The following is a 72089-nucleotide window of genomic DNA, read 5'->3' on the forward strand; positions in this document are numbered from 1 at the left end:
GCCTGCTTATAAGAAATGGCCACATTTAGAATCAATAGTTAATTTAAATAAGGCTACGTGCATAAATATGTAAATTCACATTTACCTTCTCAGGCAAAGAGAGCGTGACCACATTAGTTGGAAATCGATATGAGGCAATCTGCAAATACATACATATTTGTTAAGGGCTTATGATTTTATAGGAGTAAGTCTGTCTACTGTTTAAAATCATGGGTATCTAAAATTACCTTCTGCTGTTGTAAAAATCGTTTGTGTGAGCCTTACGAGGATTTTTGAAACCAGGACTACTGCTGCTGAGCTGTGCCACTTGCCTGACGTATGATCTGGGGCGCAACAAGCTAAAAAAATATATATATATATACACCTTGTGTCAGAATATCGCTTTATTAAAGATGTCTGTCACTAGTAGGCATCATTAGTATGAAGCAATATTTACCTCGATCTTGCTACATTAATCACCAGTCCGGATTTAGTAGACCGCCAGTCTTTAATTGCAGTCTAAAATATAAATAGGCTCTATTAAATGTAAGTTTAGATCAAGTTATATTAGAGAACAAGTCACGATCTAGCAGCCAAGCTTTACCTAATATCTGGGAAACAGCATCTGTCATCTACAACGCCGGACACGTTCTAAATCAGGAAACAGCCATGAACATGCTGCCGGCTTGATTTTAGGCTCCGTTTGGAGCGCGAGAGAGGACTGTGGTTGCTCGATCGGCGCCATCTTAGAGTGGTGCCCTTATTACTTACAGCAAGCCGAAATCTTCAAATGTCACATAAACGTGACTAAAGAACTGCCCCATAGATCATGATTTAAGATTCACTGATAATTCTATGTTTTTGGTAATTATTTCGTTTTTGTTGGTATTTCATGTTAGAGGAATATTTTATTTCGGAAAGTGATGTAGGACAATCTCACCATGGATTCAGTATTATATTTTAATTCTAATTATGTTATAGTCCGCTGGTATAATAAGAGAGTGACATGAAGCAAATCAAACATTACAAAACTTTAGAACACAGAAGATGATGTAATTTCGGTGATGGAACAATCAATCATCAATAGATATATGGATACACAGTGGGTATCTAATTCAACCAGTATATCTTCAATCTGGGAACACAAGAAGTACGTGACTCTGCATTGTCAATATTACACATGCACATATCTAGTTACTTTCTTCAATGTCGTTACTTCATTAAATCTTGCGCTGTGTTCTGACTAAAATTACAACACCAAAGGGTGTCACAATGTCAAAGCACAAGTCACAGTTAATCATTAACATAATGATGACCAATATACAAACAATAGATAGCATAATGATGGCCAATATACAAATGATAGATAGTAAGACCTGCTTAGTTGTCATGATTGACTCAATCTGAGCAGAGAAATACACAATAATACATAATTTCATATACAATGTTACCTGTTCAAACAAGGGCAATTTAGCATTTGTCAGCATATGTTGACTATGGTATCAAGTCATTGCAGAATTGATATTACTGTTCATTCAAGAGCCTAAATGTACCTTGATGTATATATATAGGGATCAAACTAGGCTTGCTAATGCATGCCATTCAGTAGCTGAGTTCAAACCACGGGTGACTGTATCAGTCAAGCAGATTAGTTTGCCTCAAAGATAGAATTTTATCTACACTGTTTTGTCTCTTCTTGGGTTTAATTACTTCAAGGACATACCACAACATATCTGTCTCTTTGTGACCGAGACGGAGATAGTGTTCTACCAAGGGTGCATTCTCCTTTTTACATCGATTGCGAGACTGGTGTTGGAGAATCCGTTTTTTGATCGGTTGGATAGTTTTTCCGATATAATGCAATAGGCATGGACATTGTTTACAATATGTGACGTTCGTGGTGTTACAGTTCGAAAATGATCTTGCTGTGAATTTAACGTCATTGATTTTACAAGCCTTGACAGTTGTTGTTGTTGTACAAGCTATACAATTATTTAATTTGTGATGACCAATAAGGGGTACTATCTGTCTCATATTTTCAACTGTGTTTTTAGGTGACAGATCCTCATAAGCATGAATAAGTCTATCCTGTAGATTTGTGCCCCTTTTAAAGTCAAACATTGGTTTTTGCATAATTTCATTGATGGAATTAAGGAGATTCCAATGTTTTACCACAATTTTCTTTATTGCATTTGAGTGAGTATCAAAAGTTGAAACATACACTATATTTGTTTTACTTTGGCGTTCTTTAACTGTCAATAGAGCCTCACGATTGTAGTACTATGCCCTTTTCATTGATTTTCTGAGTAATCTCGACGGTTAACCTCGAGATTGTAACTTGTCTTTAAGTTTTTTAGCTTCACAGAAGTAATCGTCTTTAAAGGTACAATTCCTGCGTAATCGCAGGAATTGACCAAAACGGTAATCCGTCTTTCAAAGCTTGTGGGTGGTGGCTTTTATAGCTCAATAGAGTGTTTCTTGCTGTCTTTTTTGTAAAAAGAGTAGTGTAAAGCTGATTGTTGTCGTCTATTTTGATTGTTATATCGAGAAAGGGCATCTCTTGTGTACTTTGTTCCAAAGTGAATTGCAGGTTGATGTTTCTGGAATTTAACCATGTATGAAAGTCATTGAGTTCTTGAGTGGTACCATGCCAAACCATAAAGACATCGTCTATATAACGAAGCCATTTGCAGATGTTACTTGCAAATGGATTAGATGCATGCCATATATATTCGTTCTCAAAACATGAGACATAAATATTCGCAATATCTGGGGCAAAAACTGCCCCATTGCGACTCCTTTCAATTGTTGGAAGAAAGTATTTTGAAAAAGAAAAAAGTTTTCACAGAGAGATATTCTCACGCATTCCAGGATCCCGACCTTGGTTAACCTAAGGTACTATATACATTTCCCTTGTTTTGGAAGCCTCCTTATGAGTTTCTTTTCCCCCTTTTTTTTCCCTTACGCTACTTAGCCAGAACAGAGATTACAAGACCCAGACTTACTCCAACCTTACAATTGGAATTGGAGTTGAAGGTAATACCACTTATTCATAGAATAGTAGCTAAATGCATGGACAGTGCTGTCTGGATCTTTTCCTTCAATAGGCACCGTTAACTCTACCACGCTATTACGCCGCATAGTTACCTTGTTCTCTCACATACAATTTATCAATGTTCTTTACACCTCACTGTAAACGCCCTACCACCCCAGAAACCCTCTAAATTTAGGACCACTGTGTACGAGTGAATAACGACCACACACAGGTCTTTTAATTTACATCTCACTCACGACGTGCACACTAGCACTATAGACCAATCACTCGCCCCATTATGTCAGCATCATCACCAATCTCACCCACCGTGTGCGAATGAACACGCACGTCACCACTGCATGTTGGATGCACCTCTTGTCACCATATGCAGTTTTCATAGATGTACATGAACGCAGAATGACATGCTTACGTTATTTTATATCACCAGCCCTGAAGAGTTGTGTTGACTCAACCGTACACGACGAAACACGTGTCGGCGAATGTTACATTTCTCAAGTCTGGAGAAAATAAAAACAACATCTTGCTGTGACAAGAAGATATACACCAAAGAACCTGCTTCTGCGCTTCTTTTTCAAATTTGGTCATTGTACCCTGTTTTGTCACCACACATGTAGTTGCGAGAGCTCAGCTTTGTTAATTTGCTTTGTCTGTTGACCTGTTTGGACGGTTAAGGGTGTTTGCCGTCTGCTCTTCACGCACTACACAACGATATTCCGTGTATCTTTCACACACTGTAACGTTCTAACCTAGGCAGTGCGCCCCCAGAGTCCGAATTTTCTAAAAACCCCTTTGTACAGTACACAAGTTCAGTGACTTAACTTCATTTAATTCAATACCGCCTAATGATATATGGTATTGACAATCCAGAGATCTATTTACAAACCTCTATGGTTAGCGAGATTCGATTTAGGTAACACACTGATGCAAAAGTGTTGATTACAAATTCAGCTATTGACAGAACTGAAAGAAATGTCAAGGTGATGGCTTTATTCTTTTGAACTATCGTTTTATTGAGATTTAAATTGCCAGACACAGAGAATACGGCTTCAAAAAAATACCCGAAAGTCCTTTATGCGTCAAATAGATGTAGGGATTAGTTTCTTAGAGGTTTATTAGCAACAACAACCGCAGAGCTGGATAAAGAGTCTAAGCTGTGGCCGGAAGCCTGCTTATAAGAAATGGCCACATTTAGAATCAATAGTTAATTTAAATAAGGCTACGTGCATAAATATGTAAATTCACATTTACCTTCTCAGGCAAAGAGAGCGTGACCACATTAGTTGGAAATCGATATGAGGCAATCTGCAAATACATACATATTTGTTAAGGGCTTATGATTTTATAGGAGTAAGTCTGTCTACTGTTTAAAATCATGGGTATCTAAAATTACCTTCTGCTGTTGTAAAAATCGTTTGTGTGAGCCTTACGAGGATTTTTGAAACCAGGACTACTGCTGCTGAGCTGTGCCACTTGCCTGACGTATGATCTGGGGCGCAACAAGCTAAAAAAATATATATATATATACACCTTGTGTCAGAATATCGCTTTATTAAAGATGTCTGTCACTAGTAGGCATCATTAGTATGAAGCAATATTTACCTCGATCTTGCTACATTAATCACCAGTCCGGATTTAGTAGACCGCCAGTCTTTAATTGCAGTCTAAAATATAAATAGGCTCTATTAAATGTAAGTTTAGATCAAGTTATATTAGAGAACAAGTCACGATCTAGCAGCCAAGCTTTACCTAATATCTGGGAAACAGCATCTGTCATCTACAACGCCGGACACGTTCTAAATCAGGAAACAGCCATGAACATGCTGCCGGCTTGATTTTAGGCTCCGTTTGGAGCGCGAGAGAGGACTGTGGTTGCTCGATCGGCGCCATCTTAGAGTGGTGCCCTTATTACTTACAGCAAGCCGAAATCTTCAAATGTCACATAAACGTGACTAAAGAACTGCCCCATAGATCATGATTTAAGATTCACTGATAATTCTATGTTTTTGGTAATTATTTCGTTTTTGTTGGTATTTCATGTTAGAGGAATATTTTATTTCGGAAAGTGATGTAGGACAATCTCACCATGGATTCAGTATTATATTTTAATTCTAATTATGTTATAGTCCGCTGGTATAATAAGAGAGTGACATGAAGCAAATCAAACATTACAAAACTTTAGAACACAGAAGATGATGTAATTTCGGTGATGGAACAATCAATCATCAATAGATATATGGATACACAGTGGGTATCTAATTCAACCAGTATATCTTCAATCTGGGAACACAAGAAGTACGTGACTCTGCATTGTCAATATTACACATGCACATATCTAGTTACTTTCTTCAATGTCGTTACTTCATTAAATCTTGCGCTGTGTTCTGACTAAAATTACAACACCAAAGGGTGTCACAATGTCAAAGCACAAGTCACAGTTAATCATTAACATAATGATGACCAATATACAAACAATAGATAGCATAATGATGGCCAATATACAAATGATAGATAGTAAGACCTGCTTAGTTGTCATGATTGACTCAATCTGAGCAGAGAAATACACAATAATACATAATTTCATATACAATGTTACCTGTTCAAACAAGGGCAATTTAGCATTTGTCAGCATATGTTGACTATGGTATCAAGTCATTGCAGAATTGATATTACTGTTCATTCAAGAGCCTAAATGTACCTTGATGTATATATATAGGGATCAAACTAGGCTTGCTAATGCATGCCATTCAGTAGCTGAGTTCAAACCACGGGTGACTGTATCAGTCAAGCAGATTAGTTTGCCTCAAAGATAGAATTTTATCTACACTGTTTTGTCTCTTCTTGGGTTTAATTACTTCAAGGACATACCACAACATATCTGTCTCTTTGTGACCGAGACGGAGATAGTGTTCTACCAAGGGTGCATTCTCCTTTTTACATCGATTGCGAGACTGGTGTTGGAGAATCCGTTTTTTGATCGGTTGGATAGTTTTTCCGATATAATGCAATAGGCATGGACATTGTTTACAATATGTGACGTTCGTGGTGTTACAGTTCGAAAATGATCTTGCTGTGAATTTAACGTCATTGATTTTACAAGCCTTGACAGTTGTTGTTGTTGTACAAGCTATACAATTATTTAATTTGTGATGACCAATAAGGGGTACTATCTGTCTCATATTTTCAACTGTGTTTTTAGGTGACAGATCCTCATAAGCATGAATAAGTCTATCCTGTAGATTTGTGCCCCTTTTAAAGTCAAACATTGGTTTTTGCATAATTTCATTGATGGAATTAAGGAGATTCCAATGTTTTACCACAATTTTCTTTATTGCATTTGAGTGAGTATCAAAAGTTGAAACATACACTATATTTGTTTTACTTTGGCGTTCTTTAACTGTCAATAGAGCCTCACGATTGTAGTACTATGCCCTTTTCATTGATTTTCTGAGTAATCTCGACGGTTAACCTCGAGATTGTAACTTGTCTTTAAGTTTTTTAGCTTCACAGAAGTAATCGTCTTTAAAGGTACAATTCCTGCGTAATCGCAGGAATTGACCAAAACGGTAATCCGTCTTTCAAAGCTTGTGGGTGGTGGCTTTTATAGCTCAATAGAGTGTTTCTTGCTGTCTTTTTTGTAAAAAGAGTAGTGTAAAGCTGATTGTTGTCGTCTATTTTGATTGTTATATCGAGAAAGGGCATCTCTTGTGTACTTTGTTCCAAAGTGAATTGCAGGTTGATGTTTCTGGAATTTAACCATGTATGAAAGTCATTGAGTTCTTGAGTGGTACCATGCCAAACCATAAAGACATCGTCTATATAACGAAGCCATTTGCAGATGTTACTTGCAAATGGATTAGATGCATGCCATATATATTCGTTCTCAAAACATGAGACATAAATATTCGCAATATCTGGGGCAAAAACTGCCCCATTGCGACTCCTTTCAATTGTTGGAAGAAAGTATTTTGAAAAAGAAAAAAGTTTTCACAGAGAGATATTCTCACGCATTCCAGGATGAAGGAGGTTGGTACTGCATGCGGTCTGGGTCGCATTTCTAGAAGGTTGCTAAGAATGCTTAACACTTCTGATTGTGGGATATTCGTGTATAAGCTTTCTATATCCATAGAAACCAATATATCACTGAAAGGGTCAAAATCAAAATTTTCTACAGCATTGATAACCGACATAGTATCTCTTAATTAAGATGTTTAATCAACAGCAAATGGTCCGATGAAATGATCAGCGTATTGGGCTAGGGGCTTAAGTATGGAGTTGCACCCTGAAACGATAGGACGACCTGGTGGATTAATGGGGTCCTTATGCTCCTTAGGTAGCATATATATCACAGGGACTGTTGGTATTTTATTAATTAAGAAAGCCGCTTCTTTTTCTTTAAGCCAGCCTCCTTCCAGACTTCAATCTCTTTTACTAGTGTTATCGAGGGGTTGCAAGACGATTTCTTATAATGAGATTGAACTGCAAGTTGTTTCAACATTTCCTCATCATATTTAGATCTTTCCCAGAGTACTATGCCTCCTCCTTTATCAAAAATGTAAAATACTGGTGTATTATTTAGAAATCAGATCACAATGATGGATCTAATTGTAATGGTAAATAGTTGTGTTTCATTTTACAATAGGGCACTACAAATATTAATCTAACAGTCCTGAAGATGGTCTCACAGATTCACACATAGTAGACCGAAATGTCGACCTTCGCTTTTTCCTACCCAATTGATACATTTATGAAATAGGAAAGGTGTCATCAGGTTCTACAGAGTATAACATCTATGTATTATTATTTTTTCCCTGTAGACCTGTTTATATATTTGTACTATAGTTCTATTTGCCTCTTAATCTTTTGATAAAATCAGGATTTTCATATACACTTGTTTTCTGTTTTTGTTTTATGTGTGTTTTATGTTGAACATTGATGTGTATCACTTACTAGAACATATGATCATTGAGTCATTCCATTATAGGACCATTGATTTGTCCTCCTAAATCTTTTCTAATTAATTTATAAAGATATATTCTCTGAACAAATTCCCTTGGAGGCATCTCCTACCCTTTAACAGCTAGCTCAGAGGTCACTAGAAACTTTCTCGAATGAACAAGAATGGATTCGTTTCTGACAACCACATAAACATGACAACTTTGTTTCCCAAGAATAAGAAATGGATCTCTAGAATCGCGGAAACAATAGATAGTTATTTCACTCAGTCAATCGTGCATGCTTCGTTTCACCAGAGGTGCAGAGAAATAGAGAGACAGGCATTTTCAATAAAAAGTATTTATTGAACAGTCTTTTATCTCATGCAGAGGAAATGACCTGCTACAATCGTTATACTGGTTGCAAAGTACAATGTGTATAGTATGAAGAGTATTATAAGTTAATACTGTAAAAGCATGATATGGTTTCTAGGCCATAAAATACATAGAATACATACATTAATAAATAAAGACTAAAAAGTACTCAACTGGTGCTTCTAAAATACGCCTACTCGGTGTCCCTAACCTAGGTCTAGTACAAGGGAAGAAGTAAGTAAGGTGTAGCTTAGTTTCAGTATTCTTTTGCCAAGAACCTATCCAAGAATTCTCTAAGGGTCTAATCAGCTCCGTACCTTGGTTTTAGAATGAAGGAGGTCGGTATCTCTCTCTCAGGACTCGATTTCCCAACAACCCGCAAGGGTAGCTTGGAAACACTGGAGCTGGATTTCTCGGCAAGAGAAAAGAGAGCGTCTCTCTCAGTGCGTCTGCTGGACGGTCGGCTTCCTTCAGCACTTGCTGCAGCGAGCTGTATCGTGTAGTTAGATAGTCGAACCGATCCAAACCACTGTGTGTTTGCCTGGGCAAGTGTGGGCATATTTATACCTTGAAGGTGCAGAGTTTGACGTAAGGTTGGACATAATAACGTCATCAAAGACTCAGTTCTTTGAAAACTCCATGAGTTCTTGGTTAAATCAATATTCAAGCAAGGAAAAGTCCCTTACTGCTGAAGGCAGGTTTTTCCAAGAAATTGTTGTGGATTTTCAGAACTAGTGGAAGTAGCCATGCCATATTTGGACTGAATAGGCTAAGTCTAAATATGGTTATGATTTCTATGCCTATATAAGGATAGGGTGATTTATAACTATATATGGGCATGAATCTGGAATATTACACTAGTGTCCTAAATTCATATACAACACCCACTCCACTTTATTATGTTTAACATTACTAAATTATAAGCACTAAAACATATCTAAAGCATGTGTTTACAATCCCACTCAAAATACACAAAAATGCATTTCAACATGGTTGCACACGAAAAAATGAGCATTTGTACAGTACGCATATAAAAGGAATGAATTCATCCTAAGCATATAATATGATATTGGCAATGCTAACTGAATGAATCATGAGTTTACATATTTATGAAATGGCTCTAGGTTTATAGAAGAAAAAGGCCATTCCATAGCAGAATATATAGATTGTTATTGTGTTTGAGGACAAGGTAAAATATTGTCTCTAGGAAGTGTTCGAAAATAATTTCCTGTTCTCTAAGAATAGTTCTACTTCAAGCAGATTACTTTGTGCCCAAAAAAATAAATGCAATTTTGAAAAAAGTCGAATCAAAATAGTAGAAAAATTTGAGTTCCAAAGTTAGAAGCTTTGTTTTTGAAAAACGAAGGCCGAATTCAGAGTTCATGGAACGCTGTGTGCAGATTTCAAAAGGTATTTGCGGTGTCAGGAGAAAACATCAAATCGTCTAGGCTGGCAAAGAAATTGTCTCGCACAGTAGGTCAAAGTGGAACTACTTCATTAAGTAGATCAATTGTGCATAGACGAGAAGCGTCATTCGCATTAGCAACGTTCGCAGCAGATGGTACCTGTGTGCCTGTTGTTCACGTACCTCGCCATTAGCTGTAGTTTCTGGAGAGATCTCTACGAATGCCGTAATCAGGATTGGCAGCCGTTGAGGGAAACACGATGTATGAGCCGTTACTGGACCTAGCAAAGCGTCAACATCCGTTGGCAGTGCTGATGGAAGTGTAGGACAAACGTCCAACATGCATTCTTCTCCACAAAGCAGGCATCGTAGAACAGGTAAGATGCAATCTTGCCAGATTGGTCTGAACGAGAGAAACCACGTGGTATTCAGATCTCTTAAACGAGCCAAACCAAGAATCTTTGTAATTCTGTCACGATACCACATGGCTAGGAGAGCATTCTCCATGGTAGTCTGGGTATCATTGGCGACTGGACTTGCCATATCGGAGCAGAAGAAACAAAAATAGAATTCCTGATATGAGTCCTAAAATGAGAGGCATGCCGCCAAACACAGAGTGCGCGAAATTTGGAAAAATGCCTAGGACTGCTTGAAAGGGTGCTAACAGTCCCGGAAAAACTACCTTAAATACATGTACAATACCACTGGTATCAGACATGTTTAAGATACGACCTAACATTTATGCAAAATGTATTGGGCAGTTCGTTGATAATAGGGCATTTATCTCTGCCGAAGTCCTTGCGACTTGCAGATCATCCGTTTCTCTGGACGAGGTCAGTGGCACAGTTTTTTGTAAAAAATGGCTTTCATTCTGCTTAAAGTATCCATTTGTATAGAAGAGATATTCAGTGAAGGCCATAACAGCGACTCCCCGTCAGTCTTGCATACAACAAGTGACCCTGGTTGACACACTAATGAGATAGGATATACCATGGCATCATTCCACAACAGCTGTGATTACTCAACATTATGTAGCTACCATTGGATAGCTGCCTAAAAACTGGGTCTATCACTGCTGCTGGAGAACTGTGAAGGTGGCAAGAAAGGTTATTTGAAGAACCCTCGCAGGCTCCGTGTAAATGATTTGATGCATCCTTTACCCAACCATTCATTCAGGGCCGCTGGTATGTGTTTTAACAAATACTGAAACTGGAAAATCGTCACTGGTATTGTGATGGTGCCATGTATTATCCATTCCACGACTGGTTTCTCAGAAACAGTTAATGGTAATCTTTCCAGTTTTTCTATGCTCAGCAAGGTATAGTCTGCTCCTCTTTGTGCCAAAGAGATTTGTTTATCTGTAAGGTTAAAGACAGTAAACAATGACGTGGTGTTGATTAGACGCCATGGCACGTAGCCTGATCTGAGATTTTGTAATGTCCAACCTAGCAGCATTATAGAACGTAATCTGTGTTATGTCTACCTCCTCATCTGCAGTGCTATGACTGTCAGTTGTGGGCTTAGGTATAGATGGTTTGTTTAACTCTTTTATCTTAGCTAAGCCAAGACAAGATGTTTGTTGAATAGTATCATTTAAAAACATTATTTGTTCTGGGATAATGCAGGCTCTGAATAAGGCTTCTAAACCTTGTACCTGCCAGTCTTTTGTGCCCCAGACAGTTTTTGTCTCAATGTTGTCTTTCCAAAAGTTAAACCCTAATGTAGACAGTTGAGCATTAAAGTTTGCAGAATACATTTCCTTAGTATTGGTCAACATGTTTTTCATTCCTGTCTTATTCACATTTTTGTAATAAAAAGTTTCTGGATTTGTGACTTTAAAACCTGAGAAGTATGTAAACTTTTCATAAAATGTTTTAGAGCTGCCCTTTGGCGGCGTTGGACAATGTTCCCTTTTTTTTTTTTTTTTAATCTTTTTATTGACAGATTTTTAGATATATTTCCGCCCTCTGGAACCCAGAGGGGGCGAAGAACGAATAAAAGTATATATAAACAAAAAGACAATGATACATAATCATAAAGGATGTCCAACATATGACACGTTATAACCTAAAAAAAGAAATAAAAAAAAATAAAAAATAAAAATCCTTCTTCATATCTAAATATTTACAACAACCAGTCTTGAGGGAATGAAGTCACTTTCCTTATACTTACATATTGATACCAATTATACACAATATATACATTATATACAAATTATATACATTATATATACAATTCACACTTCTTCCTTCCATTTCGTTATTGGCTCCCATATTTCCAATCCTAATTTCCTTGCATTTTTCCCTCTCCTTGAGTAGATCGCTCTTTCTAAATTATATATACTCAACAGCCTAGCTAACCATTGCTGGAATGATGGTGCCAATTGATCTAACCATGCTGAAGCGATACATAGTCTATAAACTGCCATGGCAACAAAAATAAAGTAGTTTCCTATCTCACTTTCATTGCTCCCGTCTACCCCTAGCAGAATAGTTGCAGGTGTTAAATTAGTAGATAGTTTTAGTGCCCTTTGTAAGAACATTTCTATTTCCTTCAGTATTGTCTCTAAGCATGGACATGTTGCAAATATATGGATAGCATCTGCGTCTAAACTCGTACACCTAGGGCAGTTTATTCCGGTAGTCGCCCCCCATTGTGCTAGCTTCGCCGGGGTGTAGTATAGCCAATACATGGTCTTATAGTGTTGGGCCTGTAAAGACGCAGAGCATAAAATATTCTTCCCTAATTCTAATGATATATTAAAACATTCCTGTTCTATGCCCAGCTTCACCGACCAAGTTTCCCCCCACTTAACCATATCATCTGGTCTTGAATCATTTAGCTCAGCATAAAACCTTTTAATTGTGCAATCTACTCCAGTATGTATTATCTCTAGTATGTTGTTTTTCTCAAATCCTCTTAATCCCCCCCTTTTATTTTGTAGGAAGCATTTTACTTGTAAATATTTGAAGAAGTGTCTTGTTGACAAATTAAATTCTGTCTGTAAACTTACAAATTGTTTCACCCCTTGTGGCACCATAAAATCACCCAATTTTATTATCCCTTTTCGATGCCACTCTGTATATACTGAATCGGAGAATATATCTCCCGGAAATAGCGTGTTCTCATATATCCTCGTATATCTATTAAACTTCCCCAGTCCAAATTTCTTCGTGAAAGCCTTCCATAAATTATGTGCACCCAAAATAGTCTTGAAACGTGTTCTTTTAAAGTAAGCTGTATCAAAATTTTTCAAAAAAATATTTTTAACTTCTTCTCCCATCAGTATGCCATATATCGCTAGTGATCCCAAATGGTCTTCTCCTTCCACTTCTGCTCCACCTATTAATCCTACCATATATTGCAGGGCTGCGGCCCAGTAATAGAGCTTTAGGTCCGGTAATGCCCATCCTCCTCTTTCCCGTGGAAGTGCCATGAATCTTGCTGCTCTCCTAGTTTTGCCTTTGGACCAAATAAATGTATTAATCATACGTTCAATCCTTTTAAACCACAAGTTATCAAACCATAGGGGAATTGTCCGGAAAAGGTATAAAAAATTTCGGCATTATTAACATTTTTACGATATTCACTCTACCAACCAGTGTAAGATGAAGATTGTTCAATCTGTCTAATTCTCCCCCCACTTTTCGTACGATTGGGTCGATATTTAATTCTACTATCTTTTCTAAGTCTGAGGTTATAGTTATGCCCAGATAGGTTCCTGTCTGCACCACCCGTGAATCCTGACATATAGCTTTATTATTTTTTATAATTTGTGTTTTTCCAGTATTCAAAGAATACCCAGACACCCTCCCGAATTCTTTTGCCTCCTGTTCCACATATCTTATAGCCTCTGTGGGTAATGGTGTTATAACCGCCACGTCATCAGCATAAGCCAAGATCTTACAGTCCCCCCTAAGTGTGGGGATTGGGGGAATATTCATGTTTGCCTCCAATCTCCGAATTAACGGATCTAAATATACTGCAAACAATAGCGGGGAGCATGGACAACCCTGCCTGGTACCCCTATTTATTTTTACTTTTTCCGTTGATCCTGCATTAATTCTAATTGTGGCAACTGGACCTCTATACAATGTCTTTATCGCTGTCAGAAAGCCATTTCCAAACCCCATTTTTCTCAGAACACTCCACAAATATAACCATGATACACGATCAAATGCTTTTTCAGCGTCCAATAGTAATACCGCAAATGGATCCCCGCTAGCCTCAGTTTTGTCCATAAGAGTAATTAGCTTCCTTACGTGATGGGTGGTCCCCCGTCCCGGTATAAAACCATGTTGGGTGGTAGTAACTAGAGGTGTTATTACACTGGCGAATCTTGTTGCCAGTGCCTTTGAGTATACCTTTGTATCTGTATTCATAAGAGTGATTGGTCTATATGACCCAGGATCTGTTGGTACCTTTCCTTTCTTAAGGATAACAACAATTTCAGCCTCAGACCAGGTGTTTGGTATTGAGCATCCCTTCTGTGCCTGTTTCATAATATAAAGCATATCTCCTCCTAGCTCCTCCCAGAACACCTTGTAGAACTCTAACGGGATCTGATCAGGACCGGCCGCTTTTCCCGAAGGTAGGCTCTTCAAAGCTACTTTTATTTCCTCTATATCTAAAGGGTTGTCGATCCTCTGTTTCTCTATTTCATCTAACTGACTCCCTTCATAATGGTTCAAATATTCCATTATAGCTTCAGGATCTTTTATATCACTTTCAAGATATAGGTTCGTATAAAAACTCCTGAAGACTTCCCTGATTTGTTGTACATTAGTTACGATCCCTCCTGAACTATCTTTTATTGCTTTTATCTCTCCGAGTGATGCCTTTTGTCGTGTCCTGGCTGCTAACATTTTGCCAACTCTTTCACTCATCTCGTAACAATTCTCTCTATTGACCGTATATTGTTTAGCTGCCCTCTCTGCTATATATTCTTCTGCTTCCATTCGTAATTTTGCAAGTTTGATATGTGCCGAATCCATTACAGCTCCATTACTAGTCCGGTCTGCTCTATTATTTAATTCTTCCTCTGCTAACAGTATTTCCCTCCTTACCCCATCACTTCTCTCTTTCTCCTGTTTCCTTTTCCTGGCCCCAAAACTAATAGTCTCTCCCCTCACACCAGCCTTAAAACAGTCCCACACTATCCCTACAGGTGCTGTATGCCTATTTATCGTCAGAAATTCAGTTATCCACCTCTTCATGTGTTGGATATATGCCTCTTCCACTAACAATGCCTTTTCAAATGTCCACTCCGAGACCTTCCTTGCAGCTGCTATTCCCTTTAAGGTAACAATAAGGGGGTTATGGTCCGCTAAGATCCTTGGTAATCTCTCAATATCTGCTCCATCGATGCCTTGACTACTAATTAAGAAGTAGTCTAGCCTTACACTTATTCTGTGGGGTGCTGAGTAATATGTAAAGCCATCTTGACCTGGCTTAAGGGTATCCCATACATCAAGTAGCCCATTATTTCTTGCTAAATTATAAACTGCTTTAAAAACTCTTTTCTTCCTTCCCTTATATTTGATTGGGGGTCCTAGCCCCAAACCCAATCCCCCTGCTCCATTGATATTAAAATCTCCTCCTATTAATATAAATGGGGCCCAGGTCGCCAACTCAATGTCAATCTCTTCGAAGATTTCTGGGTCATCTCCTGTGGATCCATAAATAGAGCCAAGGGTTACCCATGTTTCTCCAACCAAGCACTCTATTAAAGCCCATCTACCCCAGGCGTCCTCCCATTTTTTTCTAGTAGTGACGTCTCTTTGTCTTGCCATTACAGCCACCCCCCTATTCCTAGCTCCCTGCCTAGAGTATGCTATGACAGTGAGACCTAACTGGTCTAGCAGCCTAATTTCAGACGCCTGTATATGAGTCTCTTGGAGTATTAAGAAGTCTAGTCTTAAATTTTTAATCAAGACTGCCACTTTCTGTCTTTTTAATTTATCGTTAAGACCACACACATTCCACGTCATTATTCGAATGCTCATCCTGGATTTTTAAGAAATGTGCCCTTAGTTTTACTCATTTCAGAAAAAGACATACTACATATTTGGTACACAGCCATATACAGCTCATATATTTCTTCCATTTTATTAATCCGCTTATTCCAAATTACTTCCTGTCTACTATAATTCCAGTTTTTTCCGTGTTCCTCACCCCCGTGTCCCCCACCCTGAGCCCCCACCCCGACTAGCCCACCCCCCCTACAGGCAAATAGGTCCATGGGACCTATGTGTGACAGCGGTGTCTGCTCTGGGCCCCCGCGTCCCCCCGCTCCTTTTACCTACCTACCTACTAAACAAAGAATATGCGCAATTAATTATACATACATACAAATTTACACTGCGGTACAATACAGTTCTCTGTTCTTGTGCTTCTTCTCTAATTCCTGCATCCACATACATACTTTATATCTTACTTCCTTTAGCCACCAAAGCTACCGCTTGTTCCCTATCGGCCTGTGTCTGAGAATGTGAATGGTTCTGTGGATTCCTTTCTTTTAGCCATGCCAAGAATTCAGCCGCTTTAATTTCAGAATGGAAGATTTTGAACTGGCCATCCTTTACCACTTTCAATCTACTGGGGAACATTAAGTATGCCTCACAACCAATTCTTTGAAACGGTGCTATTAGTTCCCGCAGTCTCCACCTACGCTCTACCGTTGTGTGGCAGAAGTCTGGTCTAGCAAAGAATTCCACGTCCTTGTATCTGCACTTTGCCTGTGGCTTTGCTTTAGCCATGATCTCCTCTCTCAATAAATAGTTACCCACGTAGATTAGTATTGCTCTAGGCTTGTTTGAGACATCCCCCCTCTTCTGTGTAAATGGGAATCTGTGAGCGCGCTGAATCTCTGTCTCCCAGTCCCAGCCTTTTAGATCAGTGAGTGCGCCTTTAAGAAGTTCTATACGTAAGCCCTGACATCCTGTCCTTCTCTTCCTTCCGGAATACCTAAAAGCCTGATGTTATTTCTCCGCTGCCTGTTCTCAAAATCTTCCAGCTTCCATAACACATCACTATTGGTCTTTTCTTGGTCCTGTCTAAATTCTTTCCAGCCCTTCGTTTCGTCCTCCAGGACCCCAGTTCTTTCTTCGATCTCTGTAACTCTCCCTACCAAATCTGTACATACTTTATTTACTTTTCGAAGGGAACCTTTATTTTTTTACTTTCCTGTCTAGCTCTGCGACTCTCCACCCTTGCCTCAGTTTGTATTTTTTAAGCATTGAAAACATCATTTCAAACCCCATTGGTGAACTATGTCCTTGTGATTGGCCCTGACTATGAGTCTGATTTTCAGATTGGCCTTGCCTAGATCTCTGCTCAGTAATCCGCAAAGAACCCAGGGTTTCGTCTAAACCACCGACACCCTCTTTGTACATCTGCGACGTAGCTGCGTAATCCCAGTCAAGTCTCTTTGCAACATTAATAGTTGCAGGGCTTATGGATCCTTTTGGTTTTCTCCTTTTTTTTGTCAAAACTTTAGATTTACGTTTTGTGGATAGCTCTTGGTCAGAAACCTCTCCAGAACCTGATGTAGCTGCTGTTTCTGTTGCCAAACCTGACAACGTCTGATCACTCTCCAATTCCTCAGCAATAGAGGAGTCCTCCGACTCGCTCCCCCCTCCCCCGGCCGCCCCCACAACTTCACCCTCCTCCTCACCCTCATTTACAGAGAAAAAACATTCATCAGTCGGGGAACCAGGTAGAGTTATTAAAGCAGTTAGACCATTGTTATTATTACGATTATTGTCATTTCCATTATCTCCCAGCTCGGCCTGTTTACTCATATTAGGCCCGATACTATCACCCCCTGTAACATTGATCAGATTAGAAAGGGTGGCTTCGTGCCTATTAGCGTTAATTTGCTCTTCCCTTAACGCCTCTGTTAATGCTTCTGTCAAAACCAAAATATTATCTGAAACCAGGTTTAAAGGTGAGGTGACTTCCTCAGTCTGCTGTAAAATGTTTTCGTTATCAACATTAACAACATCGATATTACTTGAAGCATTGTTAGCATTATTAACGTTGCCAGTGTCAATTGTCCTTCCACTCTCCTTGCCATGACTCTGTTTATCCTGCCCAGAGAAGTTCTTCCCTTCCCCCTGTGTCATCCCCCCTTGTGGTGGTTCAGCACCCATATGCGCCTTCTCGCTGAGAGTTCCCAATATGTTAGTTTCTGCCAAATGCTCTGCCAAAGAGCGAGGTGCCGATAGAGTACCGTCTATTACCCTCACATGGGAATCAAGGTCGGGGTCTGGGTCTACAATCTCCGCAGAGTCTGCCGGGGATGCAGCGATAGCAGACATTCGAGAGTTAACTGCAGGAACAGGGAAAAAAGCCTCTGAGACTAATGGCTGCCTCAGATTTCCCTGTTCTACCGCTTTTCCTTTACTTAACGAAGCCGCCTTGCTCTTTTCTTTTTTCCTGGGTTTCTCCCCCACGCTGCCAGCCTCCTTACTTCGTACTGTAATCCTTCCTTGCTCAGCAACGCGCGAGTCCTCGCGCTCCTCCTGGGTCCGCGTCAATTTCTTTGTTCGTAGATTGGCCGCCGTAGCATCTGACTCGCTCCAGGCGGCTTTCTCCTCCCTCAGGGCTCTTGAAATCTTCGGCGCCATTGAGCGCCAAGCTGTAGACGGAGCAGCCGCTGAACTCTGATGCCGATGACGCCGCTGCCGTTGCTGTTGTCTCCAACCACTAACCTTCACCATCAGCTGACGCGTGTTAGCCAATGCCCACGCCAGCGCTGCTCCCAAAGTCGAAGAGGTTAGAGCCTTCGTAAAAAACATAGACTCTTGTGTTAAGCAAAATTACTGCTGAATCCGTTGCGGACTATATCTCTCTTTGAATTGAGATACCAAGGTCTTTCCCGAACTGAAACCCCGGCACGAGAACAGATACCGGTATGCGCCGTCAGCATTCCGCCGTCCTTAAGCCGTCATTTTTCTTCCTTTTCCCGATAGCAGGTTCAGGAGCAGAGGGAGCACGGGAGAACGCGTCTTCCCCCTACAGACTGCCAGCGGCCATCTTGCCCGCCTGCACAACGACGGGTTTCAAACGGACAATGTTCCCATTGATTGTAAGTAAAAACATTTCTAGGATGTGCCGATTTGTGCAAATAATGGTGTCCATAATGATTAAAACAATACATTTGTTCATAATCTGATGAACCTTCTAAGTATTCATGTTTAGTGAATTTAGCTGACATTTCTAAATCTGTCATCATGTTATTAACGGTCTCAAAGTCCCAATCATCAGAAAATGTCCTGGGTGAAACAAAGTCACTCAAAGAAACCTTAAACTGGTGTGGAATCTTCAACAGTTCCACCGGGCCATAAATGTCATAATCAGTTGTGTCCCATGCTATACCACCAGGTATAGGAATGGCTGTGATTTTCACTGATGACAGGCCTCTTCGCTCATGATGAGATGATTTGTGAGGTTTCAGGAGCAAGATGATGTTCTTACTTGCTGTGTCCATTGTACTGTATTTTCCATCTATCATCTTTCCCAAACTTAAAACAAAAATGAGGCAAAGGAGGACTAAAAGTACACCTAACACAATCCAAAATTCAACCCATGGTGAAACCAGGTATGTACTGCAGGCTTATCAAAGGTGATGAGTCTTTCAGTTTGAACCTCTTGTATTTTAGCAAGATTTGGTTGTCTGCTACATCTCGAGAGTCCACTGGGCCTACTACTTATTATCGGCCACATGATGTGGTTTTACCAGGTCCATGGATAGAGACCTGTTCTCCTTTCTTCCAGCAAGGGGCGGCAGTAACACTGTTCTTGATCCGTGGATTGCTAGTACAGGTACTGATTTTCTGTAAGAAGGCCCAAATTCCTTCTTATCCATGCTCTTTTCTCTGACTAGAGCCCCAATCTTTGGTCTGGGAATTTGGAAGCCGAAGTTACTACCTTATCTGAATCTGTCCAAGGAAACTCCAAAGATATCGTCATCCTGAAACTGCAGAACAGAGCCCTTGCTATGTATCTGGAGAGACTAAAAACACAAGCCTGAAGGAACAATCTTAGAATTCTGAAGGTACCCGAAGGGGAAGAACAGGAGGATATTAAGGGGTTTGTTTGTAAGCTTTTAAGGGAAGGGGTCCTAAAAGATCGGCCGACATCAACTTGGAAATGGAAATTCAAAGGGTGCATAGAGATCCCTTTAAATTACATGCGGACAGGAAAGCTCCTAGGAAGATTTTACTGAACTTTCAGTCCTACATTGTCAAGGAGTTAATCCTGGGCAGGTGTTTATCTCAGGCTGTCTTGCATTATCAGGCACATCCATATTTAATTAGATCTGACATAGGTGGGAGAACAGCCCAGAGGCAGTGGGAACTGAGTTCTAGAATGCCCAAATTAAGATCACATGGAGCCCATGTTCAAATGAAATTTCCGGCCATATTAAAAATCATGTGGCGGAACAAAATGTATAACCACAGTCAGCCTGAGGATGTGGACAATCTCGTTTTGCTGATGAGGCAGAAATAATAGCACAATGAGAAATCAGAAAGGGGTAAAGAGTATTGGGGAGATGAAGTATGAAGTAGGAAGAGTGAAACACTGGGGTTAGTGCAAGGTGGAGAGTTATAATTAGGTGACAATATACATTTAAAAAAAAGTTTATAATAGCGAGGGAATTAAAGTGGAAAAATTAAAACAAAAAACATAAAAAAACATGTTTTTATTTTAGCACCCTCCCCTCGAATACTATGGGTTGTAACTTCATGCCGCGGTAGGTGTAGTTAAAGATATAATACCCAAGACATCTTAGCCAGGGCAGCTCTCCTGGGGCCCTAAAGGCGGTCTCATCATCAGGTATGAAGGGAGAGTTCCTCGGGGGGGGGTAGGGAGGAGTCAATGGGTGGAAGGGAAAAGAGATAAAATGTCCTCATATGTAAAGAAAATATCTTATTCACTTAAAACTTCAGATGGGTGGGAAGTCGGTGCCTGGACATGAGCAGGTCAACACGCATAAAAATCCTCTCCTGGAATGTGAACGGAATAGGAGAGGGGAGAAAACAAGCCAGAGTGTGCAAATCAAATTTTTAAGAAACTTAGATGCTCATATTATCTTACTACAAAAAGACCCATCTAGAGGCGAATACCTGTAAAACCGTTTTTGGGCGACTGGGATGGGTGCAGGAAACATTGTGTTCCAGACAGAAGGGGTACCTAGGGGGGTTGCGATAATCACTAGGACAAATAGGGGGATTAGGTTGCGAAAGTGGGATACTGATCAGACAGGTAGGTGGCTAGTGGCGGCCTTTTCCATCTGTGGAATTTATCACACCTGTGCCGTTTACTATGGCCCTAATGAGGATAATCCTGGTCCCCTTTTGAAATTGGGGGCTGAGCTACTTGAGACATTGGCCCTGTGATTTTGGGGGGGATTTAAATTTGGTTTTTGGTCATAATCTAGACCGGACCCCCAAGGCAAAATATCATGCTCCCAAAAATCTATCTCGGCTCTGAGAACCATTATGAAAGACTTTAACTTGCTGGATGTCTGGAGATCTAAATATGGTGCTACTAGAGGCTATTCATTTTACAGAAAATGTATAGACAGTATACCAGAATTGATTATTTTTTAACGGATCAGCATCTGCTTACAGATATCACCTCCATCTCCTACACTCCAGTTGGGATTTCTGACCACGCGGCAGTTGAATTAGTTTTTGAATTAAGCTCTAGACCCACTGATATCAGATGGACACTAGACAGGATGCTGCTTCTAGACGATAGAGTAAAAGCAGAGGTGAAGGAAAAGGTTTCCGAATTATTCTACTTTATTATTGGCTCCTCTACTGACCAGATGGTCTGGGAGTCTTTTAAGGCTTTCCTTCGCGGACTGTTGAGCTCATTAATAGCTCATAAAAGGAATGTTAGCAAGAAGAAGAAGTCAGACGATCTGAGAGCATTAATAGAAAAGGATGCTGAGCTACAGACGGCTACTATCTCAGATAGGGGGAGGATCCCGGAGCTTGAGAGAGAGCTCCTGGATCTACAAACTTCACTTAAAGTTGCTGATGAAAAGATCATTAAGGAGAGGTGGGAAGTCAGCAAATTGAAAAATTTTGAGTACGGAGAGAAATGTGGGGCCCTTTTGGCTTGGAAGTCTAGAGCAGAGATATCCAGGAATAACATTAAAGTGTTAACTCAGATAGAGTCAGGCCTATCAATTATGGAGGACGGGGCGATTAGGGAGGAAGCCAGGGGATTTATGAAAGATATGGGCTTTGGCTCAGATGAGGCTCAGGCCTGGTTGATCCAGAGGAATTTACCCCAAATTTAAGAAACAAATAAGAATTATCTGGCGAGTGAGATCACAGAGGGGGAAGCGAGAGATCAACTTAAGAAAATGAGCGGCGGTAAAGCGCCTGGGCCAGACGGGCTACCAATTGAGATATATACAGTCTGTGCAGAGGCCTTGATTCCTGTACTTACCACACTCTTTATAAGCCTTTTGATTTCTGGTCATGGTATTCTCCCGTCCTGGTCTGAAGCCACGATTACGCTTATAGCTAAGCCTAATAAAGACCCCAAAATGACAGAATCCTACAGGCCTATCTCCCTCTTAAATTCTGATCTGAAGCTCTATTCTGGGATACTGTCTACTCAACTAGCCAAAATTATAAAATCAATCATTCATCCAGACCAAAGAGGGTTTATTCCTGGGAGGCAGTTGAATGAGTTAACATTCCAGGCAATAGGAGCAGTTGATTTTGCAGAGGAGAGAGTGTTGCCACTAGCCATAATAGCGATTGATGCAGCCAAAGCCTTCGATCAGATAAACTGGTCATATCTCTGGGCCACTTTGGCCGGCTTTGGGTTCCCTTCTGTCTTCATTGAGGAAATTAAATCATTTTACCAGAACCCACAAGCCAAATTCCTGGTTAACGGAGGCCTATCGAACTGGTTTAAAATCTCCCGTGGAACCAGGCAGGGTTGCCCCCTGTCCCCTCTTTTGTTTGACATTTATATTGAGCCTTTTGTTTGTGCGATCAGAGTTGATCAGGTTATTCGACCCTTTAAAATAGCAGACCTGGAGCTTAAAGCAGCTTTGAATGCAGATGACCTCCTCTTATATACTTCCAACCATTAGGAAGTAATCCCTAGGCTATTTCATCTTGCTGAGGAGTTTGGAATGTTTTCGGGGTACCAAATTAACAAGGAGAAAACAGAAATAATGGGGTGGAATAACCGTACGGTCATTCAGGGGGCTAAACATAAAATGAGGTACTAAGGAATCCATTTGACCAAAAAATGGGATGATATTCCTAAACTCAGTTGGCAGATAGTTATGAGAGAGATTACCAAAATGCTAACAAGAGGGGGTAATCTGCCACTGAATATTTATGGACGAGTTAACCTCATTAAAATGACAATACTCCCCAAATTAACCTTTCTTTTTAATAGCATCCCATTATCCTTTGCCCGAAAGATATCACAAGCCTCCAAGGGAAGATTGGTTCCTTTATATGGGCTTTAAAATCTCCAAGGATAGCCTGAAAGAAATTAAAGGAGGGGGTTGAGGATAGGTGGTCTAGCCCTACCAGACCTACTTCTATAATTTCACGCCTTTCATTTCAAAAACTTTAGATTATTGGCTAATAAATTGGACTCTTCTTCACAGGGCCGCCTTTTTCAGGCATTGTTGCATGATCAACCACAGGGCCAGGAGTTCTTCCTTTTTAAATTTGGAGACGAGAAATTCTATAAAAAAGTCCGACTTAAGATCCTACAGTCAGCACTTAGGAATTGGGTACATGTCCGGAGAGTCCTGGGGATTCCATATTATAACACCCATGCCCCAATTTGGGACTCCCCGGGCACTCTTGAATGCCTGCAGAATCAATTGTCTCGGCCATTAAAAACAGCTGGCTTAATTAGATGGGGAGATCTCTGTGTCAACTCAGTCCTTATGGACTGGGATTCTCTTGCGTCCCTGACCAACGGGTCTTTAACAAGATTCAAATTCTACCAACTTTCTGCCTGGTGGTCTAGGGAGGCGCAATAGTTTGATGATGAGACTGGGATTCTTGATTCTCTCTGTAGGAAAGGACTTTGGAAATGAGAGCTCTCTTGTTGGTATAGGTTGCTAACGGGGGTAAAAGAAACGTTACATTCAGAGCTGGTGAATCTTTGGGGTAATGTGATAGCAGATAGCCCTGAGGAAACTCAAAAGATTTGGGCAGATTCATTCTTCATGTCTCAGAGTCTAATAAAACCAGCTAACCTTAGAAGAAACCAATTGTTTACTGCCTACAGGGTATATTGGACCCCGGCTAAACTATCTAAGGTTACGCTAAAGAATTATTGTTGCCCCGGATATAAACTCCCGGCAGCAGATGACCTACATATATTTTTAGAGGGTCCAGAGATTACCGATTATTGGAAAGCTGTCACTGGTTTTTTGGAAGAAGTTCTATCAGCTCATATTACCTGCTCTCCAAGATTAGTCTTTTTTGGATTGCCATCTGGATATAATGTTAATAGTTTTGCCTCACAATTTATCTTTTATGTTATGGCTATAGCACGGAGAGAGATCTGTAGAGAATGGAAGTCGGATGCCCCTCCTAGGTTTGCTGACTGTTTAAGAAACATAATGTCAGTCAGTAAGCTAGACATGGAATGTCAAGAGGCGAGCGCAGAAAGGGTAGGGTCGGCACTGATGGCCTTGTCCAAGATCTAAATGGCGGTCCAATGATTATGCCAGAAGTGTGTGGGTCCTGTCCTCCCAGTTTTACGAGGCGCTCCATCAGAAGGAACGGGAGTTGGAAAAGGAAACAGCCTACCTCTGGGAGATTCCTGTTTGCCGCACGCTGATTCCAGGGCAGTAACTAAGATCGACAGTGTTAAAGGCTTCAAGAGTTCCCATCTAGAGTATTTATCAGCTGGTGGCATGTATGAGGACACAAAAAATCTTGGCAGATTATTAAGACTACGTTGGACACTTATTAGATGTTTGACCCACCCGTCACCTCATCCTAATACCCTAGCTATTATAGATTGCTTTATTTCACGGTCTTTTTTTTCCAGGACCGCATTTCCCTCAGGATGGAATGGACTTGAGTACTGCAATGCAACGCCCAAACTAGCCATGGCCTCTTTGTAAGCTCTAGAGCTAAGCGCAGGACCCTGGTCAGAATGGAGCGTGCCGATTGCGTATTTGCCAATAAAGACTCGCAAATCTTTTATAACAGTTTGGGCGTCAGCTGAGCGCTGAGGCCACATCCAAATAAATCTTATGCAGGAATCCACTGCGACCATGATATATTTATAGTTGCCATCCATTTGTAAGGGACCACAGTGGTCCAGGTAAGCACACGCTAATGGTTTATCTAAAATTATCAGGGGCGTCTGCGCAGGTCATTTCACTGTAGAAAATTTCATTTTTTGGCAGATTTCACATTCTAGAACATAGTTTCTAATTTGTTTCCTCATGCGCAGCGCCAATATCTCTGTTTTAATAATGATACTGTGGCAGACACTCCTTCGTGTGCAGAGGCGAGTCCTTCATGTGATGCTAAGATTAGTCCTAGCTATGTTCCATGTTTGGGATTGCCCTATCCCCCACTCCAGGGATTCGAGCAAAAGGAACATTATTTGTATCAGTTATATATGAGTACTTTACTGGAAAGCCTTTTGGGAGTGTTTTACCACTGTCTTTTACTGAGGCAGTGACAGCTTGCATTATGTTGCTGTCTATTTTTGTTTTTGAACGAGTGATTGCAACTACGGAAGCCGTTTGCACAGCTGCCATTGCGGCTTCATCAGCCAATGAATTCTCTGCAACGTGAATGCCATCACACTGATGGCTCAGTGTATGGATCACATGAGTCTTTTGTAGTTCTTTCTGTAATAGAACTACCTGTTCCCAAAGTATTTTATGCTTGATTGTACCACCTCTTGCATCTTTTAAATCGTTTTGAACCCAGTTCTGCAGATTTTCATTGTAAGACTGGACGCAGTAATACGAATCGCACACTATGAGTGTGGGGAATTCGCGATTGGTATTTTCAAGCGCCATCTTGAATGCTTGTAGTTTAGCTCGCTGAGCTGTAGAGTCTGCGTGTGATTGAGTTTTAGGGACCATTGGTCTAAATTTACCTTTGCCCCAGCGACCTTTAACAATCGCGCACGCAGCACTATAAACTTGTTTATCCCCAATTGCGGGCTGTGCTGATCCGTTTGTATAAATTACACAACCGTAATGTTCTAGAGGCAGAATCTCGGTTGGCAGAGGGAATTCGTGTTCGTATTGTAGAAATTCTTGTGTCTTTAAGTAGGGGTCAAAAAGTTACTCAATATCTGTTGCAGAAAGAGAATTAACCCATTGTATCCATCTCGGATGTAAAGCCTTGGCATTTGGAATGCTCGCTTTTGTTATGGGCCGGGATGCCCGCCACCCCTCCCAACACCATTCCCCATGGGAGGAGACAGACACAGATTTAAACTTTTGGAAGGCGGGGGGGCCTCACGACCCCCCGGCCGTATTTATTAAAATATGAAACAAAATTAAAAACTTTAAATTAAAAACGTTTCATGAATCATGTACAAATTCAACTTCAGTTACATTTTGATGAAGACAGGTTTTTCAGGCTAACCTTAACAAATCTCTAATACAAAGGTTTCCTAGCCGAGTCTAGCATCCTGATAAATGCATTACATTTTTGAATTTGTACAACCTAGCATTAAGGGCCAACGGCAAGGTCTTAACCGGTGTCAGATCCCTATCACCAACTTCCCGCCCTCACGGTGTGAGTGGCGCATGCGCAGAGGACTTTACCCTTGCAGCCAACTGTAACTTCCCTTATCGTGGGGGCCCCCTTTCACTCGACGCCATCTTAAGGTCGTCCGAGTTCCCGTGCGAGGTATCCGTAAGAAGGACAGCGTGGACTCCCCCCCTTTCCCACACTCTCTTCCACCGGAGCGGATATCCGGCCCCCGGGAAATTCGTGGGAGGGGCATATAGCCGTCTCCCCCTGGGAGGGGCCTATGGCCGTCTCCCCCTGGGCGACCCATCCATAGTGGGTGCCGCCCCCCGTGGGAGGGGCCAATGGCCACCTCCCCCGGGCGCTCCCATCCATTATGGGTGCCCCCCCCCCTAGGGACCTTGAAATCACTGCTCACCGATCATGACCTTACCGCCACAGGCCAGATAGTTGACCGACTATCTGGCCCCCCCACACCTCCTATAGGTCATGCCTCTTCAAACCCACTAGCCAAGCTATGAAGTCTCCTATGAGTAATTCATTCCCAGCCCTGGACAGATGTACCCCATCATTCAAATAATAATGATCCCCCCTAATACACCCATGGGAAATGCTTTGTAGATGAGCGGAGCGAAACAGTTTCTCAATCTTGTTGTTGACCCTCTTTACCGAGTGGTTCAATGCTGACGTAGACAAACCCCCCCGCCATATTCTCCTGGGAATCATGTGAGACCAGGCAATCGTACATCCAGGGAGCCTCTTGGCCAACCAGCTAACTGCAGACAATATGTGCTCAACTAACACCCGTCTTCCCAGTCTCACCAAGTCATTGCCCCCCACGTGCACTATGACTATAGATGGCGGTGACCTGTGCCGCCCTAAGAGTTCCTCCACAAAATTTTGAAATTGGTCAATACAGAGGCCTCCCTTCCCATGGAAGGTCACTCTGAAACCATGTTCCTCAGATGTGTGGAGCGCATCACCTGCTTTGAATATGTCCCTGGCACGCCTCACGTATGAGTGGCCCATGACCCAGACCACTTGATCTCCATTCGGTGATCCCTTCCCGCTGGTCAGCTGATGCTGGGCCGATCCCAATTTCCGCCCCGTGTGACAGGCTTGCGAAACTGTAATCCAAACAAAAGACAACAAGCGTGAGTGCAGTTCATGAGTCTTTTACAACATGTGCAGTCGCACATACCTCTTGAAACAATTCGAGGACCAACGGCCTAATTGTTTCACCTTGTCCACCTGCAGACCCCGAGCCGTAGCTTCAGTAGCGGCCCCTATTCTAAATGAGTGGGTCCCAAAATACCCCAGGTTCAAGCCCGCCGCTGCAATCGTAATTGCCAGCACCCTCTGAAATTGAATTCTCATCAATGGGGTGCCGTCCATGTGTCTAAGCAGGGCCCCCCCATGTTGTCAACCTCTGTTTCAGGTAGGCCTCCAAATGCCCCACTGGACAACCGGGATTCCCCCGTGCGCGCTGCAACACCACACTATTCCCCAGGGCCTCCTGGTCTGTTTTCGACCTGGCTATCGAGATCAGTAGAGAATCGCCCCTTACTTGGACGTGATCCCTGCGTAGACCTCCTTCCACATCTTTTTTATTTCTTGCCACTAGTTCGCTCACCCGCAGGGCTCCATAGAACGCCAATGCGAATGCTGCTCGGAACAGTGTTACCTCGCCGGGTGAGGAGCATGTCTCATCCAGTTTCGCCAGTAAGGTGGTCAATTTATCCAACCCAATCGGGTGCCTGTTATCCTGTCTGCCACCCTCCAGGCGCCGCCAGCCGCGGAGAGCCTTCCTGACCATGAAGGAATTCGTCGGGTCCCTTACCCCGTGGAGCTGCGCCATGAATGATATGGCGGCCCTATACCTGTTGGAGGTTGCCGCTGACCGGCCTTCTCTATGAAGTGCCACCAAAAATTGGAGCAAGGACTCCTCCCGCCCCCATCTATGCTCCCCTGCTGGCCCCAGAAAGGCGCAGTATGAACGGAACGCCCCTTCATAAGCTTTCCTCGTCCTTGGCGCTAGACTGGCTGCCACGAGGTCTTGTAGTACGGGGCACCGATGTGTCATAGTGCTTCGGGGAAAGGTGCCGCCACTAGCTCCGCTGTGGGTAGATAACCCCTGAATGCCTGCATTTTTGAACAAGAGAGTGCATCAGCTGCATTATTCAGTGCACCCGGTATATGTTTCGCCCTGAACTGTACGTTCAACCTCATGCATCGTAATACAATTTCCTTCAACAGTCGTAGGATCCATTTGCAGCGTGCTGCCTGGTGATTAATGCACTCGACCACTGTCATGTTATCTGACCAAAATACCACTGAGCGGTCCCTAAAGGCTTCTGGCCATGCCATCAGACTAACTCCAAGAAACCAATGTTACCTGTTAGGCCGCTTGAGTGCCACCACGCCGGCCATGTTTGTGCCGACCACTGGTTACCGAAAATTGCGCTAAACCCCACGCTCCCCGCCGAGTCGGTCCATAAGCCGAGCTCGCTCGACGAGGCTGGGGGTTTGTTCCACACCACTCGACCGTTGAAGCCCTCCAGAAATGCCAGCCAAATGAGCATGTCCTGGCGAACCTCTGCCGACAGTCTAGTGCGGTGGTGTCCCTCCTTAAGGCCCACCATAGCCTGCGCTATGGAACGCGAGAAAGGGCGAGCCATCAGTATCACTCTCAATGCAAAGTTAAGCTGACCCACTGTCTGTTGTAACTGGTGTAGGGTCACCTTCTCTGTTCGGAGACATTGTACCAGGGAGGCCCTAAACTTGGCCACCTTCTCAGCCGGCAGGCGGAAACACCCCTCCTCTGAGTCCAGTTCTATACCCAGAAACTCGAGGGAGGTAGACGGCCCCACCGTCTTACCTGGTGCCAATGGGACCCCAAAACCCCGCATGAGCACGCAGAAGTCCTGCAACGCCTGCGCACAGTCCTGAGTGCCCGCTGGGCCCAGAAAGAGGAAATCATCCAAATAGTGCATCACCTGTCTATGGTCCGTGGCCTCTGTGAACACCCATTCCAAAAAGTAGCCAAACATTTCAAAATAAGCACATGAAATCGAACAACCCATGGGCATGCATTTATCCATGTAGAATTTCCCCTGGAACATGAATCCCAGCAGCCGCTGGTCTTGGGGGTGTACTGGGAGTAACCTGAATGCAGATTCAATGTCTGATTTAGCCAACAATGCACCGGGCCCAGGCGATTCAATAGTACGACTGCGTCATCAAACGATGCATACTTCACTGAGCATACCTCGGGGTCAATAGCTTCATTTACTGAGGCCCCCCTCGGGGCCGACAGATTGTGGATGAGTCTATACTCCCCCGGGTCTTTTTTCGGAACCACTCCTAAGGGTGAACACACAAAATCGGGTACTGGTGGGCCGCCAAACGGTCCTGCCACTCGCCCCAAGCTAACTTCCTTCACTATCTTTTTGGTGGCCACCGCTGGGTTATGTTGAATAGACAGCTGGTTTTTACAGGAAGGGCTCCCCCGAAAATTGCCCGCCGGGATCCTGAAGCCATATGAAAAGCCATCCCTCGGAGTCCCGGCGGACGAATGATCAGGGTATCGGTTCAGCCAGGGGGTCAAAGCCAAGATATCTACAGGCGAAGATGTTTGCTTCCGAGGCACCGCATCAATCCTGCTTGGATCCCCCCTTTCCCCCCCCATTGGTTTTAGATCGGCAGCTGGTTTCCGGGTGTGAGGAATTCCCACAGACCGAGCACGCTCCCTGAGGCCTGTTACAAGTTCCTTTGTTAAATCCCCAACAAACCCCTCGCTTGCCTCCATTCCCGCTAGACCTGGGCTGGGCTTCCCCCACAGCGCTCGCCCGAAAGGGCTGTGACGGCCTCTGATGGAATCCCCCAGAGCTACTCGTGCTTGGCGCCGAAGCACCCGCCGGCCCTGGCAAGAGCTGGGCGTGCCAAGACACTGTATCCAAACAATCCCATGTCAAGGCCTGGTTAAACTCCTTTGCTTTTCTAAAGGCAACATCATAACCCTTCCATTCATTTCCCCCATACATCGCATGGAAATTCATGATCCTGTTCTGATAACATGCCAGGTCAGTCAACACTTCTGGTTTACGTTCTCCGATAATTGCCGCGAAGATAGAAAAGGCCCTGACCCAGTTCACCATGGTCTCTTCGACCCTAAATTCGGCTATCTTGGCCCGCCATACACTGGGATGCCAGAGATCTTTCTGGGTCTTTGCATATTCTAACTCACGATGGTCAGTCAAAAGTGAAAACATGTTTTTGTACTTGTCTCCCCACACCATCTCTTTCGTAACCATGGGAATATGTTGAGATAAACTTTCCCGCCTTGAGGGCACCAGGCCCTCCCCCACCAATGGCAACGCTCTCTTACCGGTTTCAGCCGAACTTCCAGCTGTGTCCGTTGTCTTCTCCCGATCGTCAGTCGTGACCACCTTCGCCATCTGCGGGGGAATAGAAGGCACATTCACTGTCCCGGCATCCCTTGCCTGCCGCAACTGCTCAATAATTAATCTGGCTTCTTCGGCCCGGTCTCCCGCAGCCGCTGATCCCCCTGCTCCCTTCTTTAGCCAGGGTAATACCGCTGCTAACTGAAGTGCCAATTCCGGGGGCATCTGGTCATCCCCCAGTGGCATGATAACCACGGGAATTGGCAATCCCCCATCCGGTCCTGGTACCGGTCTGGCCGCCGGCGCGACGGGGCTCGGAGGAGTTACTACTGGGACTGGGGCCTCGCTGGGACCTGCCCTCCCCCTCTTTTTCTTACCCTTATCCCCTGGGGTGACGTTCGGCAATGCCGGTCCTATGACCTTTTTAGGCCGGCCCGAGTGGACATCCTGGGCCTCCACCTGTTTCCTGATGGCCGCTAGGCCACGATCCAGGCGGTCTACCTTACCTAACTTTCGGTCCATCACCGCCACTTGGTTCACCAACGTGCGCAGCATCCTTTTCATCTCGGAGCTCTTTCCGGATTTCCTGCCAGGCATGTCTTCGATCAATACGTCCGACTTGACTTGCAAAGGTGACTTGATCTCCCAACATGCCTTGGTAACTGAAAGAGAAAGACAAGGATTACAAGTTCTCAAAAAGAGTGCAGCTTGTTCCCTTGAGGGCTCACGAGCGACGAGTGGTGCAGCCTTCAGAGCACAGGAACAAGAGGAAGCTTCGTTGGATTCCCGCCTATTTATCCAGCTGCAAGAGGGCGGGGACCCGCCTCAAGCACGCCCATCCGTGCACGGACTTCCGGGCGGGTGTCTAGGACAACCTCTTTTGGGCGGGAGGGGCGTGCTCCGGCTACGACGCTTCGGGCATACCAGCCGGGTCACGCCCCCCGCCCACAATGGTTTCCCGGGGGATCGGGGCACCCATCCAAACGTTCGGGGGGACCGAGTGGTCTCCCCTTTCCATACTGCCTCTAAGGCAGGTACAGGTGTAATGATCATTATGCGTTTACCCTGCGCGAGCGCTCTCTCTTTTGCTACTGCAGTTTGAACCGCTGACAGAATCTTTTCTGTTGAAGTGAATTTCATTTCAGCCTGTGTGTACAAGTGTGATTTGTAAGCTACTGGTACCTTTTCACCTTCATTATAGGTTATGTATGTGAATCCGTATCTCCCTGGGATGATCCAAATCACGAGGTTGGGAACGTTGTCACGTGTCTGTAATTGCGTTTTTGCTAACATGTCTGTTTGCACTGAAGGCAAAATTTCTGTGTGTTTTTGAGTCCAATTAGTTGATTTGAAATCAGGTTTTATTAGTTCGAAGAGAGGTTTAACCCTTTCTGCGTAATTTAGAACATAAGTTCTTCCAAAATTCAGGAAACCTAGAATGGACTGTAAGTTTTTCAGTGTTTTTGGAGGTTGGAGCAGCGCACATTTCTCTAGAAAGTTGGCTGCCAGGTTTTTGCTTTCACTTGATAACTCGTAGCCTAAGAATAGGACGTTGAGGTGGGCAATTCGTGATTTCTTAAAATTGAATTTATATCTTTCAGAAGCAAACCCAAGTATTATGGTGTTCACTCTTTTCAAGTGTACGTCCAAATCATCATCTGTAAGATAGATGTCGTTGACATAAGATAATGCCTTATCATCGTACGTTTGTAGTAACTCTGTTACTCTGGCTGAAAATAAACCTGGACTATTCTTGAATCCCTGGGGAGACGGCAAAATTATTGAGAAAGCGGTCAAATACCTGCTTTCTGGTGCAATGGTTTGACAGAAGAAACCATTAGAGATATCTAATGTAGTTTTATATTTTTTGCGAACAATGTTATTCATTAGTGCTGCACTGTGTGCATTTTGAACTGCAAAAATTTTGCAACAGGAGTTTAAGTGTCTGTAGTCCAAAACTAGATGATATGTATAGTCTGATTTGGAGACAGGAAACAAAGGATTATTCATAGATGAGGTGCATGTTTCAATCACCCCTTCGTATTCAAGTTGATCTAAGATCTCCCTGACCTGTTATTTAGCTTCTTGCTTCACTGGATACTGCCTCTGTGCAGTAGGTTGATTTTTTAACTGGATTTTATGGTGAGGAGAGTCCTCATCCCATCCTACGGGATTTTTGTATAGTGCTGGAGCCTGGGCTACAGCCCATATTCTGTCATAGGTGCATTTTTTATGAATTGGAATGTGATTAGAGAAGGCTGGCAAAATTATCTCTTCTCCATGTGGGCAATCCTTGACAAATTCAGGCGGCCAGTCTTGTTCAGCTAGAAGAATGTCATAATCCTTAGATAGCTTCTCCCAAAATAGTGCTTTTATTTTCCTAGTTATGTCCCCTTCCATCAGGAGTGTTACTTCATATAACTTACGGAGTACACTAACCCTGGTGTCGGCAGTTTCAACTTGAATGCATTCATTCAAGTCCTCTGTCTCCAGATGATCCTTCAAGATCTTGCGAGCTATGGTGACTTCTGCTGCACTGTCTAGCATTGTCTGGGCCCACTCCCCGTTCTTGAGTTGTGTCCACAAGATCCTCGGCATGTCTGATCTTTAGACTTGCTACATTCTTGTTGGTGAATTGGGTCTTCTTATTTTTCAGAACGTGCTATTCGTCTTTGGACTTCACGCATTCTTCTTTTTGTTCTGATCCTCCTCTTCTTGCGAATTTCTGTGAGGAAGTCTGAAAGGTATGAGAGGAACGTGTATCAATATCTTGATATCTATCAGGTTTTCTCAAATTACCCTTATTTCTGAGGTTATACCTTTTTTCAGAGGGCTCCTTTTGAGGAGACCTTCCTCTGGACTGAGAGTGTTCCTCTTTAGGAAGCGTCTGTTTAGTGGTTTCCCACTTCTTTTTAGGAGTAGTGAGATTATTTTTAATAAAAACTTTTTCAGAATTTTCTGTTAGTTCGGGTTTTACTGGTTTCCCCCCAAACTATCTCTTCCTATTTCTTCATAGGATTTTTCAATAATTCTTGCAAGTTCATATGGTTTCTCTATTATATCAGTTTCTTTTAGTTTTTGGCAGATTGCCACGGATGCTGCTTCACCTTTGATGTTAGCTAATAGTATATCCGAGACCTGTTTGAAATCTTTTAGTAACTTTTTACCAAGATTTAAGGCAGGTTATGGTCCGTATTCATTTTGAATCTGTCTTAGGACTTCTGGTATTACCGTCATAGACGGAACACCATGTGTTTTTGTGTAGATTGCAGCAAAGACTGTACCCCAAGTGTCACAGTCCTCCATGTCTGGTGCGATCCCCATTGGTAAACAGATTGTCAGAATTCTGTGTTTCTCATGAGGTGTACTATTGGGAAATACTGCCTCTATTTGAGTAATTTTTGGAGCTAACCAGAACGGAATTTGTTCCCTTTTTGCGGGCAATTTACCATTGACTGATTATATAGTCTGTGGTGTAATTTTGTTTGTGTTCCACTGATGAGGGGTGTGCTGTGGAATCTTTATAGCTGGTTGGACAGTTAAAGTCTGCATGACATATTGAACCAATTGTCTATGTATTTAAATTCATTGTTTTAGCTGAGCTAATAGTTCTGGACCTGTCATTTGTTCAATGGCAGGATGTGGTGTATAGCTGGCTAATACCAGCCATGTTGCTCCTGGTCTACCTAGTGGACCGAGCCTGGTAATGTGATTTTGATGTTGTAGGGCGCCTTTAAACCAGAGCTGATGCTCTTGGTAAGTTAGTATTCCACTGGAGGTTCCACTACTTTGTAGTAGTGGAACTCGTGTGTTACTGGATTTGCTGCAGGAAACAGAATCCATGAATAGAATACCTCCTTCTGCCGATATTCATGTGCCTCTATAACAAATATTACTTTACCACCTCTCGATAATACTCCATTATTTATAAGCTTTATATTGATTGTTTTCCTTATATTTACCGGGATGAGTATAGCATCCGGGTCATTTTGTTGGAGACTTGTGTCGTCTAAAACTGCCTGAGCTGCTGCTGAAGCTCTCTCCCTTTCGTCGACACTCTCTGACATTTTGTTGACCGAAAGTTTGCAGAGCAAGTTTCAAGGAAACAAAGATGAGGTGCACAATATTTTTGGAACACTGTATTCTTCAACGTTGAACAAACCAAAAACTAATACATAGGATTTTCGTCCTACTCAGTTATGGCGGATATTATCCTTTCACCCACTTTGACGTCTATTTGAGTTTTTACGGGAAAAAAGGGTCTGTGTGAAAAGCACGACTGAGTTACTCTAGTATCTAGCGTTAAATTATCGCCTTACCAAACGTTGGGTGCCATGTAGTGTAGTTCCTATATTCCCAATAGGCTTGGCGTATTGTAATAATATATACTATAAATTTGATGTAGGACTGAGGTATACTAGGTCTCCATGGAATATATTAGACTTAATTATGAGTGCCAGCTAGCTCAGAGGTCACTAGAAACTTTCTCGAATTAACAAGAAGGGATTAGTTTCTGACAACCGCATAAACATGACAACTTTGTTTCCCAAGAATAAGAAATGGATCTCTAGAGTCGCGGAAGCAATAGAAGTTATTTCCCTCAGTCAATCGTGCATGCTTTGTTTTACCAGAGGTGCAGAGAAATAGAGAGACGGGCGTTTTCAATAAAACGTATTTATTGAACAGTCTTCTTTCTCATGCAGAGGAAATCACCTGCTACATCGTAATACTGGTTGCAAAGTACAATACGTATAGTATGAAGAGTATTATAAAATAATACTGTAAAAGCATGATATGGGTTCCAAGCCATAAAATACATAGAATACATACATTAATAAATAAAGACTAAAAAGTACTCAGCTGGTGCTTCTAAAATACGCCTACCCCGGTGTACCTAACCTAGGTCTAGTACAAGGGAAGAAGTAAGTGAGGTGTAGCTTAGTTTCAGTATTCTTTTGCCAAGAACCTATCCAAGAATTCTCTACGGGTCTAATCAGCTCCGTACCTTGGTTTTAGAATGAAGGAGGTCTGGTATCTCTCTCTCAGGACTCGATTTCCCAACAACCCGCAAGGGTAGCTTGGAAACACTGGAGCTGGATTTCTCGGCAAGAGAAAAGACAGCGTCTTTCTCAGTGCGTCTGCTGGAGGGTCGGCTTCCCTCAGCACTTGCTGTGGCGAGCTGTGTCGTGTAGGTAGATAGTCGAACTGCTCCAAACCACTGTGTGTTTGCCTGGGCAAGTGTGGACATATTTATACCTTGAAGGTGCCGAGTTTGACGTAAGGTTGGCCATACTAACGTCATCAAAGACTCAGTTCTTTGAAAACTCCATGAGTTCTTGGTTAAATCAATATTCAAGCAAGGGGAAGTCCCTGACTGCTGAAGGCGGGTTTTTCCAAGAAATCGTTGTGGAAATAGCCATGCCGTATTTGGACTGCATAAGCTAAGTCTAAATATGGTTATGATTTCTATGCCTATATAAGGATAGGGTGATTTATGCCTATATATGGGCTTGAATCGGTAAAATTACACTAGTGTCCTAAATTCATATACAACAATATATATATATATATTCTTACACATTAGATTAAAGTACAGCAACACCTGAAAGTCTGAGTTTATTAAATACAACTTAAATCTATATAAATTACCTCCCTTGTACATATATACCTTCCATGTACTTATGTATCCTTATATTTATCACTTTACTTCAGCATCTTAAATGCACTACCCTATATCTCACTTAATACCACTCTCAATATATCCTCTACTTCCACTCTCTGACTCGTCTCAAACTCATTCTACTACTCTTTCTAATGCACTACCCATTTCTCACCATATACCTCTCAATATATCCTCTACCTCCACTCTCTGACTCATCCCAAACCCCATTCTACTAATACGATCCACAGAGTGACCCTTTTTAAACTCTTCCCTCCTCTATTCCTACTTTCATCATCTCATACCTCTTTTACATATCAGATCTCCCAACCAACCCTTTCCCTCTGACTTTTCCCTCCTCCACCTCCCCTTTACTTATCCCAAACCTCCTCCTACTGCTATGAGCTCCAACACAAAAACACTCTTGTCCCTTCCCTCTTCTATCCCTCCACTCTCATTTCAATCCACCTAAAAGACTAGCATGTTCACTGCTCAGAGTAATTTCATATTTGCCTATACTAATTCTCCATCAATTCTGTTTGGGTTCCAGGGTAGCCTGCTACCCACTGAACAGCAATTCAACACCTCATAAGGGGTAGGAAGCAGCAGATAATTGCCAACCATTTTCCTCTTCTATTCCTCCACTATCCTTTTTCAATTCAAATAAGAAACTCACATGTCCACCCCTCAAATTAATTTCATATTTCCCTATACTAATTCACCACTAATCCGTTTTGAGTTATGGAGTAGTGTGCTACTGCCCTAAAATGCTATTCAACGCCTCAACAGAGGTAGTAAGCACTATATAACTGCAATTACATGAGTTAGAATGTGGCACACCGCAGAGGTTTCCTGGTGAATCGGACACCGCACACAAAGAGAGCATGCATCCAACATGTCGCACCAGACAGATGTTGCACGAATGACAAAATGGGCCACGTGGGGTCCTGCAAACAGTGAATCTGCCCACCACCAACAAGACGCTTGTGAGTGTTGGCGTCCCTGCAGTACAGGAACCACCCATCTTCGATGCAGTCATGATTTCTCTGGGCTCCGCAATAGACAATCAGGTCTCCATACACAAGTTTTAGTTCCCCGCTCACACCACACTACCAGTTGAGATTCAGTAGTCGAGGTGGGCACTTGAGAGGGCTCTACTTTCCAGATGTCACAAGTAAACGGTGTAGGTCCCTTGCAGAACTGACTGACTGACTGACTGAAGAATTTGTAGAGCGCACGAATGCTGCGGCGTCTTGGCGCTGAAAGATACAGAGAGGAGGGGAAGGCGGTGGGGCAGATCAGTTTAAGTAAAAAGCCAGGTCTTTAGATCTTTCCTGAAGCTCGTTTTAGATTTTTGGGCACGAAGTGCTGGGGGTAGCGAGTTCCATATTTTGGCCGCCTGGTAGGATAATGAATTTCCCCCCCCATTGGGCTCTGTTTATTCTAGGTTGGAACTTGGTAGACTAGGTCGTGGGTGGCTGACCTCAGTGTACGCGAGGGTACATATCGGGGCAGTAGGTTATTGAAGTTGTCAGGTCCCTTGCCATGTAGAGATCTATGTACCAGGCAAAGAGCTTTGAATTGAATGCGACGTCTAACCGGGAGCCAATGCAGCTCCCGAATAGCTTTGGACGTGGGGTGGCGTCTGGGGAGGTTCAGTAAGGCTCTGGCCGCCGCATTTTGAATTGCCTGTAGTTTGGACAGTTGTTTTCCTCCTGCTCCCAGATAGAGGGAGTTACAATAGTCTATCCAGGACATTACAAGGGCTCCCATCACCATTTTTCTTAACATGTCCGGGATGTAGGGTAGGACTTTCCTGAGCACCTTGATGCTGGGGAAACAGGCGGAAGTCACCTGATTCACCTGGGCTTTGCATGAGAGTTCTTTGTCTAATAAGAAGCCAAGATTTCTGACCATGTCTACGGGGAGAGGACAAACTCCTGCTTCGGGGGGCCACCATAGGTCGTTCCAGATGGAAGGTTTATGACCGAACTCGATGACTTCAGTTTTGTCTGTGTTCAGTCTAAGAAAGTTATTGCTCATCCAGTTCTTAACCTGAGTAAGGCAGTTCCTAAAACACTCCGCCGTGGCATTGATGGATTGTGAGATGGACACAATAATTTGTGTGTCGTCGGCGTAAGACACCAATTGTAGGCCATGGGATCTAATCAGGGCAGCTAGGGGAGTGACGTATAGATTGAACAGTGTTGGTGACAGTGCCGAGCCTTGTGGGACCCCACCCGGAAGAGAGAATTCATCAGACTGTAGTCCATTCCAGATCACTTGGTTAGTGCGGGTAGTTAGAAAGGAGGCGATGAGGGCCAGGGAAGGGCCGGTAAAGCCTAGGGAGGTAAGTCTTTTTAACAGGACGGAGTGATTTACGGTGTTGAAGGCCGCTGTAAGGTCTAATAGTATCAGGGCTGACCTCCCGCCTTCGTCCATGGTTTTGCGAATTTTTTCGGTGGCCATGATAAAGGCTGATTCTGTGGAGTGTAGGGGTCTGAAGCCGTGTTGTGATGAATCGAGTAGCTTCTTTTCCTCCGCATGCCGCATTATTTTCTGGTTCATGGCTTTTTCTAAGATTTTTGCGGGTAGGGGCAGACAGGAAATGGGACGGTAGTGTTTGGGCTCAGAGGGGTCATGGGTGTCCTTTTTAAGAATAGGTCTGATGCAGGCCATTTTCCAGTTTTTTGGAAACTCTCCTTGAGAGATAATTTTATTAAGCAGGGGAGTCAGGGTATTTGCGATGGTCTCAGGGATTAGATGCAGTACATAGGGGGGGCAGGGGTCTAGTGGAGAGCCAGATTTCATCTGGGTGATTAGGTCATACACTTGCTGCTTCTCGAGTGCGGAGAAGCTGGAAATGGGGGGGTTATAATGGTATGTCCAACTTCGTTAGTGGGTGTGACGGATACCATGGTGCTAAGGTCATCATATACTGTTTGTACTTTCTTTTGAAAGAAGGTGACCATTCCATCCACAAAACACTGATCAGGACTAAAGACTGTGTCTCGAGGAGTTTTTGTTAAGTGGGCAACAGTTTTGAAAAGTTCCCTGGAGGAGTTTGCGGAGTTTGGGATTTTTTCTGTGAAATAGGCGGATTTTGCTTGGACTATTGTGGTTTTATACTCCTGTAGAGTTTTTAAATATTCCAGTTTTTTTTCGTGGCTGTAGTCAGAGCGCCAAGTCCGCTCTGTGCGTCGGCACTTAATCTTGACTGCTTTCACCTCGGCCGTGTACCATTGAGCGGTGACAAACCGTTTTCTGGGTTTCTTTGATTCAATTGGGGCCTATTCATTGACTGCCTCAGTGATCCATTTGTTGAAGTTAGAAGCCCAATCCTCGCTGTTACCACATTCAAAGTCGGGGGGATTTCTATCCAGTGTCTCAGCAAGTAGGTTGGATTCAAGTTTTTTCCAGGGACGGGATTTTTCAGGAGGTAGGTAACTTCTGCGCTGAGTTACAGGATTTTTTATTTGTAAGTTAAAAAAGATGGCATTATGATCCGACCAAGGTACAGGGGCGATGGACATGATTTTATTGGAATAGCTGTTGGAAAAGATCCCGTCAAGGGTATGCCCTGCTGAGTGAGTGGGTTTGTCAATCAGTTGCTTCATATCGAAGCTGAGAAGGTTGTCAAGAAGAGTGGCTGAGTCTGAGTCGTTATTTAACTCTAAGTGATAGTTGAAATCACCTAGGATAGTATAGGTGACTGCGTCAAACATAGTTTCTAAAAAAGTGTGTAGAGCTTTGGTGAAGGGGCCTCTGGGGCCGGGGGGACGGTACACTAGCAGTCCCTCGAAAATCAGGTGGTTGTTTTCTTTGATCTTAAAGGTCATAGCTTCAGCCTCTAAGTCTGGTTGTGGGCAGGCAATTATTTTGAGGTGTGATCTATAGATTATCGCGATTCCTCCACCTATAGATCCCGTTCGGTTCATGCATTCGACAGAGTAGCCTGCTGACGTGGCGGTGTTCCAGTCAGGGCCAGAGGCGTGTGATGCCCAGGTTTCTGTGAGGAACATGAGATCAGCGCTGTGATCGATGAGTAAAGCTTCAATCTCGTGTTTATGCTTCGGCATAGACCTTAAATTAAGTAATATGCATTTGAGAGATCTATTCCTATGTGACACTGTATAAGAACGGTTATCTGGAACGGTAGCCTGTGGTTGGTTAGTTACGACAGGCTGCGCTTTTTTGTCTGAGAGTGAATTGGCCAGGTTAGGTGTGATAGTCAATGGGATGATTGGTGCTTGAAAGCCGCAGGAGGGACAAGTGGGGGTAATATCGGTGTCCCTGAAATCAGTTTTAGTCGGGTGGTCGCAGCAGCGTTGGTCAAATCTACATAGATCGGGTTTAGAGTATTGTAGGCCAGGGAAACGGGCAGGGTTTCTGGCACTAGGCGCGGGTCCGGCACGGACGGGCGCAGTGGTGCTCGCCCCAGGCGCGCCCGCTGCGCTCGTCCGCTGTGCGTCCGGTGAATGCACATGTCTTATAGGGGGGATGAGGCGTAGGTGGGAGGGCGTGGCCGACCGTAGTGGGCGTGGCCTTGGGAGTCCCCGTCATTGTCGTCACAAGAAAGTAGGTAAGCCACGGCAGCGATAAATCCGCTACGCGGGAAGCAAGTTAAGGTGCAGCTACAGTTATGGATGCCCAAGGGAGCAAGGCGAGTTTTAAAAACACAATAATTACACAATTGCTAAAAATTATTATCGGACGATCTATCTCCCGGCTGCCGCCTCAGGAGAGCTGTATCTTTACCATTGCGCTAGCAGTCAGCGCATTAAGTAGGCGTCGGAGGGGGGCGTGGCCGACCGTAGTGGGCGTGGCCTTGGGAGTCGCCGTCAATGTCGTCACAAGAAAGTAGGTAAGCCGTGGTAGCGATAAATCCGCTACGCGGGAAGCAAGTTAAGGTGCAGAAGATCTTTGATGTCCCAGAGATCTCAGAAAAAACTGGAGACCTGCAGTTGGGCCCTTGGAGTGCACACTGCAGGGCACCACACTTTAGCAGGTCCATAGCCCAAGCCAGTCTTTATTAGGACAGTTTTCCTGCGTGTGCCAACAGAGTCCTCTACCAATGTGTCCCATGCAGTCTGGGTACTCTAGACCATGTCTCCACAAGTGTATCTCACCCCTTGGTTAAGGGTGCAGTTGTAATTTTATTGTTGTGTGTCTTTGAGGTTTGGAGTGGTTTAATGGTTTTTCCTTTGAACCACAGATGTCTCCCCTAAATTGTAGGCCTGTCAGCCATGGGGCCATGGAATGCAGATCTTAATCTTTAGTGGACCATGATCTGGTCCATAGACGCTATAGGTCACAACCTCTATTTTCAATCTGTCCCATTCAGCCCTCTAATTGCAGAGCTCTGCCATTCCCGTGGAATGGCCATAGTTTATGGCTAGGAATGCACAGATATGCCCGCCCCCCTACCCCTGGTGTCTACTGGAGCCAGCCCCCACAGTCCCTCAGCCTCTTGCCATTTAGAAGCGACTCATGCCAAATCCCCCTTTACCAATGGAAATGGTTTGTCACTGCAAGTCCATTTATATAAATATTACTAGGCTACTCCACTGCACTCCACTATTGTAGCCCATAGTAATGTCAATGACTTCTCTATGTTAACCTATGAGAAGAGCAGGCCTCATGGGTAGTGAAAACACACTTAGGTATTCCTCACTACCTGGGTGCATGTGCGTTATTATACAAACCTACCTGTGATAGCAGGAAGGACACATACGTCCCAGCACCAGTGGTTCACGTACACCCGCCTGAGTCTGCACAGCAGACCAGACACAGGTTTAACTAATACGTGTGTCTGTGCGCCGGCAGAAGCCTGCTTTGGCAGGTGGCACACACAATCATGGGCACCATAGGTACGGGTGCATTCTCACATCGGCCTACAATGGCATGCAGCCTATGAGTTTACTCATGACAGATACCGATGCACACCCACTGGTTTGCAATGAGAAATCGGCCCTTGTTTCAGAACATGGAATCAGAGCCACTTCCCAACATGGATAAGAAGGCCACGTGCACTTTCACTCAGCAAGAACAGGCCAGGCACATGGTTTACCCAGGCCGTAGCACCATCGAAGCAGGCTTGCAACGGCATGCCTGACCCGGAGGTTAGAACCCCAGGGATGCAGGTATACGCTCAGCCAACGATGACAGGCCAGGCACCGATCTAAAATGCCATAGGTGCCATGGTGCATCATTCATTCTGCTACTGCAGGCAGACCATGTATCCTATACAGCTTCATAGCCGGTGCGCCCACCCAGGTCTTTGTTGGCAGACCATCCCCTGTTCCGTAACAGTGTGTCAGCACATCTTCCTAATCTGTTTAGGAAGGCGCACGCACTCCCACACAATATTGACAGTGAGGACGTGCGCAGGGCCCTGAGGCCACTCCAGAGAATCAGCAACACCCCAGGAGTATTCATGGGTGGAGCTGAATTCTAAGGCAGGGAAAGCCCCATTTGGGGTATTCCTCACTACCTGGGCAGAACACATCCATGAATGCCCGTCCGGCCTTCAGCCTACCACCCCCCCTGAGTCCCACCAGGGCTTTCCTAGGGGTTGCCGTCATTGCATGGGATGACCCACTCAGGGTTGGCTGAGGCATAAGCAATGCCAACCTAGGCAGTGGCACCCTACAAACCTGTCCTGGTAGACCCGATATAGGATTGAGGGCTATCTGGTTGATGGCATACTCAGTGCTACAATCCCCTACTAGCCAGTGTCATACCCGCCCCCAGTATATGGTATATCTTTTACAGGGCGCACTGAGGTATGACAACTAAACCCCATCGTATTCATACCCCTCAGCCCAATGCGGGCGAGGCAGAGGCATGCACCTTCCCTCTGCCATACAGGGGAAAGGTGCACAGTTTCTTAAGGGTATTCAGAGAGAGACGACAAAGACATAGGAGCAAAAAGCAAAAAGTGTCAGGGTAATTTCCCCTAAGAAGGCCATTTCCAATAACCTATAATCACCAAAAATGATATGATGTGACCATTTACCTCAACATCTACAAATGGGCCACTCTAGTCTACCTCCAAGACTGTGCCAAACACTCAATCTTCGTCCCCTCTCAGGCACTGTCAGAAGGACTGATTGGAGCCCAAATTGTGAATGGTTTCAAACATAGGGTATAGCTGGTAAGAAATGTTAACCTGAAAAGAATTCTGGTTCACATTCGGAACCTCATTCAAAACAGATCTGGGACCATTGACAGCTTGCTGTGGCATCGGGGTTGTGGAACTTACATCACTGGGGCTTGTGGCGCATTACAATTTTGAGACCTTGGTCAGGGCACATTGGTGGCTGTATAGAAGTATTGCCCTGCGACTGTGTAAACCCTGAATTCTGAGCTTTATTTTAGGATTAAGACAACATTTCCGCTTTTATTTCCCCAGCCTATTACAGTGGCACGGGTTAGAATTTTTCAATGTGGCTATATCAATTCCGGTAGTTGGATCAATAGGTATGCCCTGATCCCTACCTTGTTACAGAAAACCACCTCCACCTTGAATGTCAGGAGCTCCCTCTGGGTACACTCCATGGAACAGGGGGTGCATTTGCAACAAAGGTTGGACCTTGACTCCCCTTTGAGCAGCCTTCATTTGTGCTCCCATGAGTTTCTCCTTTAATTTCTTCTGCCTCATGTCAATCTCACCATTGCAGTACTTTGCTTTTAACAAGATCTCATCAACCGATTTATTTTGTCAACAAATCAAATGCTGTTATATCTTTATGCTAACCTCAGGCCTCAATCCTGTCACAAACCTAGACACAAAATATCCCATGTCCTTAGGCTCAAATGTTTCCATTTACTGTACTATGTAAATGCCTGTAACAATCTATCATTACATGCATGAATTGTCTGTAGGTTCCGGATGCGTACGGTCAATCTTGACCTAGTCAATATCTTGGGGGCGGCACTTTAGACTTCAATCACGTCATTACTTGATTGTACTTTCTCATTACTATGGGTGACAAACCATTAGTCAAACGGTCTCTTGCTGGTTTCCTCTGCGGCCACTCTGTAGCTATCTTGCTCTCTGTCCAGAAATCACTTCTAACCACAATATCAAATAGAATATTCACATCAGTCCACAAAACCTTCACAATTTTCACAAACCATTCACCTTGTTTGTATGATTCCAGAGGATTCTCTCTTAACCTTGGGAAATGATTAATGAATGACACAAGATCACTCCTACTCTAAGGTACATGAACTCCACTGGGTACCTCTCGTAAAGTAAAACTTGAAGGTCCCGCCTCTCCCTCTCCAGAAGGAGGCGGTTCCCCCAATTATCTTTTGGGACTTTTTCTTTTAGACCATTTGAGTTTCCACTTATCCAAATCTCTCAAATCCGTTATTATAAATTAATTTCCAAATTTGAATTTTAACGCTGGTAGTCTCATATTTTCAAAATCCTAAATGCAAAAGCAGAGGCGGCGGCTCTTCTATAAAGCATTTGTCTATTCCAAAACCACTTCATATTTCTGAGCTATTTCCGATAATCCCTCATGAGGTTTTATTGCTCTCCTAGTAACACCCTTGCTCATAAACAGAAGCTTGTTTTGTTGATGTCTATTCAAGTCAATTCAGGAATTACACTTATCATCTCCTCCTATTCAAGTTTTAATTTAGCTACATCCAACAAATTCACTCTCAACAATGACTTGATCGTTTGTTGGCCTAGTTCTGTGCCTCCACTTTTATTCAAGGTGGCATTGAGAACCTTCAGCCATTCATCTAGCACCAGAGCATCAAGTCTATGTGGCCTCTCAGAAGTCTTTTGTACTAGCTCTTCTCTGGGAGCGCTGCTGTGCACATACAGGGTTGGCATCCAAGTGAGCAAATCCACATCTGGCAACTCCTGAAATGACCTCAAAGGTTGCAATCAGGTCTGATTCGCCATTGGATCTGCACTTGCACCACCAGGGGGACTTATATTCATTAGAAACAAGGTAATAAACCTCACATTTGAGCTTGTAGGAACTTTCTCTTAGGTTCACACCTCAGCTGGAACAGCCAAATTAAAAGTAACACCCCCTGTGGAGCTGGAATTATATATAGATAATACAGGGCCAATGGTGACCTGGGCAGTTTGAGCATCTGGAACATTCAGAGCTGTAAGGGTACCAGGGATACAAATACCCGAACTGTGTCCCATTGAATTTTGATTCACATTCACAGGGGTGACCAACATTGCATTAGGACTCTCTTTCACTGGAGCAGTTGCAATTCCAGAGTTTATACTAGCATTAACACTTCCACCTGTCCCTCTTTGGGACTCATTGTATGGAGGCGGATGCTCCGATAACAACACATCTATAAGACCTTCACTAGTATCAATGTCACAGTTTTCACCTCTCTCAGCTGATGCCCCCGCCTCATTTTCTTTCTCTTTCTTTTATTGTTTGCACTTCTTAAATTCATCACCGGTCAACGCCGGATACAATTTATCTCCCTCTATCATGTCTGTTCTCCACTTCTGTTCTGCATCGCACCTTCCATCAACATATGAACGCACTGCGTTTCTAGCTCTCCCATGTTATATTTTCTTCTCTCAGGCATAAGATGCACACTCCCAAGCATTAAGCACTTCAAACTGTGTAGGTCTATGCTGTGATTTAATCTCATATAGAATCTTTCTCAAGTTGTAAATCATTGTCACATTAAATGTATCATAGCTTAGAAACTTCAGTGCACCTTCTTTTTCAGGGATCCTGCGCCATTTTTTAAGCCACATACAAGTGTGAAGCCCTACATTAACAGCCATATAATGACCTACGTATCTTTGGGCGATGCTTCTTCTCCCTACCTAACAGACATCATCACATCTCTCCTTATTAAATCTGATATAATCTTAAGACTTCATTTTTCAGGCAAATGTCAATAATCACAATTAGAAGTGTTTGTTTAAACATAAGAATAAAAAATATTTTCACAATAAGTGTTTAAAATCAGCAACCAATATCTACGCAACACTCTATGACGTGGACACCAAATAACAGTGCAACTTTTTCACCATCCGACCAATCCCAGTGGGACACACTGTGACGTCAGTCTCACTCCTTGCAGCGGTTCATCCTCCTTTACAATTTTCACAAACTCACTCTCTTCAGCAAAATGCATGCAAACAGATACAATGCAATGGCAAGAAATAATAATTGCTTTATTGAAGAAATCAACAGAAATCAATCATGCAAAAAACAACACTTTTCAATGTACTCTGGGTCACATTCGAATGAAACCTCGACCTGCGGGGAATCACCCTGGTCAGTACAGTGTCCTTCTGCACAAAAGGCCCACCGCACTAATCATACCTCACTTTTATACATAAAGTCCCTATCTCAATTGGACTGTTCACAACATCTCACAGCAGATACCACAAAACCTTAGTAGCCCATTGCAATACAGTGTCTTCTACACTTCTCAATATCATCCCAGGAGTTTACGCCATGCAGGTCCTGTTAACATCTTCACATTAAACACCACATTCACACAACATTCAAAATACCTCTGCCAAACATCACACAACTGTTATAACACCGCAAGCTAAGCATAAGCTGTACAAGCACAACCCTCCATGGTTAGCACTCTGCAACAAACCACTGTAACTCCACCGACTCTTCGATTTGAAGCATAGGCTCTGTGACTAGGACCTTTCCTGACTCCCTACCTCAGGACCTACCCATCTGTAGTGACCTGACAGATGGGCGACTGGACAGGAGGGGACACTAGGACCCTGTGTTTCATGAGGGAGGTGACCAGGTCACCGGACACCACATCCTGTTAGGGGACAGGAAGGACACGGACACAAGGAGGACTGAGCAAGGGGACGGACGTGCTGAGGCTGGCTGCTGCAAACACAATAAAGAATGCTGCATACACTAACCTGAGTCCCTTGTGTGGTGTATCGGCGGTCCGGCCACAAAGACACGACAACTGGCGACAAAGGGAACGAGCCGACGCGCAGATCGACGTGCAGATCGACGCGTGGACCGACGTTTGCATGCTGACCGTGACATCAGGAGTAACCAGGTGCCCACCCTGGATAAGCCGGTGAGAGAAGAGGAGAGGAGCGACATTGGAGCCCACCCGACCGCAAAGCAAAGAAAATCTCCGGTAAGCGCGAAGCTTCGAAATTGGACGCGCGAGCTCTTGCGAGCTCTTGCGAGAGGCTGAGTCTCGGTGGCCATTTTAGATCCGGGCGGCTGGACCAATAGAAGGCGAGAACGTGGTGGGCGGCCATTTTAGAGTCAGGTGAGTGCGAGATTTCGAGCGCGAAATCTCGCGAGAAGAGTGGCGGCCATTTTAAAGAGGACATCAAAAGAAAAAGACATTGGAAACAACAGAGCAGACATAACAGAGTCAGGCAAAAAGAAGAAAAAGAAGGAAAAGTGTCAAAAAAGTGAAAGAAGAGCAAGAGAAGCTAAAGAAAGGGTCAGAGAAAGGAGAGAAAAGCAAAAACAGTGCAGACTCAAGCAGCAATAAAAAAAATAAAGCACAGGCAAATGCAATAAAAGAAAAAAAAAAAGGAAAAAGGAGAAACAACAAAGTGAAAAGGTAAAAAAGAAACAGGAAAAGCAGGAAAGGACAGAAGAGTGCCAGGAAGAGCACCTAGAATAGAAGAGTGCCAGGAAGAGCACAAGAAACTACAAAAGAGTGCCTGGTAAGAGCACGGAGAATAGAAGAGTGCCGGAAGAGCACGGAGAATCGAAGAGTGCCAGGAAGAGCACCTAGAATAGAAGAGTGCCAGGAGGAGCACAAGAAACAACAAAAGGGTGCCTGGTAAGAGCACAGAGAATAGAAGAGTGCCGGAAGAGCACGGAGAATAGAAGAGTGCCAGGAGGAGCACCGGAAACAACAAAAGAGTGCCAGGAAGAGCACAGAAAAGAAGAGATAGCACAGGAAATAGACAAAGAGTGCCAGGAAGAGCACAGAAAACAGAAGAGGGCCAGAAAGAGCACGGGAAACAACAAAAGAGTGCCAGGAAGAGCACAAGAGTGGAGGCAAGAGCGACAGCACACGCTAAGGAAATGGAGCGAGGAAAAGACAAACGAGTGGACCAAAATCGCGCGGGCATCTGGAAAAAAGACAGGAATGAACAGGCCACGAGGAAACACCATGAAGGAACATGCCACAGGGGTGGACCTGACTTTCCACATCGAGGCCCACGCCTAACATTTGGCCAGATGTGCAAGAGATGGAACGGGAGAAATGACTATGCCAGCGCACGACAAGGAGTGCAGGTCAGGAACGACAGAGGAAGACTATGGAGACCGCAAGCGTCAACAAGTAGACATGTTGAAAAAGGAACAAGGAGCTCATCACTAGAACCGGGCAAGGAAGAAGAAGAAGAGGAAGAAGAAGAAAAAGAAAGGACTAAAGGACTGTATCTTATGACGAACGTCACCACAGAGTCAACAGATGAAGGTGAAAAAGGAACAAGAAGGCGCCTGGTGGGCACAAGCAAAATGAAAAAGACAGAGTACGTGACTATAGGAGGAGGATCACACAAAACAAAGTTTGTTTCGGACAGCGGTGCAACATGTAACATCATGTGTTTATCGGAACACGAAAAGACGAAGAAAAAGCAGACGTCGAGACTGTCCCGAGTTGAGGTTTTCACTTGGGGGTCACGGAAAGAAGTGACAAACATGGGGAAATTTACAGAAGAGCCGACACACAAAGACCAAAGGATCAAAGAGGACATTCATGTGCTGAAGGGCGACATCCCGGTGCCATGTTTGCTGAGCATCATCACAACTCTGACAATGGGTCTCATGGCCATGACTTAAAACATGCCAGAGAAAAGAAGCATCCTAGAAGAACACCACAAGCAGCGCATTGAACTGACTGTAAATGCCAGCCTAGTGGGACTGGGACCAAGATTGGCACAACACAAACAAGGAAAAGATTCCCCGAGACACATGGTGGCATATGGGAGCAAAATTCTATCAAACGCAGAAGGAGGATACTGCCAGTCGGAAAAAGAGAGCCTGGCGGCAGTGTGGGCGTGTGAACGCGACCACATGGTCATCCACAGAAAGTTGCTCAAAATCATAACAGATCACCAAGCACCGGTAACAACATGCGGACACCAAAAAAGAATGAGACTACCCAGGATAGAGAAGTGGGAGACAATGCTGATGGATCATAACTTCACAAGGATACACAAGACGGGGAAGGAACACAATGAAGCAGGCGATATATCAAAGCAAACGCTACCACAAGTGTCCCAAGCGACAACCATGGCGGAGGAACATCTAAACTTTGCACTGAAGCGTAATACACCGGCAACGATAACAATGAAAGAACTAGAACAAGAGACAAAACAAGACATCACCATACAGAGCATAATGAAGGTGACCAAACAGCAAAGGTGGAGTCACCACAAAAACAACAGCAGCTGGGAAAAAAAAGTATTGAAGGAAGAGCTGTTGGCGTTCAAAAAGATTAGCGAAGAACTATCAGGAAGTGAGAACGGAATAGTGACGAAAGGCACCAGGATAGTAATACCACGGACGCTGAGAAGAAGGACAGCAAGATGGACGCATGAGTCACATAGAGGGACTGTGGCATCAAAAACAATGGTGTGAGAAAAAGTATGGTTACCGCGATTTGTAATAGATGAACTATCCAGATTCCTCAAAGGGAGACAAGTGGAATCAACATCAGCCAACGCAACTTTGCCAGCTCTGGATGACATATTGGCAGCATGGGTGTCACCGCAGACACAACAAACAGACTATGGACCACTTTTCTCTAGTGACGAATGCAAAAGGGTCATGGAATACCGTGGGATCAACGATCGACAAATAGCGCCGCTGTGGCCGCAAGCAAACAGAATGGCCAAACGATCTATGGAGCTGGTTCTGGGGCGATCAAGTAGACCGAGGTTGCCCCAAGTGAAAGAAGTAGAACGGGTGGAACAAAAAGACATAGCTGAAAGAGACAAAGAAGCGAAAACAAGAATAAAGGCGTATGTAGATCGGAAGGGACATGCAACAGATGGAAAAGTGGAAGAAGGAGACACTGCGCTAGTTCGACAAAGACAACCACGAAAGTCAGACAGCACTTTCGCAAAAGACCCACTGACGATAACGGAAGTGGAAGGACAAATGATAACGGCGTCAGCAGGACAATACCACATCACCAGGAATGAGTCGTACGCTAGAGAATTAGAGACAAAAGAAGAAGAGCAGCAGAAAGATGGGCTGGGAAAAGACGCTCAAAGGAAAGTAGCACAAGAGGACCTAATAGAACAAAGAGTATGGTATCTCTACTATGGGTAAGCTCCACCACTCTTTTCTCCCTACAGGTCTCCTAACCCCAGTGGTCCTACCTTTGTCTTCCATATAGGGCCAACCCCTTGCCACTTCAATAACCTTGAAGAGAAAACAACTTAAAACTAGCGTAAGAAATAGACCTTACGCCTCATTTTTTCACCTCTCTCACCACTGTTGTAAATATCGTTTTTTTAAACCACTTCACTTACGAAGTTCTAGTGCGATCTTTCACCATAATGGTACCACCAGTACCATTACACTTGAGCCGCTTATAGCCTGCACCCCATCGCTACTAAGCCGGCTGTCATAACCTATGATAAATATCTCCTAGTGACTCTTTTTCCTCTGTATGTTTTGTCTTTGTCCTTTTATGTTATATGTACAGGTGATCTTGAGAAGGGAATCCCCCCTCTCACACTTAGATACACTTTAGGGCGTGTAGACACATAGCCTGCACTACACACCCACTAGTTTTAATTACACACACCATTTTATCAGTCCTGAAGAAAGCCAGCATATTGATAAGGCACTGGCTGAAACATGTTGACACTCTAAAGGACGTGGGAGGTCGTAACTCGCCTCTAACGTCCCACAGCCTTATTTTTAACCGCTGACGGAGGCCCAGATAATAAAGTGTCTCTACCCTCAGGGTACTGGGACCCCCGCCAAGCCGTTTTAAACTCACAAACTTACCACCCTTCACCGCACACACAGTGACATACCTGCTCTGCTGTAATCAGGCGTCGTAGCATTTTTCAATTGGTCCACCCATCAGAATGTCCTTGGATTCCTCCCGTCTCCCAATTTCATACAAACAGTTGTCCTCCCTTCCGTCATTAAAACTTCTCATCCTTGCCAAAATTACTCCTCCCAATCATCACTATCTCTTCACACAATGTCCCTTTTCTATTCATGAAATCACACAACTTTACCTGCAGAGTACAGAAAAATATTGCATGCAAAGCAAACATTTATGTTGAAGGTTAAACATTAAGAAATCCAAATGTTTAAGGTCTATGGTCAGTACACGTCTAAATACATGATTTCAGATATATATGTGGTTACAATTTAGATGTAGAGTGCTATTCAACTAGATACATTTTCCAATATTAAAATAAATGCTAAGTGCTATTCAAATGAGTACGTAAATATATATAGGAATGAAAAATGTAATTCAAACTACACAAATACAGATATATGTGAGAACAGCAATTCATTGTTACAGTGAAGAAACGTTAATCTGCACCCTCATATAAATGTTGAGATTATACAGTGATAGCACTTTCTGTACTGTTAGGGAACCACATCACATTAATAATGTTAAGTCAAAAGAATACATGAGGCCATACGGAAATATATATGTGGCCTAATCAGACAGGAAAGGGTTGAGCCAAAATTACACTGCTCCACATGTTATAGACCTCAGCTACATCTCTTTACCTTAGAGGGCTGCCTTCTGAGATTATTTGAGCATCCACAACTGGGCAAAGTTGCTAGCATCTTTATAGACTTTGCTGCAGTGTTGGCCAGACACTCTTATAACTAGGACCTGGAAATCATCTTCTTCTGTCCAAGTCCCCTGCTTAGTGCACGGTTGTCTTTCAGTGGACGGATTACTGTGCAGGGAAGTGGCTAGGTGACTCAGAAAGTGCCCCATTGGGACGCTATGGAATGACTTGATAACCACTTACCAGGAATACACCAAAGCTGGGACTAGACTCCCTTGAGCGACTAGGTCAAAATGGGTGCGGTCTTACCTGTCTTCACCTTACTCCTGACATTTCGGACTTCACCAGCCACACCCTGCACCGCTGACCCCCTCCCCCCAACATACAAATATCCAAAATGACCCAGACACACAGTATGGTGCATTTGCAAAACATTGAGGAAGAGGAGGGGCAGGGATCGGGGGAGTAGACAAACTTGTGGATATTTTGCATGCTTTCCCACTTCCACCCTCCATACACATGGTCGCTGGACCTGTCATTGTGTAATGTTTGTTTTATGTTATTAGTTATGGTTTAACGTTCATTGCCCATCTGCAAGATGCTTTCAATGTTGAGCATGATGGTGTTAAGGATGTTGACTTTTAAAGATATGAAGCCATTGCTGATTAAGATGTATCCTACCGGAACAACTGTACACTTTGTTGTTACACAGGTGAAACATAAACGTTTCTCATGTATTCATATGTGAACCCTCATTGACACTTTGCAATACAATTGTTTGGAAAAAAATACGGAGGTGATCTTGTTATAGAAGAATTCTGAAAGCTTGTTGCAGAGGTCTTGTGAGGGGGTGATATTGCTGGAGAAGGCTCCAAACGCAATAAAATATTTGATACTGGTTAAGATGTGTTGGAGCTGGCGTCAATGCTCTCAGCAAACGCTGTATGCCTAGTGTTTGTTTGTTTTCAGTAAAGAGCACTAGTCTTTTTTTGTTTTGCTAGTACATGTTGTTAATGCAGATAAACATAATTAAACCAAACATTGCACTATGTTCCTTAATTTGTCAAGTGATAAATGTGGTAAATTTTAGTTTTCCGATAGGTTAGTGCTCTGTTCCTTTACATTTGTTTGTGTTACTAATAAAAACATTATCTGCACTTCATGTGCCAAAAAAACCCACAAAGTAAAACTGCCCTCATGCAAATACCATATTAAACATGTGATCCTTAGAGGTGCCACCTGAGGTGGGCCTGTCCCAGCAGGCTAGACTGTTTCTGGTCCAGGGAGGACCTGTACTGGCAGTTCAGGCTGGACTGTTTCCATGTGGAGCAGTGTTAAGACTGGTTTTCTTATGGATGGGTTTAACCTGGAATGCATTGGGAGCAAAATAACGATGGCTTTAGGCCCAGATCTCCGTACTGGGGTGAATATTTGACAATGTTCAACATTCTGTCCATCAATTGTTCCTTTTGTATTTGTCACCCCAAGTGATATGAGTATGCCCAGACGTGGGTCCCGTGATTTCCATGCCACAGGAGTCATGCTAGCCTGGCTGGTGAGGGGTTAAACCACAGATCCAGCCCCAAGATGCTTGTTCCCGGTGGGTAAACACAACACACAAGAATCAAGACTCCCAACAGAGAGTAAGAAATACTCACGCCAGACAGATATGGAGCAGCCACAGGAGATACTCTCTGCCTTTTACACAGAGGATTTCAGCCGGGATGATGATCTTGTAGAAATCCTTGTGGATGTAAAGCCAAACCTGCACTCAACTGATGGCAATCTATACCTATGGGGAGTCTCTGCGACAGAATAGACACAAGTTAACTAGAACGATGATCATTTAAATTGCCTCGAGGCTAGAGTCTCCAACATAGATGAAACCCATACCACAACAAGAGAACACCTGCTCAGAATGGACAAAATCCTTGAACTCATTAAGTAAGGCCAAAAAAGAAGATTTAGAGGTGTGATTAAGGTGCAACAATTTACGCATCATGGTGGTTACGGAATCTACAGCCATTGAGGAGAGGTGTGGCTCACTGGTTAGAGGCGGCAGACCTGTAAGCAGAGAACGGCCCGGGACCAGGGTTCAATTCCCGACGCGGCAGGGTCGTGGACCAGGGGTCAACGGACTCGATAATTCTCGCCTCAGTGCCTACTCTAACCTGGGAACACACTCAGTAACTCTGGGCATTAAGCTTGCCTCATCTCTACAACGGCCTCCCACAGACGCCAGGGATGCCTGGTTTCACCCTGGAGATACCCAGTAAGGGACCATCTCACAGGGAAAACCAGGACGGGTTCCCCAGCGGTCTACAGCGCCAGGACACTCGGTTAGAATAACAGTGCGCTTTACAAATATCCCACATTTACATTTACATTTACATTGACAACAGGGAGGATTAGGATGCAACAATGCTGCAGGACCTATTCGGGGAAGCCCTGTCCACATTCTTCATTGTTAAGTGTGCCCATCGCTCCCTTTTGCCTCGACCACCACCGGGTACACCAGCTCATCCCATAATTGCGTGCCTCCTGAATTGCAAAGACCATAACGTGTTTTGCATTTGGCCTGAGAACGTGAAAAAACATATTTTAAAGATAATGCGATCTCGTTCTACCCTGACTTTGCTATTACGGTTCAGACTGCCTGCAGAGAATTCTTGCCAGCTTAAAAAAATCTTCAAAAACCAGAGATAAAATATGCTCTTCTCTATCCTGTTAAGATAGAAGTTATGTATGAAGGAAAGGCACACCACCCTGACTCGAAGGTTGCACTCAAGTTTGCCAAAAGTATCTCAACAAAATCGCCTTGAGGGTTCCTGTGAGACTGAGAGGAAGCACTCCTGGATGATGATGATTAGTCAGACTGATAGCTGTGATGTCCGCCACATAGCCACTTCTTCCTATAGTAGAAGCAATTGGGTCCAAACGGACTCTGGAGCCCCATATCGTATTAGATGTTGATACAACCGTGAACTTCGGCCGTTGGACAACAACATGGGTGGTTTCCACTGTTTTAACCACCCTGTCCACCTTTGGCTGTGAAGTTCCGTCAACTCTCCTTCGCCTTCCTGGATGAATCCCACATATGCAGTATCTGTCTGAGGTTGGGACTGTGGTGGGGGAAAGACTGTGTTTCTCAACCAAATTCTGGGGTTGGTGTAGGGGGGATGGTTTACTGATGTACCGTTCTAACATTTTTCTTCTGTATGTTATGTTTTTCACCTTAAGGCAGTCCCCTGACTTAACAATTTGCTGCCTCTGCCCCATTTATATAGCTGACATATGAGGCTGGGAACCTCACTTTTCCTTTCCTCATGATTCGACTAGGAAGGGCACACTTTCCACTCACAGTCTGCTCCATACTCCAACACCTTTACTTTGACTTCTGACCCCACAATATCACAGACTAGAAGCCATGATGTCCGTTATTAAATGTCTGACTTGAAATATACGAGGGTTAAAGGATCCACGTAAGGCCCGTCTCGTACACACTTATCTTACCAGACACCAGATTGATATTTGCTTTTTGCAAGAACTCCACCTTACCCCCTCCACCTCCTCTCGCCTTTGCACGGGCTGGTGTCCTGAAATACACTCCTCATTTTATTCAAATTATGCTTGTGGGACCGTCAAAATAATACGCAAGGGCCTCCTGTGGCAACTTAGTAAAGTTAACAGTGTTATAGAAAGACTATATGTCCTTATAGCTGGTGTTCTTCACCAACAACCAATCATCTTCGCTTCAGTGCATGGGCCAAATACAGACAGCCCAGAAAACTTTGCCGAAGTATGGCGATAGATAGCAAACATGAGACCAGGCACTGTGATATGTGAAGGAACTTTAGGGCAGTCTTCGACCTGAGTCTGGACAAGGAGGGCACCCTTCTTTGATCCCATCCCAACATGGCCGCGCAAATCCATACCTTGAAGAACGATCACCGCTTTGTTGACATTTGGAGATACTTAAATGGTAACTGGAGGGAGGGAACGTGTGTCACATTGGCTCATGAAGCCTGGTCAGGCATCGACTACTGGTTGACGTCCTGGGATGTCTTCACGTGGACCACTTGGGTGACGCAGCTCCCCGTACATTACCAGATCATACCCCCTATTCCTAGAAATCTCCTTCCCATTAGCTACCTCACGTGCATTCATCTGGCATCTGCCCCCTAGTGCACTGTGGGACCAGTTATTTCACACCGATATCCGCACCACTATCATAGAATATTTTTTAACTAATGAGGTCTCGGTCACTTCCCCACTGGTCCTCGGGGAGGCATTCAAAGTCATGATCAGGGGGGCATGTATTGCGAAACACGCAAGTGTCCTTAATGAGATAAGGCTGCATCTAGTTCAACTCAAAAATGGACTCCGAATACTCAAACTCCACTATTACACCTTCAAGGCTCCTGGCACTATGGCACTTATGAAAAACTCAGAGTTCAATGAAGAAGCAGGACCCGAACTGCACTAGCTATCCCAAGAGACTATGGCGGGCAGGTATGGTAAGAGTGATCGGCCTGGTAAGGCACTCGCTAATATGCTCCGTACACCCAGGGCTCACAACTACGTGGTGGAGCTAATGGATGACTGATCTACCCCTACTTTTATACGCACTACAATGTCATCCTTTTTCTCCAGATTCTATCAGACTAAATCCACACTGCCTGCCAAGGAACTCAAAACCTACTTAGATATTATGCAACTTATCTGGCTAGACCACGTAGACCACTTATATTTAGATTCACCCTTGACGGAAGAGGAGGTTTTACAAGTAATACCACACAAATGCAATGTTCCAGGCTTCACTGGAATTAACTGAAATACCACTGTCTGTCGCTTCATTAAGCAGTTATTGTCACAATACTTAAATCTGGCAAACCTGCGAACCAGTGTGGCTCCTACAGACCATTATCTATGATCAATTTAGACAACAATAAACTGGTCAAACTTATTGCCAATTACCTCCTCCACCTCCTGCCAGACATATTTTGACCTGATTAGTCGGGCTTCGTGCCTGACCGTTCCATGGCACACAACCTTTGCATACTGTTTGCTGTCATATATAGCGTGGAGCCCCAACTGGCTAGGCCGTCATCGTCCTAGATGCCACAAATGCGTTTGATTCTTTAGGATGGACCATTTTATTTGCCCTTCTTTGTCATCATGGCTTAAGCCTTCGATTTGTGAGCCTTTTCAAATTTGTCTAAACTGGCTGAGCTTAAATGGGATGATATTAGAACCATTCCTGATCTCACGAGGCACCCGACAAGGCTGTCCCTTAGCCCCAATTTTATTCGCTATCGCTATGGAGCCCCTCACAGCCTGACTTCACCAACAGCATGCTCACAAGGGGCTCACTTTCAAACTGAGGAAAATAATAATCTCGATGTGCTCACTTGATGTTGCATTATATATTCAAAAACCCTAAGAAAACTTAGATCCTATTATTTGGGAAGTCATTCAGTATGGTATGCTGACAGGCATAAATATCAACTGTGCCAAATCTATATCTATATCTATACTACTATTCTAAAGGAAGAACTTGGAACCTTTGAGGCGGGTAAACTCGGGAACCACAGCGCCAATCCACACACCCGATACATCATTGTAATTGTCAGGGGGTGCAGATGGACATAGGCTTTATAAATGTAAAAAATATGAGTTATTTAAAAAATGTATGAGAAAAAAAAAAAGTAGTCCTATGGAAGTAGCGCCGGCCGCGATGTGTGTGCCGACATCAGGAGCGCGGGGAGGAGCGGCATCCAGGAGCGCCAGGAGGAGCGGCGGACTTGAGCACGGGGAGGAGCAGTGGACAGGCGGGGAGGAGCGGTGAGGAGCGGCGGACAGGCTGGGAGGAGCGGAGAGGAGCGGCGGACAGGCGGGTAGGAGCGGTGAGGAGCGTTGGACCTGTGAACTCAGGAGAGCGGGGAGGTGCGGCGGATGAGGTAAGGCTCCGGGGGACCCACGGACAGTGTTGGGGCGGACGTGGAGGCCCTGAAGCCAAGGTCGGGATGGCTGCTACTCCGGGGGACCCACGGACAATGTCGGGGCAGGCGGGGGAAGGGGCGGGCGTGGCCCTGAAGCCTGATTACACCCGGACAAGGTCGGGACGGGCTGCTAGTCTATTAGATTCCTGCTAACAAATAACACGTTGTGGTTTGAGTCTGGATTTCTGATGGAATAGACAACAGAGCCAGTGCAATATCTTTGCATATGGTTTAGTCACGATGTGAACGAACTGTGGCACGCTTATTATATTGGGGCAATGTCCTGGCAAAAAGACATAATCCCAGTGTGGAATCTTCTTCCCTTATTATCATCTGTGCGCCTGGCAATAGCCAAAATGGTGGTATTCCCTAAACTCCAGTATCTTTTTTTTAATCTACCCCTGCCACTGACATCACAATTTTCCATGTCTGGGATTGAACCAGATTTTACTGACATTGGCCGATAAACACCCCAGGATCACTTAGGAAATCCTTACACTCTCCCTTCACCAGGGCAGTCTCAACCCACCAGACATGGCGTTATACGCATAGTCTATTCAGGCTAAATACCTACATTTCTGGTTATACCCCATCAAACTCTAGCCACTTGTGCCGGTAAAGGTTGACCTGGCTTCCCCAGTCCCATTCTCCACCCCAGTATATCAAGCATACAAACGTACACCCACAGGGACTGATACTGTGGAATGCGTTAGATGGGCATGGGATAGAAGGCAATGTTGTGCTAACTTACCGAGTATTTATGCCCTTCCATCCCCATAGCACACAACCGAATGCTACCAGCGCCACAAGCCAAAGGAGCAAAGACGCGAGCACACAGGCAGGAATCTGTTTACATATGCTGATTTGTACCCCGAAAAACAGTTTATTCCCCCGTTTACAATGAAAGATACTCCCTGCCCCATGGCATTGAACCACCTCCTGTATCGTCAGATACAAACCACATGCCGCGCACAACATGCCACTTTCTCTGAGCCCCCACCTATGTTACGTGCGTTGGAGCACATGCTGACAAATACCTCAGATCGCAAGCTGGTCACAAGCCTCTACACTAGAGGTCTTCAAACTTTTTGATTCTGAGGCCCCCCATGCCAAACTATTTTAGACGTAAGGACCCCCATCAGACAAATATTTCTAGAACCTGGTACTCCTCATCAACAACCATTAAAGCCCCCAATCCCCACAGCAAATAATTTTTAAGGTGGGGACATAATATTAAACACTGTTTAGCAACCTAAAAGGTCAGTGAGCGTGGTGTGTAGTCAAAGGTGCAGCTAAAAACACATGGCCTCGTTTAAGAGGAATTGGCATAGGGCAGTGCTGCAAGTCTTCCTGCGTCGCTGCCCTATGCCATCGTGAAAGGCTGCATTCTTATCCTTTTCCCTTGCGCTGGTGCACCAATTGCTGCCTAGCACCAGATAGGCAGGGTTGTTTCTGTACAGGAAGGGGCACCATTCTTCCCAAAAACAATCTAGAGAGATGTTGTCCTCTTTCTATGTGGGCTGCAGAATGCAGCGCACATGGAAGAGGAAAAATTAGAAGAACAGAAAACATTTCTCCTTGTTACACCTCCACTTGGGAGGCGTCTGTTTTTGGAGCTGCCACAGGTTTACGTGATTTTGTAGATATGGGGTAGCATCAAAATCCAGGTGTTGTGTGTGGGAACCCCACACAAAGCCAATGGAACACCTCCTTGATCCAGAATAAGGCAACGCAGTGACTTGCACTGCTATGTCTTACTCTATATCTATGAGGTCACGCAAAGCCATGCAGGGTGACTTTGCACCGTCTCATAGGTACGGTTGAGACGCTTGTGCCACCGAAGCTTCGAAAAAAGTGATGCCCTGGCGATGCAAGCCTCTCATAAATAGGCACCGAAATATTCTGTTGGTTTTTTAGGTCTTTCACCATCAGCTATCTACAAATAAAATAATGGGCAGCGTGAATGAAAAATAAATTAAAACGTTGTTACTCAGTGGGAAATGCACTGCAGTACATTATGAAACTTCTATTAGTTAATGCAGAGGTCTGAGTGTAACTAGAGAGCCACACAATTAAATCTGGATTGGTGCGGTGGATAATAGTGATGTGTATTTTTAGTGCAACGAGGTCCCAGCCTGTGACAGGAAGCACTGTAAATATGCAAGTCATTATTTTATACATGCATTGCACACAGTGTAAGATAGAATGCTGCAAAATATGCAGGTAGTTTCACTATAAAATGGTGCTTCCAAAATGTAGATTTAAGTAATACTTGAGCGTATGTAATGCATTTTTTTCACATAACGGCCCCTTCGACACCTCTTTAGGGGTAGTAAGGGCTGTGTAAATGCAGTTAAAATTACAAGCAAGCATTTCCCAACCCAATTGTTAACTCTTTGCACTTCCTGTCAAAGATTTGCTTTTTTGTCATCACAAACCTTGGTGCTATTTGATCAATTGAAGCCAGAACTACTCATCCTTTACACTTGCAGATTAACTGATTTGCATTTCATTCAGGCAAGTAGCTGATAACGATATCAATTAGCCGTCCCAGGACATCTTTTTTTTCCATAAGGAAAGCAAACCTTCTGGATTTCAGGGACAAGAGAAGCTGGGGAATGTGCAACCCCCTTTCCTCTGGGTTTCGGCCCACAGATTGAAGACCTCTGCTCTACACTGTTAGGCAAGATAAGGTGCCAAATTGCACTTCCAAAGCCGATGCTAAATGGGCGTTGGACACAGATCCACCTCTAACTACTGAGCAGTGGGCATACCTCTGCGGACAAACTGCAGCTCTCTCACCCAATTATAGACTGCCACTTCGACATTTCAAGTTTTCCACCATTTATATCGCACACCAACACAACTGCACATGGGCTTGAAAGTGGAGACGCGCTGTGAGAGGTGCTTGGCACCTCAGGCTTTATTTTTACATTTGGCTTGGGCATACACTAGAAAAGCAAACTATTGACATACTGTACACTACACTCTCCAACAGATCACTGGTCACCCCGTGCCCCAAACACCCACAATTAACCTATTAGGCAATGTTAAAGATGTACCAAGTAAGTAAATATTTTATTGTATATGGTTAATTAAAACCTTTACAAAATTTGCAAAGAGAATATAACATAAAATCATTGAAATGAAAAATGAATGAAAACCTACATTTACTCTCTGTTTTAAAAGAAAAGACAGAAAAAAAAACAATTTGACATTTGCTGAAATCGTCGTCTTTTGTAATCCTTAATCCTTTGATTTGATACCATTGTTCGCCATTTTTTCAGTTTGCATTATTAGGAGGCTCGCCTTCTGAAGAAATCTGGTGGCCCTACAGGCTGTCTGCAGCTGCTGGCTGTTCAGTGCTAGCATAACTGCCGGCCGACATGTTCTAACTTGAAATGAGCGGAATATATGCAAAAGATAGTAGCATCTCAGGATTGTGAGGGTTGGGCAAATACACAGAAGATGAATCAAAGTTTCTTCTGCATGACCACAGAGTCTGCAAAGTGGTGTTGGCCACATTTGCTTCCATGCAGGAGTCTGGTCTTTTGAGATGTAAGTCCCCAGCCGTACTCGTAGGAGCATCTGTTGTGTAGATGGTGTAATATGGTTAACTAAGTATGGTTGCGGTACACACCTCTCATATGTTGCAAGTACCATCCAGCCGTGTTTTTTCTTTGCTAGTGCTGCTTTGTCAGTGATCCAAGTTTCTAGTTTTGCCCCACAATTGGCTGCTTTTTTGAAGGTCGCAAAGGTGTGACCGGTGTTCCAGGCCTCTTGCATATTAAGTTTTGACAGACTTTCTTCAAGTTTTATTATCCATGCATCTTTTCCTTTTGTTTGTTTATTTATTTCAGTCCAGCAGAGACCCATCAGCGTGTCCTCTTGAGCTGCTCTTAATTTCCAGCACATTTTTAGTATTGCCGCTTGTCTGGCTTGGTGCTGATTTAATAGCCCAAATTCAAGGCGTACTTGCGCTTGTGAGGCGAACTTCGGAATTTGGAATATGTGTTTGAACAGCACTGACTGTTGGAGATTCAGGAAGTTTGCGTCTTTGCCTCTGAATAGTTCTGAGCCGTACGTGATCGGTGGGAAAAATTTTGCTGCAATCACCTTCAACAGATGTGAATTGGAAGGACAATTCCGTTTTGTTTTTAGTAGATTTAAAGCAAAGCGTATTTTATTGGCCTGAGCTTTTCTGTGCAGTAGTTGATCTTTTAATGTCCATCTTGCGTCGACCAGTACTCCCAGGTACTTGTAAGAGGGGCTTTGTTCTATCATATTTCCCTCAATGTGCCATTTGAATTTTTGCCGCCCCGGCCATGATGCAAAGCAGACGATTTTTGTTTTTTTGTAATTGAGTTGCAGCCCATGCGTAAGGGTAAATTCATACAGCCTTGTGATGGAGCGTTGTAATCCCAAGGGGGTCTGGCTGCAAAGAACGATATCATCGGCGTACTGCATACTCCTTATTTTGTGCTGAGCTAGCTTGGGGGGGTTGCTTTCAATCCCCGCAATGCTCTTGTCCTGATCCGCGGTGAAGATATTAAAGAGGGTAGGGGCCAAGACACATCCCTGCTTGAGGCCATTTCGGGTGGGGATTTTTTCTGTTGTTCTGTCACCATTGCCCATTTTTATCTTGACCCAGGTTGATGTGCATAAGTCAATGATGGCCTGTAACAGCTTCGATGGTATGCCCCAGCTATCCATCTTTTTCCACAAGGTCTCCCTTGGGACTGTGTCAAACGCCGCTTTTAAGTCGACAAAGCAGGTGTAGAGTTTTATTGATTTGACCTTTGCGCTGTCGACAAGGAGGTTTAGCGCTAACAGGTTGCATGATGTGTTAGTTCCTGGCCTAAACCCCATCTGGGTAATTGGAAGAATGTTGTTGGAGCTGAAAGATGTACCACTTGCACATCGATGCCTGACTGCTATGCTCTTGCTCTTGGCTAAGCTCCAACTCACTAAGCACTGGGGGAGGAAATCTGTACCCAAAGTCACATCTTTGCTGCAAGATGCAACATATTGCCAGGAACAATTGGCCACCTATTGGGAATTGATGCCCCCGACCTCCTGGCCTACAGACATCTGGGAGCCATTAATAACATACCTGCAGCTGCAATACGCTTCCACATCTTAAGTGCATGCAGACTAATTAAAACTTACTACTGTCCGTTTTCAATTCGGACAGTGCTGGGAAAGGCCCTGTACGAGGGACAATGACCAGTGTATTGCTGGCTATTCCTTGTCCGAACTGACATGCTATGCAGCACTGCTTTTGTTCATTATACCCTCTGAAATTATTTCTTGTGTACATTATGTTTGAACTTTGAAGCGTTACTGTTAATGTGAAGCCCATATTATGATTAACTATTGTGATGACTCTATATGCTAGCTGTGCCTTTCGCTTCCTGCTCCTCTCTTCCTCCCACTTTTCTACCTGCCTGTTGTTAAATGTTTGAGACTGTCATCTTGTATTGTTTTTATGCATCACATGCCAATAAAAAAGAAATGTAAAAAAAAGAAATGTGGTCCTTACCAGCACATTACAACGCAGCACCTTAACAAAGAATGGCTGCAAATGCCTGGAACGCTTGGAGACTATACAAACGTTAGCAACGGCCTGGTTGTGCCTTTTCACAGTGAGTGTTATTTACAGAAAGTGATCAGTATTGTCAAATTACTAAAAAGGCAATCCAAAATTGATATGAAAAAAATGTATATAAACTTCTGCTTAAAAATCTTACTCGAACGGCACAGTGTCTCAATCCTTGCCTTTTAGAATTATCTTTTAGGCCAGGGTCATAAAATAAATAATCTTCTAATTAATATAATAGAAGACATTTACCTGATCAGTTGTTATCCTGAAAATCTGGCATTGATCCATTCCAGCCCTGTAGTCTAACTTTGGACACCCATGCTCAGACACTTTAGCATTCCATAGAGTAGCAGATTTTAAACTTTCGACTCCTTCGGACCTCTACTGAATCACTATTGAAAGCCGGAATTGTGGGCTAAGAAATTTCTACAATTTGATCATCTAAAAATACACAGCACTACCGAAACAAGGATGCATCCAGCAAAGACTCAAATAAAGAAATATTTTCTTTAATTCACAAACAAAAAGTATGCAATAATCGAAATTGTATTTTTAATGGAAATATTTGAGCTTTTCAAAAGTTATTTTTATTGTTAAAAGATCAAGCAATTTTCTAGACCCTAGCATATCACTTTGGAGCTGATTACGATGTCAGGCAGACTTGCGTCACCAGACACCAGACCCCTTTGTGGATTGGAACCGCCGACCACAGGTCAGCGGTTCCGACCCACAATTCACATCCATTTTCCAATGGCAGCTTGTGCGACGGGAGGTGAAGGCCTGCAGCCCAAGCTGCCATTGAAAAATGGATATTTATAAACATCCCTGCACCGTGTGGCAGGCACCACACATTTCAGGAATGTTATGGGGGCAAGGCCTCATAGCGGAGGGCAAGGGGGGCCCAAAGTCACTTTCCGACAGCATTTCTATGTCGGAAAGGCCGGCATTGAAACACTGTCGGAAAGTGCAATGATAATCCCAGCGGAGGACCTGAGGCTGACTCCTCCGTCATTATGGGACTATGTTGGCTTCTGAAGGTCTGGTGGACTCCTTGAACCTGTCAGACACACAGTAGAATCCACCCGCAGGTTACCCTCTGACCGCCGTTGTGGAAATGAGCCTTTTTAGGGGCCCACCGGTGCAGGGGTTCACCCTTATCTTTCCACTGGTCCTTAAAGCAACAAAATAGAGATTGGTACGGCAGCTGGAATACCAAATAACAAGTTTAATAATCACTCATGAGTGGGACTACATCAATACAACACCATCGGGCACTGTAGGAGGTAGTACAAGGAATACAGAAACCAAGGGTCTTTTATACCCAGCTTGTTGCTGTGTAAGCATGGAGACTCGAACTAGAAGGTACAGGCATACACAGGAGTAGCTATCGGCTAACATGGGCAGACAAATATCACTTGGTCACCAAAGTGGGAGGGGAGACAGAACTGCTTACATCAGTTGGAATAGCCTGACAGTTACATTCTAAAACAGGTTCATTCTAGCAGCTCATCTAGCAGCTACAGGCCTTTCTGAGCTCATACATTGCTCTGGCTTAGAATAAAAGGTGTTAACTAAAGCTGATGACTCACGCAGAATAGAAAGGCAGACAACAGTGAAGACGGCAGAATCACATGGCATAACGAAATGGATGCCACAACTAAAATGGCTTCAGCTTATGCTAACGGACATTTCTGCGAGTTCCACATGTGGACCTTTTAGCATTAGCTGAAGACATTCGCTATGCAGTAGAAGAAACATGAAAGTTATCACCTATATCAACTAACATCAGTTCTCTTATTTCTTGGTCAGTTACTAGTTGGGCATTTACATTCTGAACATTTTGTTTAGCTGGTATACATGAGGTACAAGTAGAAATACATAGGGAACAGAGCATTAGGCCACATTGGATACAAAGGCAGCAGGAAAAAAGGCTCACAACAAATCTACATTGAGCTGACATTAACTTCCAGCCCCAGACAGTAAACCTTATTCTTAGCCATCCAGTCAAAGTCCATGTTCCTGAATCCTGAAGGATTTCAGTGGCTATTTTGTGCATTTTAGAAATCGCCTCAAAAATTGAAGGGGCTTGGTCAGGGATAAACACGCTGCAACTGCTCCCAATGATGCGGCATGCTCCACCACGATCAGCCAGGATGACGTCAAGGACCATCCTGTTTTGGAGCACCACAATTCTCACAATTTGTAGTTCTTCGTGAGATTTCCAAGTGCCATGGCTGTCTGATTGGTTACAGCCTCTACAACACGTGTCAAATGCCAGATTTTTCTGCTGTTTAAGGCTGCACCAACAAAGAAGAATAGCCCCAAATTATAGTCAACGTACTGCTGCAGTGCAGTATCATATCAGTTTGATCCACCTCTTGATTTATTGTTCTCCCATATCGGTTCTTAGAAATGTCATACAGTTTATAGTCTTTGTGGTTGGATGCAGGAGCCAAAAACACAGGTGGTAGCAAAAAGGACACGTAGCAGCTACCTGATCATTCAATAGGTAGGTGTAATAACCTTTACTTTGCGGGGCGTGGCTATGGCACGTTGCATGATGGCGGCCTGTTGAAGGAGCTCCTCAGGCCAGACTGCAACATCCGGCAGATACCATCCTTTAAACTCAGTTTGAGTTCCAGGCAAGCTTATGCCCTGACTACTAGACTTCACTTGCTCAAAGCGCTGCAATTTGTGACCCTAGAACTGGCTTAGAACCCCCAAGCTGTGAAGCGGTGTCGATGGGCGTGGATTGGCGGACCTGCAGGAAAAATAGCGACCGCCATCTGAATTGCAACTACAGGTGTGGACCGTATCTAGAGGCCGTGAGGCGGCCGTCATATCACCAGCCGCGAGTGAGGAGTTCTGCGGGGCGGAGATGTTATTAGGAGGAGGGAGGAGTGCATTTATTGCTCTGTGCCTGCTACGTGGCAGGAGGGCTAATCGCCATCTGAGGGGGGCTGGAAGAGCAGGCAGCTGTCTGCTGATGAGGGGCCACCTAATGGAAACAACTCTAGCTGCAAAAGGCAAATCAATGTACCTAGGATTCATTGATTTTCGCAAAGCCTTTGACAGCGTTAGTCGGCCTAAATTGTGGGAAAAACTGGCAAGATGGGGTATCCCACAGGCGCTTCTAAATGCACTAATAGCCCTACACACGGACACCTGAGTTAAAGTCAGAGTAACATAGAAATGGTCTACCTCTAACAAAATTTATACAAATAGAGGCTTAAAACAAGGGTGCACACTTGCACCATTACTCTTCAATCTGTACCTCGCCGACCTGCCTGAATGGTTGTCCCGATCAAGAGCCTTCCCCCAAGGAATCGGTCAAAGCAAAATCCAAATTCTACAATATGCAGATGACACCATTCTTCTAGATCAAACCCAGGTGGGCCTCCAAAGATTGTTCAATTCCCTCGCCCAGTACTGCAACAACAATATGCTAGAGATAAACGTTAGTAAAACCAAAGCGATGGCAATTTCTCCCGCGAATACAAAAAAGATCATGTGGTTTATAGATGGGAAACCACTGGAGACTGTCACTGCATATAAATATCTGGGCGTCTGGATTGATCATAAAGGGAGATGCTTGGTGCACTCAACCGAGATGCAGGCAGTGGCTCGTAGTCTAGAGGGGGCCTTCATGAGAACGAAGAGAGCTCTGCATTCCCAGGACCTTGTCCCATTAATAAAATTGATCAATGCAAAATTCCTTCCTACAATCTCCTTCGGTGCAATAATTTTTAAAGACAAAATGAACAACTGGCTAGATAGAGCACAATCATCATGCTATCGCCGGGTCTTTCGACTGCCAAATTCGACTTCCCATACCCAAATTCGGAAAGAATTTTCCTTATCCTCTATGCACTGGATTATGGGTGCAAGATACGTCTCATACTGTCTGAAAGCGAAACAAGCTAACCCCCATACGTTGAAGAGCTGCATATGGCTCCTGCTTAACAACCCAACTACATCATGGAATAAATACCTGACATTCTGCCTTAAATCCCTCGAAGCGGGGGATATATGGTCCTCTTCCTTGTCCAACGAAACAAAACCGAAGCTTTTAACCAATCAAGCTAAAATCCTATCAAATCAATTAGACACGCAACAGGTTGTTCAGCTTTTTCATGGCACTTGGGCTCCCAAACTATATGCCCCGAAAAGTCTCCCATCTTATCTCGCATCAGCAATGAAGCCTTATATCAAACACCAATTGATGAGATTTCGTTTTGGCTTAATTCCGTTGAAGGCATATAAGTTTGGCCAAGGATATAAGAAAGAAGCCTCTTCTAAGTGCCGTTTTTGTAACCAGGGAGAGGAAAGCTTAACCCACATTTTGTGCATCTGCCATTGCCTTCGGGCGCAAAGAATATTCTGTCTGAGACTAATTTGGCTCCTTTTAGGCATCAGGACATGTCAAAAAGCGCTCGAGCCATGTATGAGGGGGGACTTGCCACAGTTGGCGACTCGCTTTGTAAAATTCATCACAGAAATTAACCTCTTGTCTCTACTATCTGATCAAACCTGAACTTTTTCCCGACTAAGTGACATTCCCTTGGGTTTTCTGCTCTCCCTTCCCTTTACCTTACCCATCAATTCTATTGTCTCCTTTAACAGATCTGAATACACTTTTCTATTTTAATGATCATTTTTGTATGTGGATATTGCAATGATTTTAATTAATTGTGCAATAAAATTTTTACTTACTTACGTTAAGGACCATCCTGTTTTGGAGCGCCACAATTCTCGCAATTTGTAGTTCTTCATTAGTACCTCTCCCCACATTCCTCTCTGCTGCTGCGGTTTCTTTTCAGCGCCGGGACACCTCCTCGCGAGGTAGCTGTTCGCGCTATATAAGAATCAGTATTTTATTATTGTTATTATTATTATTATTATTATTATTATTATTATTATTAGGTTTCCAAGTGCCATGGCTGTCTGATTGGTTACAGCCTCTACAACACGTGTCAAATGCCAGATTTTTCTGCTGTTTAAGGCTGCACCAACAATGAAGAATAGCCCCAAATTAAAGTCTACGTACTGCTGCAGTGCAGTATCAGTTTGATCCACCTCTTGATTTATTGCTCTCTCATATCGGTTCTTAGAAATGTCATACAGTTTATAGTCTTTGTGGTTGGATGCAGGAGCCAAAAACACAGGTGGTAGCAAAAAGGACACGTAGCAGCTACCTGATCATCCAATAGGTAGGTGTAATAACCTTTACTTTGCGGGGCGTGGCTATGGCACGTTGCGTGATGGCGGCCTGCTGAAAGAGCTCCGCAGGCCAGACTGCAACATTCGGCAGATACTATCCTTAAAACTCAGTTTGAGATCCAGGCAAGCTTATGCCCTGACTGCTAGACTTCACCTGCTCAAAGCGCTGCAATTTGTGACCCTAGAACTGACTTAGAACCCCCAAGCTGTGAAGCGGCGTCGATGGGCGTGGATTGGCGGACCTGCTGGACAAATGGCGGCCGCCATCTGAATTGAAACTACAGGTGTGGACCGTATCTAGAGGCCCTGAGGCAGCCGTCATATCACCAGCCGCGAGTAAGGAGTTCTGCGGGCGGAGTTGTTATCAGGAGGTGGAAGGAGTGCAGTTATTGGTCTGTGCCTGCTACGTGGCAGGAGGGCTAATCGCCATCTGAGGGGGGCTGGAAGAGCAGGTAGCTGTCTGCTGATGAGTGGAAGGGGAAGCGGTCGCGGAGGTCCACCGGAGCTGTGGATCTACTGTACAAGAGGCCAGACGCAGGCAAGGTAAGAGTGGTGGGGCCTTGTTCTGCTGGCACTGTGCTGGGAGTTGCGGTGTGGCCCGGGACTTTTTTGCGGCTATCTGGGCTGCGGGACCTGTGGCTGGCACTGCGTTCGCTTGGGCCTGTGTGGGAGTTTTAGGCCTAGCTGGCTTCCTTTGGCAGAGGTGTTCCCTCCCTGCATTGCTGCTGTGGGTTTGGTGTGGTGCGCGGGGGATACTGGCATCGTCTGACTTCCCCCCTTTGCAGTGAACACGGGGGCTGTTTAGTGCTGTGTGCGGGCTGTCCAGCTCTGCCTGTCCCTTGTGTGGTGAGTCGGTTGGGGCCCTCTTTTACAGCACTCCCTTTTGCAGCAGAGTGGGTGATGGAGGTCACTAACCATCTGCGAACGCTCTCCGACCACAACCCTGTACAGCTCGCTATGTGCATCCCTACTCTCACCCGCCGCCCATTCCCATCGGAGGCGCTTCTCGATCATTGTATAATGATACTATTCGTGAGGCAATAAAAAAATAGCTCCTGGAGAACAAGGGCATGGTTGATAGCGCCAAGACATTATGGGAAGCGTTCATGGTAATGATTCGGGGGGTCTGCATGAGTACTACCACTGGTATACTGAGGGTTTTACGAACCCAACATTGCAAGTTTAAAGTCACCCTATAAAGTCTAGAGAGTGATTACAAAAAAAACCCTTTCCTAGATACATTATCGCGCATCCAAACTCCGATTCATGAATACGACTCAGCTGCGGAGTCGGAAATACGATACATCAACCGTAGGCACGTGGCCAGGCGATATGGTGAGGGAGGGAGACTGGGCCGCACACTAGCTGGGAAAATCAAAGCGCGGGAACACCACTTCCATGTCAATAAAATAGTTGACTCCCAGGGTAGGGAACACTACACCCCACTGAACATATTAGAACAGTTTCGAGGAATATTACGCTAGTATGTGCACTTCTCGTGGGACAGGACTGGCAGCCGCATCTCAGGAATATCTGGAAAAAGTTGTGTGCGCATGGCTGGCTGACGGTCACAGAGAATATTTGAGTCAGCCAATAGACTTTGCGGATATTAAGGCCGCGATATGTTCTCTGTCGAATACCAAGGTCCCAGGCTGGGACGGCTTGACAGTGGAATTTTATAAGGCATATGTGGACCTTCTAGCTCCATATTTATTGGAAAGGTATGCTGAGGCACTACCGGCCCCTCTCTTTGATTAATACTGATGCAAAAATATTAGCTAAGATTCTGTCCACGAGACTCCAGCCACTAATGCTGTGCTTGGTCCTGCCAGATCAATCTGGATTTATACCGAAACGCTCTAGCTCTCACATAATCTACAAACCATTTTCGCTATGATGCATGTTCTAGACTCTAACCTGCGTGCTGCGGCAGTCATGCTTGACACAGCCAAAGCATTTGACTCTATAGAGTGGGACTACATTTTTCGCATTCTACAGCTATTGGCTTTCCACCATTGTTTCTGGGATGGATCAGGATCTTATACACAGACCCATCGGCCAGAATTTGTGTTGGGAGGCTAACTTCCGAGGTGTTTTCTATTGAGAGAGGCACTCGACAGGGATGCCCCTTATTGCCACTGCTCTTTGCCATTGCTATTGAGCCACTGGCATGTGCGATCTGGCAGAGACACAGAGAGACCACCCTAAACTTCAATCACCGGCCGATCAGCATTTCGCTACATGCAATGATATGGTTTTATTTTTGAGGGCACCTGAGCGTTATTTTGGCGCATTTGCTTCGGGAGTGTACTAGATTCAGATTGATCTCAGGCCTCACCATCAATTGGAATAAATCATACATTATTCCTCTGACAGTAATCACAATGGCACCGCCTCTGGAATACCCAATAGTATGGACTGTAGACCATGTTAAGTATCTGGGAATCTGGGTTCACCGTGACCCTGAGATAGTGATTAGGGAGAAGTATTGGCGGGCCTGTGCTACGCTGGACCGCCACATAGACAAATGGATAGCGCTGCCGTTGTCCCTAGCGAATCGTATCGCAATCATCAAAATGGTGCTGCTACCCTGTTTTTGTACCTATTTACTAACATCCCGATAAAATTAGCGCAAGGGTTTTTCGCCAAGTTACGGACCTCTATTCTTCGGTTGATTTGGGGAGGCAAGTAGGTCCTTGTGGCCTGGGACATACTTACTCTAGATTATACCAGGGGAGGTTTTGGCATGCCAGACCCCTATATATATTACCTAAGTGGGCAGGAGCAATATGCATACTACTGGGTAAACACACATGTCTTCATACCCCATAGGGCGGTTGAGGACAAGGATGCCTCGCCAGTCCCTCTCCGCAGTATTATCACTCATACGCGGCGTGATACTCCAAAAACAGAAAAAAACATGATTGACACTACGATAGCAGCATGGAGGGCTATTGGGCAG

The sequence above is a fragment of the Lissotriton vulgaris genome, chromosome 3_1 (genome assembly GCF_964263255.1).
Source record: "Lissotriton vulgaris chromosome 3_1, aLisVul1.2, whole genome shotgun sequence".
NCBI classification, from domain to species: Eukaryota; Metazoa; Chordata; class Amphibia; order Caudata; family Salamandridae; genus Lissotriton; species Lissotriton vulgaris.